Here is a 56,100-nt window from a genome sequence, read left to right as displayed (position 1 = left end):
ATAAAAATTTTAAATAATTAAAGTGCTTTTTAATTTTTTCAATATTTAAATGTATAACTTCTCATGATATTATCTTATGCTATTTTTTATTTTTCCTTAAAAATAATAATAAAAAAAAATTATTATTTAGTTACGTAATTTATAATTTAAAAGAGAAAATTCTAAAAAGAATGGTATGATTTAATTATTGGATGAAACAAGCACGTGGCACATGCATTGATTTCAAGGGGTACGGTTTAAGATTCCTTTACATCTAACCCTTTTACCCGCTGCTTGTCATTGTCCTGTTATTGGTCAAATATTAAAAAGAGAAAAGAAAAAGAATGATTGCATTTAATATAAATTTAATTTTATATAAAAATAAATTTAATAATTATTATATTAAATATTTATTAATTTAATAATTATTAAATTCATGCTTTTGAATATATTAGTTCCATTTGGATAAAAAAATAAAACATAAAAATATATTACTTCCGTGAAAACGACAAATCAAAGTCCAAATTGAGACCATTCAATGAATGTTTTATTTATTTATTTTTATTTCTCAAAACATTGCTTGAAAATAAGAGCGTATGGTTTTCGATTCTATTTAAAATTTATCTAAAAATTAAAATTAAATTTAATTTAATATAATTTTATTTTTATTTTTTATTATTTTAATTTTAATTTAATATGATTCACTATCTTTTGATTTTAATTCGATTTATATAATTTAAGTTTGATTTTTAATTTTTAAAATAATTTTATATAATTATTTTTCTTAACAAGTATTTAAATTAATATTTAAATTTTAAATTAAATTATTAATATATAATATATTGTATAATATATTTTTAAATTATATAATTTTTAATTATGAATTATATATATAATTTAAGATTAATTATATTATATAATATAATAATATAAATATATAATATATATTTTAATTTAATTATATAATATTTAATTATAAAATATTAATATAATTATAAATTAATATATATAAAATAATTAAAAATTATAAGATATTTAGTGTATTTATAATTAAAATTATAAAAAAATATAAAAAAATAAAATATAATATTAAGATGTATTTAATTTATAATTATATATAAATATATAATTATATTAAAAATATATAATACATATAAAAAATCATAAATATATATATATATATATATATATATATATATATATAATTTTGATCCTAATTCGATTCTATTTTTTTATTAGTATAATTTAATTTTAATTTGATATAATTTTAATTTAATTTAAATATAATTATAATTCAATTTTTAGTGAAATTAAGACTAAATCAAACTAAAATATTAAATAACTTCAATTCACTATAATTTCTCAATCCGGTACAATTGCTCGGTTCAATTCAGAACCAACAACCACTCACAGCCTACTTGGAACAGTGACCTTATACAGTTGGTTTTATTTAGTTACTATACAGATGCAGACAAGAGAAAATAATTTATGGCCATGACAGGAAGAAGAAAAAAAATTGCCCTTTTCCACTTCGTTTTGATTTCTCTAATCTCGACTGCTTGCGTAGTTGCATTGCTACCATTTTTACCGCATCCTCATTCATAACTTGTAAAATCTGCTTGAAAATTTGCATACTTACCTGCTCTTGCTCAATTTGATTGCTTTTTGAGCTGACTCTGGTATTTTAGTTCACTTCTCGAAGGCCATGCTTGTTAGGAAGCTCTTTGTTTTCTTTATTATTGCTCTCAGTTGCTTCAAGGTGCTGAGATTTGTAGGGGCAAAGCTGGTTCAAGAAGAAGGTAAGTGTCAATGTCTCTCTCCCTCTCTGTCTCTCTGTAGTGAGGTTAGCTGTTAGCTAAGAAACTGTAGAGAAATGGGAAGGACTTGGAATTTTGGGTCCTGGGTTTTGTGTTATTTGGGACTTTTAATGAAAGGGACAACTTGATTGGTGCTCAGAGAATGCAGGGAAAGCGAAGGACATTGAGATTTGAATCTTGGGTTTCGAGTTGCTTTTTAATGGTGCTTCTGCTTGGGTGCCGAGAAAATGAAAAAAATCAGAAATTTTGGTGCTTGTGTTTTGCTTTTTTTGGATTTTTATGTAGAAAAGCTGTTCTCTTTTGAACTGTCACTACATTCGGTTACTTGGGGTTGTTTGGGCTAAAGATTTGAGACCATCTTCTTGTCATTTGTTTTGTGAGTGAAATTCTGTTTCTTTTCTTGGCTTTTCCTAGGCAATGAAATGGGAACGAACTATGCCTTCCCTCTCTCCTCCACCCACAACCCCCCTCCACCCAGGGCGGTGTTATTGAATAATTTCAAATTGAACCATTTTCTGGTGTTCTGTAAATTGGTTAACCTCTTGTATGATGCTGTTTAGTTGATGCTCTGGAAGAAATTGCAAGGACAATGGGCTCAACATACTGGAAGTTTAATGCTGATTCTTGTGAAGGTGAAGTAATTGGAATAACACCAACGCCACCAAAGAATGCAGAACACAGCATAGATTGCAAATGCAATAATGAAAACAATACTGATTGTCACGTCGTAAGGATGTATAATTCCCTCATCTTTATTGATTTTATTTTGATTCCATGCTGATTATATGTGTTTCAATATATATTTGTTATAATTGTAATACCAATAATTCAACTTCCCATGTATTTTAGAGTTCTCAAGCGATATAATCTTCCTGGGGTTCTTCCTCCACAACTTGTTAAGCTTCCTTACCTAAAAGAAATGTAAGAGCCTATTGAAAATTTTCAATATTATCTTTGACATTACTAGTTCAACAAAATACTACTATTTTTGATGGGAGAAAAACTGTAATTGCATTTTAATTAAATTTTCTATTTTACTGTAGTGATTTTGCTTACAACTACCTCAATGGTTCTATGCCACGAGAATGGGCTTCATTGCAGTTGACCTCAATGTAAGCACTGACTAACCTATTCAATCAAGTATTGGCTCCTTCAATCATTCATTGACAAGTATTTTTCATGCAGCTCTGTTCTTGTAAATCGCTTGTCAGGAGAGATTCCAAAGGAATTGGGAAATATTTCCACTCTCAAATATCTGTAGGTTCCACACCTCAATTGATCTTACTAGTTCTTTTTGTTTTTTGGGCATTATTATGGTGACTAGAGTAGTAAAGTTAAATTGTTTTCAATTCCAAAAAAATATAAAAATATTATTGGATCTTTCTTAGTTCCTGTTCAATCCATGGGAAATTATTGAAGGGCATAATAACAAATTTGTTATGTTTTCTTGGTGATCTCGATAACTTCCCTTTTTTTTTCTTTTCCTTTTCTGGTCTTTCTTCAGGTGCCTTGAAGCAAACCAATTTTCTGGTGCCATACCTTCTGAACTTGGAAAACTAGTCAACTTGGAAACATTGTACGGGATCAATATTTTCCTTTTTTGTTTTATCTTTATTATGAGTGTTCTTTGACGTTGCAAAACTTTGTGTAAGGATGAAGGACTGTGCATTCTGATGGTCTCTTGGTGTAATCTTTTATTTTCAGGATGCTGTCTTCCAATCAGTTGACTGGAAATTTGCCAATGTCCTTTGCTGGGCTAATTAATCTAACAGATTTGTAGGCCCTCATAATATTCTTCTTTGGTATAAAACGTTTACATTATTGCTTATGTCAAATCAACAGATCTTCATTATACAATGCAGGAGGATAAATGATAACAATTTCAATGGAACCATTCCTAACTCCCTGCAGAACTGGAAAAGACTTGCCAGATTGTAAATCCCTACCTATTCTATGCTTCCAATTCTTTAGTTATATGTTCTCTTTTCATAATGGTTATTCTTATTTAAATTTGAATCATTGAAGAGAAATGCATGCCAGTGGACTGGATGGCCCCATTCCATCAAATATTTCCCTTTTGAATAACTTAGTTGAGTTGTAAGTATAAAACCAAGTCCTTTCAGCCTAGTAGCCTTATGCGATATAGTTATTTTATTTTTTTGCTTACCAATATCATTATCTTCTGCTCAAGGTGAGGTATTGTTAAATTGTGATACAGGAGAATTAGTGACATAAGAGGACCAAGCCAGGGTTTCCCTAACCTAAGCAACATGACAGGCATAATAAGATTGTGCGTTGAATTAATTATGTCACAAAAGTTTGCATTTATGAACTGTAGTTTTTTTAATTTGATGATGGTGACTTAATGTGAGTCGGTTATTTATTACTAGGGTTTTGAGGAACTGTAACATTTCTGGGGAGCTTCCTGTGTACATCTGGAGGATGAAGAGTTTGGAACTGTTGTAAGTACACCATGTAAAGCTTGGCAAATAAATTCCCAAACCAGTATTAAATTGAATATGCCCCTCTAAACTCTGATTGTTTGCTTCAGTGAAGCAAAACGACTGCAAGTGGAATCCCTTAATAACTTTGAGAAACATTGACAACTTGATCTGGAAGTTGATTATAAGTCTTATATGAATGTTGGTAAAAATGATTATGGTGATTTTCGTGCTGTTGCATTAGAGAGAAAAGGAAGAAAACCAATTTTGGCCTAGAAAAATAGCAATAGTCATCAATTAAATTAAACCAATGATAAGCTGCAGTGGCGTTCTACGAATAGACACCTGAATCTTGAATGCTGATGCTGATATTTATTGTCAGATTATAGATGCACTTTCTTAGTGAAACATTGACGTCAATGTTAAGCAGAAGTTTTTGAGCTGGGATTTCTCTAATGGACTTCTGGAAACATTGACAAAGAATATTATTAACTGAATAATATTTTTGATGGGATACTTGGACCTCAGAACCATCTTTTGGTCATCCATGGATTGGATTGTTTTTGACATCTGAATTGCATTTAGTGTGAGGTATGATATTAACCTTGCTTGTAAGGTCATTGCTTTTCCACTGTCTTACAGTTGCTGAATAATGGAAAGAACTTTGATGAATGCTTCAGGATAGATCCACATGTTGACCTACTTCTATTTGTACTATTCCCTTGTTATCACTTCATATTGTTTCCTGAAAATCTTAAAATCCAAATGTTTTTGAACTCTTATAAACCTCGTTGTAGCCATTCTACTAACACAAATGTTCCTTTTATTATTATTTAAATGGAACAAGGCATTTAATTGAAACAACACAGCTAATCCATGAATTAGCTTATTTAAACAGCATAAACAATACTTATGCCTAGTTTATGAACATGTATGTTTGGTCAAATTCAGTAAGCCGCCCTAGTTCTGTATTCTCTTTTCATCTTACTTTATTTTATCATCGTCTAGTTTGCTTCCATGTTATAAATGACAATGGTTTGCTTTAGTTATTTTGCACAAAATGCAAAAGCAATGTTTCCTTCTTTTTGTTTTTATTTCCTACTTTGCTTATCTCAAGCGTTAATGGTTGATTTTTGGGAGCAAGAATGCAAGAATGCAAGAAAACTACTTCTATTGACATTGTTCTGTTGTATTTCTTATAGGGATGTCAGCTTCAACAATTTGGTTGGGAGAATTCCAGATTCCATACCTGCACAGCATCTACGATTTGTGTAAGTATGCAGCTTAAATTTTTATGAATCTCACTGCAAAAAGTATAATAAATTTTATGAACAGAACAAACAATTTGAACCAAAAGTACCAAGCAGATGTATGCACAATAAACCTGATATACTTTTGAGCATTAAAAACAGACGTATTTATAATAGGACAATGTACCCTATATCTGTGAACTCAACATAAAATTTTCATATTGGACTTCTTATAATTGTTTCCATGACCTATCATTGATATAGCATGCTAATCAGTTGATTGCTTGATTAGCTACTTAACAGGCAACTTGCTAAGTGGAGATGTGCCAGATTCAATCTTGAAGCAAGGAAGTAATATGTATGTATCTGTCTGGGATGTTATTTTCTTGATTTGTCTTTGCAGATATCAGCAACTTGTATTTGATTCTATGTGCTCATTATTTGTTCTGCTTTCCCATCTCTTATATGCTCATCTCTTTGGTGTATTGCAATGCTGAGTTATTTAATGAGAATGGGAAACAGATTATCCTACTAATGCGTGTGTTTGAGCTCAAAAATTGTTTGACTTTTTTCTTTTCTTTTCTTTTCCTTTTTTTTTTTCAAATAGTTGAACAGCATAATAATCTGCTTACTTGAAATCAGAAGTGTACCACTCTGTTTTTGGGTCCCTCATATCTGTTCCTTAGCTTGCTAGCATTTGAGAGGCAAGTGACATGTGTGGATAGCTGCCAGTTATATTGAAGTCACAGCATTGTTACTGGAACAGTATGATGCTTCCAGTTTTTTCTCCAGCTTTCAGTTTCATCTCGTTCTTTTCTTAGATATCCCTGTTTTCATTTGTTTTCTTCTTCTCATTATTTTGAATACTGCAGGAAGGCTGAATTAGCAAGCAGATTAAGTTTTCATTTTAGATGTGATTTGTGAAGTTGCCTCAATATTGTTATGTTTTCTCAGCCAATACATGGCTTTGGTTTGAAAAAATTTTTAGGGTAAGCCACTAACTTTTTTCTCTAATTCTTGTACACAGTGACTTGTCGTACAATAACTTTACTTTACAAGGCCCTGAGCAACTTGCTTGTCGAGAGAACATGTGAGGATAATCTTCTAGTAATCATCCTTTATTCTTATGGCTTCATATACTTTTTGGATCTGAAGAATTTTTCATTTATTTTCTTTCTCTAGGAACCTAAACTTGAACTTATACCGAAGCTCAACAGCGGTGAATAGCTTGTAAGATGCTTTCTGCTTTATTTAGTTCTGTCCTTCGTTTGGGAACCAAATTAACAATGTGGAAGAAGTTATAATATAGATTTTGTTCAAATGCATTGTATCAATGTTGTGCTAAACTATACTATTTTTTACTTTGTGATAGACCACACCTTCCATGCATGAAGACTTTCAAATGTCCTCAGTGTGAGTAGGTGTTCTTTTGAAGTCTGATATTGATATTGACTGCTGTAAAATTCAATTAGAACTTTCACACCCTAATTTGTAATTTCTTCATAAACTAGTGAACTTACCTTCAGATGTTCTACTTTTTTTTGGTCTTCATTAACTTTTTTATTCTTTGATGGCAGATTCAAGTTGTTTACATATTAACAGTGGTGGAAAAGATACAATTGTCAAGGAAAACAAAACATCCATTTTATATGAAGGAGATGTAGCAGTTGAAGGTGGTGCAGCAAAATATTATATAAATGACCAAAGCTACTGGGGATTTAGTAGCACTGGTGACTTCATGGATGATAATGATTACCAAAATACTCGTTATACTGTGGCACTGCATTCGCCAAACATTTCTGAACTGTACTCAACAGCACGCAAATCACCAATTTCTCTTACGTATTTCCATTATTGTTTACAAAATGGGAAGTACATGGTAAAACTTCACTTTGAAGAGATACAGTTCACTAATGACAAAACATATAGCAGCCTGGGAAGGCGCATATTTGATATTTATGTTCTGGTGAGTTGTCACATTTATGGAACAGACATTTATGATGTTTGTAGCTTCTGACTAAATGGACTACATTATCACAGGAAAGGTTAGTAAGGAAGGATTTCAACATTGAAGATGAGATTGGTGGTGCCCACAAGCCTTTAGTAATACCTGTACCTGATGTCAATGTGACCAATAATATCTTGGAGATCCGATTTTATTTTGCTGGCAAAGGAACAACAAGAATTCCTGATAGAGGGGTTTATGGCGCCATAATATCAGCCATCTCTGTGGCTTCTGGTGAGTTTTATTTCCTCTCTTTTATACAAACTTTTAAGTATGCGTAATCCTGTAGCTTCTGGGAGGTACTATCAATTGGGGTCCGTTACTGTAAACCTACACTTGTGTATACTCTTCTCATCTCATTTTGCCTACCCCCTCCTCTTCTTTTACTCCAAACATTTAAAAAGGGCATAGAGTATGGTTTGATAATTGTGAATAAAATTTTTAAGATATACCTACTGAAAGACAGGGTGATAGTTCTAGTAGCCCAGTGGCTTAGCAATAGGTGTTCAGGGCTTTTATCTCCAATTCACCTTCTCTCTCTTTATCGCTGTTGTGTCATAATATAGTTAGTTGTTTGATTGGCAGATCTGAAACTTTGTTCGAGTGTTCAAAAGAAGGGAACTGTTCATATCGTTGTCGGAGTTGTTGGAGCATCATGCCTTATTTTCATTGTACTGGGAATTCTTTGGTGGAGAGGCTATTTACCAGGAAAATGGGGCAAACAAAAAGGTGAATGGTTTTTTTGCACGTAAACAGAAAACATAAGTTACCTAACTTCATGTCCCTGGTTTAATAGAATTGGAAAATTGGAGGAGTGTTCTTCTTTCAGATGCCAAAATAATAGCATGCATGTGTGATTTAAATGTAAGATCTAAATAAATCACAGGTTTGTATGATACTCTGACTGTTTAGTGACTACAACATTTCAGCTCAATAGTGATGATTATCTAGAGTTTTATAACTGTATTAATTAATTAATCTGGTTGTAGTGCAAAGTTAATCTAATCATTCAATGGGTTAGATGGTTCATAAATGCTGTGTTCTGGCTTTTTAAAAAGTGAAAGTAAATACCTATAATTGTTGGATGAAAGATACCCTTCCCAACAGGCTTGCAGCCTTACTTTCTGTTAGAGAAACGGGGAGAATCCTTCTTGATGAGTCTTGTGAAATAATACACTCTTAGGCTTGACACCACATGTAATCCAAAACCTTAAATTAATGGGTTTATAGGTCATTCTCACTTATATGTCCTTCACTCATCCTATTTCTTTCCGATGTGTGAGAATTCTAACACTTAAATATTCCAACACTTTACTAATAGAACATTTCTTGCTAGAACCTGTTAAAGGTGATTTGCTGACTTGTGCTGTCTTCTGTCTGTGGCCCTTCAGTATTATGTTAAAGAATTGACAATCCCTTGGCAGTTGGCACTCACCTTCTTTGCCTCCTCTTTGGACAGATAGTGAAGGACCTGATTTGCCAACAGGGACCTTTTCATTGAAACAAATCAGAGCTGCTACTAATGACTTTGATTCTTCTAACAAGATTGGAGAAGGTGGTTTTGGTCCTGTGTACAAGGTATTTTAGCCAACAATTTCTACCATCCTGTTTGGATTATTTAAATTATGTGAGATTCTAAATAAAGGTTAGGATGCAGGGTCTATTACCTGATGGTACTGTGATAGCAGTAAAACAACTCTCCTCTAAATCAAGGCAAGGAAATCGTGAATTCTTGAATGAGATTGGCATGATTTCTTGTTTGCAACACCCAAATCTTGTTAAGCTGCATGGATTTTCCGTTGAAGGGGACCAATTATTGCTGGTATATGAGTACATGGAAAATAATAGTCTTGCCCATGCTTTATCTGGTGAGTCTGCCTGCAGTCATAGGCTCTACTGAACAAATTTGTAAATATTAAAATATGAAGATACAATCTGATGTGTATGAGATTTTCTTGCGGGATGATTTGTAGATGAAAATAATCAGCTTAAACTGGATTGGCCTACAAGACTTAAGATCTGTATTGGGATAGCTAAGGGTCTAGCTTTTCTCCACGAAGAATCAAGACTTAAGATTGTTCACAGAGACATCAAAGCTACTAATGTGCTGCTAGATAAGGACTTGAACCCAAAAATTTCGGACTTTGGGTTGGCTAGACTTGATGAAGAGGAAAAGAGCCACATCAGCACCCGGATTGCTGGAACCATGTCAGTAATTGCATTCCTTAATGATTCTAAAAGCTTTCACATTTTATTATATAATTACTGTAGTTACATATAAGGCAAATTTTGTTAAAATTTGTTACTTTCCATTTTGATGTGCAGAGGGTATATGGCACCAGAATATGCGCTATGGGGTTACTTGACTGACAAAGCAGATGTTTACAGTTTTGGTGTTGTGGCCTTGGAAATTGTTAGTGGGAAGAGCAATAATAATTTTATGCCAAGCAACCATTGTGTTTGTCTCTTGGATCTGGTACTCCCTACTTTTTGGTTTTTAATTCATCGCTCAATTTTTGTTATTTTCACAACTTGCGCTATGTGCAATGATCAATAACAGAAGTCATAATAGTTTGAGCTAATTGCAGAAACTTTTCCTGAACTGAAAATTTCACGAGGAAGATAATTACATTGCAGGCATGCCATTTGCAACAGAGTGGAAATCTGATGCAGCTTGTTGATGAAACATTGAAGTCAGAGTTCAGCCAAGAAGAAGCAGAAACTATGGTTAAAGTAGCCCTTTTGTGCACAAACGCATCCCCTACAAATAGACCTACCATGTCCGAAGTTGTGAACATGCTTGAAGGTCGAATGGCTGTTCCTGACACAGTTCCGGAACCTAGTAGCTATACTGAAGATTTGAGGTTTAAAGCCATGAGAGACCTCCGTCAACACTCTCAAAGTCTGAGTGGGAGCCAAACCCTAAATTCGACAACAGCGCATACACATGTTTCTTCCTCTACATCTGACCAAGAATTCTATGAGATTAATCCAGGATCAAAACCATAAGATGTAAGTGGGTGTTAGTTGGGTGACTGAAGAGCTACCAGTTTTGTCCCAGATGCCATATTGAAGTTTTGCTGCTTACCTTCATTTAGCTCAGGGGGATCATTTAGCTTATGCAGTGGGAATACATTGATATGTAAATATTTTTGTTCAAGTTTTTGTTTTCTATCAACTTCTTTTTTGTATGAAATTGTAATTTTAATTTTTTCAAAATGAAGCGGATGAATCTGCATATGCATATACTTGGAAACTTGGATCAGGTGCACTGCCTGTTTTGTGATGGTCTTCCTGAAAGCAATCATTTTGCAGGGTTCATCGAACGAACTAATTTATAGAATGTTTAGTTAACTAGTAGATTTTCTCAAGATCCAATCAGATCCTGAAAAATAATTTCATTAATAACTAAATGGAACCGTGTAGGAAAAGTAGCTTACAATAATTTCCCCTGATCGCTGCCTGCTTTATGTTTGTAATTCCAGGGTTCAATATTTTCTTGCCTTGTAGTAGGCTGTAGGATTGGAACCCTTGCCGACAGGGGCGGAAGCTTTGGTCGACCATGGCCCCCCAAAATTTTCAAAAAGAAAATATTTAGTAACGTAATTAAAAATATTTTATTTTATGAATGAAATTAAAATTTTAAATTTATATATTAATAGCATATATCAAAAAGTAAGTTAATTTTTAACAATTTAAATTAATAAATTACAACTAATTTGTATAAATCTAATTTGGCCCTTCAAATTTTATGGGCAAGCTACACCATTGCGGATCAAATTAAACTTATTTTATTAATTTAATTTAATTTTAGTTTAGTTTTTCATAAAAAAAATACTTAAAAATAAATTTTATATATATATTTTTTATAGTTTTAAATATATTATATCGTTCTAATATATATATATATATAATCACATTTTTTAATCATACGGTATAATTAATTTTTAATTTTTAATTATATATATGTTTTTCAATTAAAATCTATATAATTAAAAAATAATTAAAAAATAATTTTTTTAACGAAATCAAACCAAAACTTCTATTCTGATCGTCATTTCGAAAAAGAAACGGAATTTGGTTTCCAATTGAGTCTGAATTGAATTGTTAATGATAACTGGAATCGAGACAAAAATTATTCAAGCATTTGATAATACGGAAATTGTAATATTGAGGTGCCTCTGTAGCCCAGTGGCAGGGCATTTGCCTTTTAAGCAAGCAGTCGTGAGTTCGAATCTCACCAGGGGCATGATTTTTCACTTAATTTCGGTTGCTCTTTCTTTTACTCTTCATATATTTTTTTTGGGTTTTTATATATTTCTTTAATTGTTTGCATATTAATTAAGGAAACTCAAGGAGTTATACATGTAATTTACTTCAAATTTATCAATGGAATTTGAAGTATGCTTTCATTGTTCAATATTTTATTAATTAAACTGCGCACAACCTTATGGTTTAGGACACTATATCTTAAGTTTTTTTTTTTTTGGAAAGTTTTTATATATATACTGTAACACCCTCACTGTAACAATTCAGTACATTTTACTGTTCCGATGATCAGTGTCTGTTCGGACAGCTATAACGTTTGAAAAAATATTTAGAACTAGAGTGAGGAGTCATAAATAATTCAAATAAGTGTAAGAAAAATTAAGGAAAAATTTTAGAAATGAAATACAACGAAATTAAATGAGCAGGTACCCCGGTAATTGGTAACTTAGTGGGAAGTTGCGGCCCTTGCAGTTAGAGAGAAAATTCATGAAATAATTTTTGAGATTCCAAAGAAGAGTCATTGAAGTTTCGATGGCATTAAAATGCCAAGAAAATGCTTCTGGAATTTTATCAATCGGTACAGACGATTTTGACTTAATAAATCAAACGAAGGGCATTGGGTCATTTCGTCTTCAGAGATGATTTTTGGCCAACTTGTCCAATTAAGTAAATAAATTATATGACATAAAATATGAATAAATATTGCTAAAAATTAAATTGAAAATCAGTAAAAAAGAAAAGAAAAATGAAGAAAATTGAAATTTTGACATCACATGATGTCATTTATAAAGGCTTCCACCAATCAAATTAAAACAAACCTTTAAAAACTAACTTAAAAAGAATTAATGGGCAGAAATTAAAAGAAAAATTCTGCCACTTCTTCTTCAACTAGCAGAAGTGCTTGAGAGAGAGAGAGAGAGAGAGAGAGAAAGAGAGAGAGAGAGAACCTCCATTGAAGCCAATCCCAAGCTTAATTTTCACCATTTTTCCACTATAAAACCCTAGACCTCCTTTATTAAAACTTGTCTAAACTACTTGAGAAGGTGTTTGACAGCCAAGAAAATTAAAGAAAGTGAAGGAAAATTGAAGATTGGGTGAGGAAAAATTCTGCTCATAAGGTTAGTGCATAAACTAGTTTCCTTCCTTCTTCTTTAGTTAAAATATAGTTAAACTATGATGAGCTTACATGAATATATATGGAATTGTGGTATGTATGAAGGCATGGAAAATTTGGTTAGCCTTGATGGTGTGGGATTTTCATGGTTTTGATGGTTAGGATGCAATTAAATTTGCATATTAAAGTCAATTGATGTGTAAATATATAAAGTAGAGTTGAAATTTGATGAGTTTATAGGAGATGGAAATTATGACCAATTAAGGTTTGTGACAAATTTGGGTTTTGCTCATGTGTTAGTGAATGAAAGTCCTAATGGTCAATTAGTGACCATTTGGCTGTGTTTGATGAGGAATTGAAATGAATTATGGCTTTGGATTTGAGGTTGGCTATGCTGCCTCATAGGACCTGCAGGGTTGGATGTGAGTCCAGCAAGTTTGGGTAGCTTTAACTTGAGTTGTATAGGTTCAATTAGTGTAAGGCCATTGCACCAATTAGACATGAAACTAGACACATAATAGCACAATTTTGATTAAGAAACCTTGCCCAGAAAATAAACTTAAGATAACCTAAAAATTGGCTAAATCCGGGTAACCAATTCTGGACCTGGTAAAGTGACAAAATGAATAGTGTTCATTTTGCCATAACTTAAAGTAGAAATATCCAATTGACCTGAATTTTATATCAATAGAAAGCTTAGACAATTTATAACAACTTTCATGAAGAATAGATCTCCAAATTTTGACCACAACTTAATGGAATTTGCTACCAAAGTCAAGACATCAAATCTGGCAAAACTAAATTTGCCTAGAAAATCTGGGTAATATCCAATCCGGCCAGTTATGGTAAATTGACCATAACTTGACCTACAAAACTTCAAATAGAGTGATTAAAAAAAGAAATTAAAGAAGACACATAAAGGAACAATTTTGACCAATTAAGGTTTGTGACAAATTTGGGTTTTGCTCATGTGTTAGTGAATGAAAGTTCTAATGGTCAATTAGTGACCATTTGGCTGTGTTTGATGAGGAATTGAAGTGAATTATGGCTTTGGATTTGAGGTTGGCTATGCTGCCTCATAGGACCTGCAGGGCTGGATGTGAGTCCAACAAGTTTGGGTAACTGTAACTTGAGTTGTATAGGTTCAATTAGTGCAAGGCCATTGCACCAATTAGACATGAAACTAGACACATAATGGCACAATTTTGATTAAGAAACCTTGCCCAGAAAATAAACTTAAGATAACCTAAAAATTGGCTAAATCCGGGTAACCAATTCTGGACCTGGTAAAGTGGCCAAATGAATAATTCATTTGGCCATAACTTGAAGTAGAAATATCCAATTGACCTGAATTTTATATCAATAGAAAACTTAGACAATTTATAACAACTTTCATGAAGAATAGATCTCCAAATTTTGACCACAACTTAATGGAATTTGCTACCAAAGTCAAGACATCAAATCTGGCAGAACTAAATTTGCCTAGAAAATATGGGTAATATCCAATCCGGCCAGTTATGATAAATTGACCATAACTTGAGCTACAAAACTTCAAATAGAGTGATTAAAAAAAGAAATTAAAGAAGACACATAAAAGAACAATTTTGATGAAGAAAAGTTTGCCAAATTCTGAATTTAGCTTAAACCAATGGAATAGTAAACATATGACACAAAAACTAAATTTTTGAAAATACTTCTAAAAGGCTTTGATTTGCAATTGGCAATCAATGCCAACAAAGTTAGAATCTAAAATGTAGTATAAATATGTATCAAATATTTGTGTATATATTATGAATTAAAAAGTCAACTTTTATGTAGAAATGGTCAAGTGAATAGTAACTACCAAAAAACTTAAGTTGCTAATGGAGTCAATGGTACCCACTTAAAGGATTTAATGTATACCTAAATTATGAGAATAAATAGATGAAAATTGTATTCTCATCACAAATAGAACTTAGATGACATTGTTAATATATTTTGAAATGTGATTTGGAAATTAATATAAATGAAAATGTTGCAAGTAGGAACATGTTAAATGATGTAATAAATTAAATAAAGAATTATAAAGGAAAAATAGATGATATAATTGATAAATTGTGAATTATATAAATGAAATTCATGAATATATATATTAGATGAAAATGAGTCTAGATATTGTATTTTCACTAGGAAATAAAATTTAGAATGTTACAACAAATATATATAATGAAATAATTGTTATAAATTGTGATAATATGAATGACATAATGAATAAATAAATGAATCATGTTAATGTATGAATGAGACATTAGTTCTTATTATTGTAGAAGGAAAAATACTTGAGTATAATGGTATAGAAAGATAATTGATGTGAATTGTGATTATATGAATGATCAAATGAATGTTATAAATTATAAATTATGGAATTTGTCATGAAATAATGAAGTCATAAAATACAATATATTAACATTTAATGATATTATGTGTCATTGCATTACCTAAACATGTGTGTCAGATTGGATAGATTGGCATGCCAATAAGATATTGTGTTAGCAGTATTGCGTAAGGCTTTATGCTCGTACTCATGGCTTTATGCCCGTACTCATATCTTTTATGCCCGCACTCATGGATTTTATGCTCGATTATATATTATCATGGCTTTTTAGCCATACTGACTGCATACGTGATTGACGTTCCGCGTTCTATGGTATGACGGCCTGAGGCACCGCGTTGTCCAGTGCCAATGACCCATTATCTAGTTTAGTCAGTCTGTCATAGGTTACCTGGGTAGTGTAAATTATTGAAATTATTTAAGAACATAGTAATTAAAAACATTAGAAAGTATTGAATGAAATGAAAAAAAAAAATTTATCAATGGAAACATAATTGAATTAAGTAGTACAAATGAAATTTTCAGAATTGTAGAAACCGAAAATACAATACTCCTAGAATTAAAATGTATATTGAATATTATTACTATAAGGCTATAAACTCAGTGCTTCCAAAGAGGAACGAATTAGCATATAAAATAGTTAATACTAGAAATATCATTTTAATGCAAATTGATACTTGAATATTTAGAATGCTTGATTCTTTTTTAATTTGTATATATTATTTTCTTATTATATTATTATACTACTAAGCAGAAATGTTTAGCACGATGGATTTGTTTCTTTCGCGCAGGTACTGAAGGCAAAATCCAGTGGATATTAGACTGGGATTTTGAAGTCCAAATCTGCAGAAGTATCAAAAGGGTTCAAGGTTATCACCTCCTCATTAATGCATATAGATAGGGCCCATATAAGTCATTTTATGTATTTTGTATATTATAAATATTTTGTATATTGTAATGTAAACTAAGAATTGTAAACTAAGAATTTGTAAGTAATATTTATGTGATGTAAATTAATAAATTGATTAATTCATAAGTAATTAATTTGTATATCATGTAAATTATAAATTTATTCAATTATTTTACAAATTATGAAAATTAATGGATATATAAGAATTTTGATATGTGAATGGAGTATGAAGGAAAGTGGATGGAAATAAATATGAGAATTGAAATATTTAGATGATATTGAAATATGAGATGATTATGAGATTTTATTTTGAAAATATTGTTGAATTTCAAACAGGTGAATAATGAATCACGTTAAACGATAATAAAATAGGAGAAACTCCGCTGGTTTCTCTTTAAAAAAATAATTGATATTAAAATATAATGAGAATAACTTTATTAAAGGAATAAAGTAAGATAAAAATAGGGTGCTCCGACACCGAATATAACATACCTTGCTCGACTACACTGTAGACGGGTGAGAGGTGTTATATATACTTTATACTTTGATTTTTTTTTAAAGAGAAAATTGAAACTAAATTGTAAATCAATTTTTTTTTTTAATTTTTAAATCAGACTTTTTTCTCATAGACAAATTAAACTAAACTCTAATTCCAATTAATCAAATTTGATTTAGTGATTTACATTGAATAGTGAACACCCCCACTTGTGAATTTAAACCCAAAATAAAGGATCATTAGCAGAATTTAACACTATAATTCAAGCAAAAGACAACACTAATTTTTTCATATATGATGCAGCATGTAAATTAAGAATTTTTATTTTTAATTGAATGTTTTATTTTCCTAAATAAAATTTATTCATATTCATTAATTTATTTAGGTTTTCAAACATCAATGCAAACCACAAATTCACCATCATCTATTCCTGTCAGAGTTGAGAAAAATACATACAGATTGTATGATTATTCTGTGAACAGTCAGTGATAAAGAATGAAGGCATTGAACAATTGGAAATATCTGGATCTAATTTATAATGAATTTAAGACGCCAAACGTGTAAAACTCATTTAATAAGTAAGTCATAATCTTAAATTCATAATAAATGTTTAAGGAAGAAAAAATTGTTAAATAATTATTTAATGGTCTCCATCCATTAAAAAATAATGATAATAATAATTTATTGCTCTCGCAGATAATGGAGGTCGTTGGCTGGGGTATCCATTCAATTAAATGGGGAACCATAGTATGGAAATTTCGAGGGAAGATCGTTTCCATTTTCTTCTTGTTGATATTCTTCCTCAACTCTTTTAATTTTCTTCATGCAACTCGTGTGGACCCTGGCTCTTGTTTTTTGCCATCCCCATTTCCCGTTTGAAAGGCTGAATCGAATCTGAAATCAAATCAGATTTAAGTCTAGTTAAAACTGAAATCTGAAACAATTAATGGTTCTACAAACTCCAACTGCCATCAGCTCCAAATTTACAAGGAGAATCGATTACGGTTTCTCTCTATTGTACTTAATTAGATCAAAATTGAAACAAAAACTGGCAATTAATTTAGAAAATAAAAAACCGTTTTTGCCCCTGAATTTTTGTTAATGTTTAATTTCAAGTTTTTGTTCAAATTTGTCCAAACCTCTCGATTTAAGCTTAAATTTGTTCCTTCTCATATGGAAGTGAGATTCATGCACTTTTTTTTTTTTTTTTTTAAATTTTAATATTAATTAATTAAAAAATAAACTAATTATTTTATTTTTTTTTGAAAATTTTAATTAATTACAAATAAACTCCTAATTAGAAATATTTTTTCTTTTTAAAAGATTAAAATGATAATTACTTTATGATCCTTAAAAATTTTACTTAATTATAAATAAGCTCCTAATTAAAAATATGATAAATTATAATTTAGTCTTTAAAGTTTGATAAAATTTACATATTAGTATCTGTATTTTTAAAATCTACTTATTTAGTCTTTGATATTTTAATAAATAATTAATTTTATAATTAATAGTTATTTTGTAAATTTAACTATATTAATTATGTTAAAAATTTTAATATGTAATTTATAAATTTTTTATTGTAAAATTATATACAATTAAAATTTTTAATTTTCCATCATCAGGGATTATTTGGTAGATTTTTTAAATATCAATGATTAAATAGGTGTTTAAAAATACAAGGATTAATATGTAAAATATACAAAATATCAGGGATCAAATTATAATTTGCTCATAAAAATTTCTTTCTTTATTAATAAAAATTAAAATGACATTTAATTAAATAAAATATTTAAATTATTTTAAATAAAATAAAAAAAATATTAAAATAATATTTTAATATTAAAAAAATAACTAAATATTTTTTATTTGGAACGCGTACAACTCGCCTAATTAGAGGGGAAGAGACGCAAATTGCTTATCAATTACCAGGAAATGGACGGATAGTCTGATGCAAACACATGCGACTCCTTTTTTTACTTTTATTTTCTGCTAGATTTATTATAATTGGCATGCATGATATTTTTAATTATGAGTGGCCCTGTACTGATGGAAGTTAATGTTTGTAGTTTATAATATGGGGATATTAAATTTTTAAATTAAATTGAGTTTAAATTAAAATTTATAAATTAATTTAAATAAAAAATTAAAAATAAAATAAATTAAAATTTTTAAATAAGTACAAGGTTATAATTAAATTTTAAGTCCAATTAATTTTGCTAAACAATTTAGTCCGAACCATATATTAAAAAAAAATAGCAAGAATTATAGCACCAAAGGATCAGAAGATGAAGCCGTGCCGACAACGGATAAGTCCCACTTGTCCCTGGCCGACCTTTCTCCAGAGGTTTAATTTCAGGGTCCCAAGCGAAGAAAAATAAAGCCCTTCTGTTGACTACTGTACCCATCTCTCTCTCTCTCTCTCTCTCTCTCTCTCTCTCTCTATATATATATATACACTTAAATTTATTCATTATAAATTTAAAATATAAAAAATATAGAGAAAAATCACCTATTAAAACCCTTATGACTAAAAACAGTACATAACTGAAGCTTCCGAGTGCCTAACTATAGATGAAGCAACATTGTCATATAAAAAAGTTCGTATCATTTGAGTTTTGTCAACTTCTTGCAATAAATTGACGTTCAAGAAACAGTGTTTCTTGCTATTCCAAGCTATGGTGGGTTGCTTTGGTTCATCGCCCTTTGATCCAGCTGAAGGTATATATCTGCTATGTGCTCTTAAGCACAGTTTCTTTGCTTAAATTCTCTTTGCTGCACCATGCTTGCCTTTATAATTCGCAGCACGTACATTTTCATTATGCGAAAATTATAATCAGCTTTACATAAAGAGCGCGCTTCCGCGCGCACAAACATATGTATTTATGCATGCTCATCATAACTTATACCACAACACAGTTTCACATGATCTTAGTCTAAAGGCCAAGAAAGCCTCGATCTTTCTATGGATTTTCCTGTTCTTCAACAGGCTTACGCAGTGGGAAGTGGATGGTGAAGAAGAAGAAGAAGAAGAAGGCTATTTCCGGTATTTTAAGACCTACCTTGCTTATGCTTATGTTGCAAATGTGCACGGTTGAAGCACAATCTGTGAATCTTCCTCCAGATGAAGGTAAAATAAATGATTCATTTCATTTCCTGTTGATGAACTCATGATAGGGTTTGCAAGTTGCTAAAGGAATTTCAGATCAAGGTGGGCCAATTGCCCCCGAAAAAATTATAAAAAGTTTTTTTTCTTTTTTAAGTCTAATCACACTACAAATACAAATCTTTTTTACTTTTACTATCTTAGGAGGGGTTTGGTTTACCTATTTAGTGCAGCTGATAGCTGATAGACACCTCAAAATATTAACTAGAGTGTTTGGTAAGTTTAAAAAAATAAAATTGGTAAATGATAAGTAGTTGATATGATACCCATCAGCTGCAGTTTGTATTAACTCTATTTTTAGAATTATTTCTCATCAGCTGATAATAGATGATTTGATTTTATTTTTTATTTTAACCATATTAACTTTTTTTATTTAACTTAAAAATTAATATTATTAATATTTTTTATTTTTAATTTATATTTTTAACATTTTAATTAAAGTATTTCAATTTTGTTAAAATATTTTTTATTAATAATATAAAATATAAAATATTTATTTATATATAAAAACTTAAAATTAATTCTAAGTTTTTTTTTTATTAACAATAATAATTACTTTATTATTTTATTTATATTTTTAAAATTATTTAATTATTTTTTAAAAAAATTTAATTATTTTCTTATTTTAATAATAAAATAAATGATATAATATAATAGAATAATAATTTTATATTTATTGTAATAATATAATAAATGATATAATATATTAATTTAATAATAAAATAAATAATATAATATAAATTTATAATTTTATATTTATTTCAATAATAAAATAAATTATATAATATATACCCTTATTAGTTATTTCACATATTAACAGCAACAGCTAAATATAGTTTTACCAAATACTTTACATAAATCAGCAATCATCAGTTATCAGCTATCAGCTAACAGTAATAGCTATTAGTGAATAGTTATTAGTTGTATTCAACAGTTAAACCAAACAACCCTTAATCTAATGATTTCAATTTTCACCCAATTAACCAAACCTAAGAAATTGTATCTAAATTTGAAATTGAATTTAGAGAAAAGTGTGAAACTTTCTATCTAAATTATATCTAAATTCAATTTTTTGTATTTTAATACAATAATTTTAATTTTGACTCAATTGACAAAATCTAAGAAATTGTATCTAAATTTGAAATTGAATTTGGGGAAAAATGTGATTCTACAAATGTGGTATGTCATGTGCTATTTTTTATTATTAAATGTAGAGGAACTCACATGCCATGTCACATAAAATTAAAAAGATCTCTCTCTGTATTGGAGTGTGACACCATAAACAAAGCAGAGAGAATTCATTGTAGCCAATACGATAGCCTCGCTACAACCTAATTTCTCACAAACTTTGTAAATTGCCAAGTGGGCTAATGTTGCAATGCCATACCCAAGAGCTCCGGCTGTTGCTTGCCTTGATCTCTCACAATTTATCCAGCACCATTTGGTTGGGCTGATTATGTGATAGATCTTAAAGCCAAGGAACAGGGGATGAAACTAATGAACCACAAAAATGCTGAAGTTACCAAAAATGCCGTGCTCTGCATTCGAAGGCTTTTCCTTGGTGCAACGTGATGCGTCCCAACCGCAAGTGCACGGGTCGTACAAGTAGTATAGAAAAATATCGATCCCACGAGGAGTTGTGTTAATGATTGAATTTTCGATATAAAAGTTGACTAAATTGAAGTATTTATGAGATTAAAATGATGAATTAATGGATAATGGAGTGTGAAATCTAAATGTGCAAAATTAATATCATATTCAACAATGTATTAATTAAACTAAAATTGCATCAAATTGAAATAAGCAAGTTCAAATATGGCAATATTTAAAATGGTAAATGATTAAATTCGATTAGAAATTAACAATGGTAAAAAGCTGATTCCGGAGTTCGGGATTTCATATTCGAGCTATTTTGGGATTTTAAATTGGTTGTCCAATCTTATGAAACTTATGAGTTTTAAGGAGATTAATTCTTAAATCCTTTGAATTCCCTTTCGAGTGAGACAAAGAGTGCCTTAATCAAACTAATCCTACTTTCATGGAGTTAGAATTAATTAAGACCCATTAAGTTCCTTAATTAATCTGTGAATCCTCTTAATCCTTAGCCTATTTCTAGGTCTAAGTTAATTAAGTCTAATTTCCTGATTATCTATCACAAGGCCTTCTCCTTTCGGTGCTTCAACCATGGATTAAGAACATTACTCAATGGGATCCTACATTAAGCATGTCATTAAGCATACAAGAAATGAATAAAACTCATTAAGACCACAAAATATAGATTACCCAATCAAAATCCACAAAATATCTCAAATATTACAACCCTTACTCCAGAATCAAAAGTAAACTACTCACTATCCATAATGCTTACAAGATATGATGAGTTTAAATGGAAATAAAGCTTTAATCTAAGCTAAGAAGTAAGGAATTAAACACTAGAAATGTAGAAAAGTGTAAAGAAAGAAAGAAATCTGCAAATCTTAGTTGAAAATGGTGTGGAAGGTGGAAATGACTCTTCAAATTCTGCTTAGCCTCCTTCTTTCTTTCTTTGCTCCTTGCCTCCCCTCTAAAATGAGAAAATGGGACTATATATAGCATTTTTCTGACATGGAGCCCTAAAATAGTATGTTCTAGGAGGAATACATTAAGGGAATCTTCTGCCAGCTCATTAATGAACTCTTTATGGGATCAGCATAAGTGGATGCATAAGTTATGCATCCCTTATGCGATTTCAATGGTTCGGGTCACTTATGCGAAGCTTCATGACTTGTTGAATAGGTTATGAACAATTTCGTGAATGTGCATAAGGGAGCCTAGAATGTGCATAAGCTATGCGCCTCCTTATGCACATTTCATTGGTTCGAACAGTTGTTCTTCCTCCTTATGCGTAATCGCATAGCTTATGCGGCAAGTTATGCACAGTTTGGTCTATGCATATTTTAGCTTGAAAACTTGCTTTTGGCATCTTTTTGCTGTAGAAGACACTCCTCAATGGCAAAATTCTCTTTAGTCCTTCAAAAACACCATTTTTCCTACAAAACAAAGTAAAAATTACAAATTAATCCAAAATCGACAATTATGAAAAACTAACTAATTAACTAATAAAATTAGCTAAAAATGACTAATAATCAAATAAAAATGGTTATGAAATTAAACCTAAATGATTATGCAAAATGTATGCATCAAATACCCCCAAACTCAAGCTTTTGCTTGTCCTCAAGCAAACTTTAAAATGTGGTGCAAAGTTTTTAAGGGTGCCTTATCCAAAGAGTTATGAAAATCACTCATTAAGGTAACTTAACACACCTTTAGCCATACCAACAATCCATATACCCATCCTTCAAAATGCAAAGAATTTAATGCTTATCCAAGCTTTCACCACTTAGCCATCAAGTCAATTATCATTCAAATCCCCAAACCAACTAATCAAAAGAGAGAGTCATGCTCAAAAGGAATTCTAGGACAATTGATAACCAAAGTATCTCAACATGGAATGATAGAATTGAATGAATAGATGAATAGTTTTCCAATCCCATAGGCAAATTCCCTACTCCTATCTCCACTAATGTAGCAAGTACTATCAAGAGATCAAAGGTCTTTTTAGGGATGTAATGAGGCCATGGGGTTTAAAATGAGGCTAAGAAGAAAGATGGGTAAAAAGGATTCAAAGCATGAGAATATTTTCAATTTTGAAACATAAGGTACACTTTATTATATATATATATATATATATATATATATATATATATATATATATATATATATATATATTTTTTTTTTATATATATGGGAGAGAAGAATACACAATGAGAATTGTCAAGTGCTAGCATAGTTTACAAAACACATAAAAATGGAGGGACATTTTGATACTTTAACTTGTATTTTGTATTTTTCTTTTGATGATTGTCCCTAAAATTGCCACCCCCAAACTCATTTCTTTTGATACTTTGGGTGGATTTCTTTCATTTTGAATGGCAATAGTGAAAAGCACATATACTAGCACTTTTACAAGGTGACAAGTATTTCTTCTCCCTTTTATTGTATATTTTTTTTATTTTTTTATTTATGTACCTAATATTATGAATAATTATTCCCATGAAAAGGGTTGGAGTGTTTGGTTCATTGGCTAGGTAGTAATAAGGGTTTCAAGAAAAATTAGGGACAAAAAGGCTCAAAGGGGTTTGCAAGGATAAATTTTAGTTGGGAAAAAGGGCCAAAGGTTTAAAATGAGAAGGTTTAAATCAAAGAATGCCTAATCATCTCTCTTTTCAAGTACAAGCTGGTATTTCGCCTTGAAAGGTTTAGAAAATTTGTTCTAGGATTGGTGAGACATCATTTGACTACCTTATATCCAATAATTCCCTCTAAACACTTCCATCTCCAAATGACTAGTTGGGTGGCTTTTTGGCTAAGAAGATATAGGCAAGGGATAGACACTTCAAAACCTTGCACCTTTTAGGAAACTTTCAATCCACAAACCCAACTAAAAGGTGAGTCAAATCACTCTCATAGGCACATTTTCAATACTCAAGGGATTTGGCAAAAGATTTTAATGCATGGTGTATGATTCCTAAAATGAGTAATGCATGAACTAAATGGAGGAAGCCTATTTGTATGTTTGTGTGCAATGTAATGTATAATGTGTGTGTAAATGTGTAATGTGTGTGTGTGTGTATGGATGTATATGTAAAATATTTACAATATATGTAAATGGAATGGAATGAGATGCTCCTATACTCAAAATGTGAAAAATAAAGCTAAAAATCAAAATGTGCACCCCCAAACTCAAAATTAGACATTGTCCTCAATGTCTCAAACAGTAGATATCCAAAACTCAAAGCAAATAATATTGACCAGGAATTGTAAAAATTAAGAACAAAAAGAAAGAGTTACCTGGTATGAGAATTCAAGTTAAAGGAATGCATAAGAGGCTGCACAGGTTATGCAGAGTTAAGTGCTGTCCAGAACATGTGCATAGGTAAGGTGCATAAGCCATGCGGTGCTGCATAAGAGGCAATAGATGTTGCATAGGCTATGCAGGACAGTTGCATAAGGGAAATACAACCTGTGCAGTTCTGCAGAAGTAGCAGAAAGGGTTGCACAGGCTAGGCAAAGGTTATGCATGAGGAAATTCATAGCTGTGCAGTGTATACAAAAACTGCTGCATGGGAATTGGCAAGGGGAAATGTACAACCAGCAGTAAAAGTATGGAAATATAGACAGGGTATGGGGAAATATGTACAAAAAGGCAATAAGTGCAATAAAAATCAAAGAAGACGAATGTAATAGCTATTCAATAAAACTTCAAAAGAAACAGAATTTAAAAGAAACTAATTCAGAACAAATCAACAAAATCCAAAACAAAGTATAAATGTTTGAACATATTTACAAAGAAAAGGTCCTACAAGATTGAACAAAAGTAAACTAAACACTAATCTATGTCTATTGTTTTTCCTTTGTCCAAGGATGTTGCTAAATAGTGGTCACATCATTGTCGAAATGATGGTGCAGGAGGAGGTGATGGAGGTGGGGGTGGCATGCCCAGAAACATCATGAGTTGCTTCACCATCTCCTTCAGTTCTTTCTGTTTGTCCCTGGTTTCCATGACAAGGTCAAATAGTTGATCATGACGATCCTTTAGTGTATCAAGACCACTGTCAAGCTTCCTATCCACAAAGTAGATATCATCACTAAGCCTGTCAAGGTAGGTGAATAAGGCTTTAGTGTTGAATGGAGGAGGTGCTGTGGATGAGGTAGGTTCAATTTGTAGGAGGAATGGGCCGAGCAGAGGTAGCTGGAGTGTCTGAGTAGGCCGAGGGGTGGGGTAGGTGTAGTAGGGTGCTGTGGGACTGGTGTGAAAGGTTAGGTTGCTGGTTGTGCAATAGGCTCAGTTTCTGCTGCAGGGTGGCCAGTATCAAAATATGATAAATGGAACCCTGTTTTGGTTAAGTGTGCAGCATCAAAATAGGAAGTGTCCTCAAGTCTTTGGGATTGAGTGCTTTAGGGGATTAAAGCCAAAATGCTTGGCTATGACAAGAATGAGCCCACCCAAAACAATGTCACCAATGGATTTGGTGGCAATATGCAAAGACATGTTCGCAAAAGAAGTAACACGAGACACCCTAACTTTGTGAAATGCACACCATAACATAAATAGTTCAGATTTGCCCACGCACGTAACTAGTCCCTCTCGCCCAATATGGTGCTAGCCATCAACCTATGAATAAACCTAAGTGCAGGTCAAGGATTTGGGATGTTTTGGACCTACCACAGAGAAGGTTTGGGGTTGGTTTGTTATGATTCTCCAAAATTGGGCAGATTCGGATGCCCTTATTGGCTACCTCTACTCCAAAGATGTGGCACTCTAAAGAACCCATCAATTGCAAAACCAAAAATGCTATGAAATTGATCCAATGATGACTCTATTTTGCCCCAAGCATCTAAATGTCATAATTGGCTTATGGTCTACATCATGCAAGTTGAGGGTAGCAGAGAATGAAGAAATAAACTCCAAAACTAGAATTGGATAAACTACCTCTTGCTTATGCACAAATTCTGTCCAACCCATACCGTCAAGAAATGCAACTACATTATCAAATAAACCCAGAGATTGTAGAGCATCAACAGATATATACCTAGTAGGTTGTACCCTTCTATCTTTGAGTCTTTTGAAAGCAGCTTTTTGAATTGTATCAGGGAGAGGCCAGGGTAGCTTTGATACAAATGGGGTTGCTGAAATTGTCTTTTTGCTGGAAGAAGGTGTAGAGGCTGGAGCTTTTGGCTTTTTAGGAGGTGGCTCCGAAAATGGGGTGGGTGGGTCTTTGCGTTTGGACAGAGGAGGAGCAGAGGACATGGGTCGCACGGATTTGGACCTAATTTTGCGTTTGTATGTGGTTGGTGGTGTCGTTTGTGGTGGAGGATTGGAAGGGGGGTGTATCGAAGATAATGGAGAGACTTCGAGAGGAGAGGCGGGGCGGGAGTGTGGAGGGGAATCCATGGCCGATTGGAGAAGAGATAGGGGAAATGAAAATGTAGGGGGATTTAGGGTTTCGTGATGAGAGCGCTGATGGAGAAGATGGGAGAGAGACGGCGAGAATGCCGGAAAGAATGAAGGTTGAAGGGCGGTCGTGGGGTTCAAGAGTCGGGAAGTGGAGGTGGTGGGAATGGTCTTTGCTGAAAATGAATTTGAATCGGGTTGTAGGAGACTGCATAAGGGGAAAATGATTTATGCATAACCTGTGCGTGTTTCAAAAGGATTTATATTTCAGAAAAGTGCTTATGCACAAGTGCATAGGTTATGCACTGTCCTTATGCATGTTTCGGTGACCCTGAAATGGTGAGGAGCGAAGTCATGCGGGAGTGCATAAGTTATGCACTCCCCTTATGCATCTCTCGGCAAGAATGGTTTTTCAGAAACTTGGGTCATGCAGATGTGCATAAGCTATGCACTCTGCTTATGCACTCTGCGGCAATTTTTTGAATTTTGGTTGGTGGTCATGCAGAAGTGCATAAGCTATGCACTCTGCTTATGCACTCTGCGGTAGGTTTTGAAATTCAGAATTTTGGTTATGCAGAAGTGCATAGGCTATGCACATTGCTTATGCAGGTCTCGGCAAGGTTGTATATTTGGAGTTCTTGGTTATGCGGAAGTGCATAACTTATGCACCTTCCTTATGCACCCCTCGGCGAGAATGATTTTTCTGGGTTTCTGGTCATGCAGAAGTGCATAGGTTATGCACTCTGCTTATGCAACCTTCGGCAGAATTGGAGCTTTGGATTTTTGGTTATGCAGAAGTGCATAACTTATGCACCTTCCTTATGCAAACTTCGGCAGAGAGAGAAAATGAAGGATTTGAAGTTATGCAAATGTGCATAAGTCATGCACTCACCTTATGCAAGTTTTGACAGATATGAAATTTGACAAAATGAGGTTATGCAGAGTTGCATAAGCTATGCACTCTCCTTATGCACTTGCAATAAAGGTGAAAAATGGCAAGAATTTTGGTTATGCAGGATTGCATAAGCTATGCAGTTGCTTATGCACAAATTCAACAAAATCAAGAATGCAATAGAACATGGATTGCAAGTGTGAAAGATACCCTGGAATGATGAAATATAATTCTATGAAGCACAAACCATGAGAAATTTTCATCAAAAACACATCAATATATTCAAAGTTCATAAAAAGTGCATCACACAAGCATATAAAAATGGATCCTACATAAAAGACCTTTGAGAACTATGCCATATTAAGTCGAATTCTGCAAATCAACATTTAGCACATAAAACTCCATAAAATTTGCATGAAGTTGCATCTAACCACAAATGAGAAATGAACTCTCCAAGATTCGCCAAGAAAATGCAGCATTTCTACCTTGTATCCTATAACCCAAAGAAGCTCAAAACTGCAAAAATAACCAACTTACCACCATAATATCATTATAAGCACAAATATTAGAAAATTACCCACCCAACCTCACCAAAAACACAAGTGATCTGTTGCAGATTCTATTTTTCTGCTCTGCAGAAGATACTTTTCATCTGCAATAACCAGATTGCAGCTTTCAGCAGTTCACCAACCTTCCTCCATTTAAATACATCCAACCTCATCAAAAACATGAGCCATTTGCTGCAGACTCCCCTTTTTTACTGCAGATTTTATTTTTCCTCTGCATGAACTAGATTGCAGCTCCTGCACAGATTATGCAGCAAAAGCTTATCAGTTCTTTTGAAGGATAAAATTTTCCAAGTTAAGAATTACTTCCCCAACAGTTCACCAGCCTTTCTTCATTGAATTACATCTACAAGGGACAAGATTTAACAATGTCAAAATTTTAATTTGGGGAGATTTAAGATAAAAACAAAATTAATGAAAATGAAAGTAAATCAACAAAAGCAAAATAAAAGGACTTGGGATGCCTCCCAAGAGGGCTAATTTATAGTCCTTAGCTGGACTTTTCATGAATTTCGCTGAAAAGAGGTGAGGGATTGGAGAGCTTGTAACAGCTTGCTCCTAGTATTGGGTCTCCAGTTATGTAATGCTTCAATCTATGCCCATTAACCTTAAAATTCCTGATTTTTCACTCCAAATTTCTATTGCTCCATAAGGGAAAACCTTAGAAACTCTATATGGACCATCCACCTTGACTTGAGTTTTCCAGGAACAATTTCAATCTTGAGTTGAACAACAAAACTGAATCACCTTCTTTGAATTCCTTTTTCCTCGATGCTTATCATGCCAAACTTTAATTCTTTCTTTGTAAATACGCACTTTCATAAGCATCCATCCTCAATTCCTCAAGCTCATTAAGTTGTAACAACCTTTTCTCACCAAATTTGCTTAAGATCAAAATTCAAGGTCCGAATGGCCCAATATGCTCTATGTTCTAGCTCCACAGCTAAATGACAAGACTTACCATACACCAACCTAAAGGGAGTAGTTCCTATAGGGGTTTTGTAGGCAGTCCTATATGCCCATAAAGCATCATCTAGTTTGATAGACCAATCTTTCCTAGAATTGTTCACTGTTTTCTCCAAAATATGCTTGAGCTCTCTGTTAGAAATTTCAACTTGTCCTGAAGTTTGAGGATGGTATGGGGTAGCTATCTTGTGCACTACACCATACTTCCTCATTAAGCTCTCAAATTGCTTATTACAAAAATGGGAACCCCCATCACTAATTATAGCCCTAGGAGCTCCAAATCTGCTCAAGACAAATTTTTTCAAAATTTTACTACCACTCTAGCATCATTAGTTGGAGTTGCAATAGCTTCCACCCACTTTGACACATAGTCAACCCCAACTAAGATGTATCTATTACCATATGAAGGAGGGAATGGCCCCATAAAATCTATTCCCCAAACATCAAATAATTCCACTTCAAGAATATTATTTAGGGGCATTTGATCTCTTTTTGACAAATTTTCACTCCTTTGACATTTATCACAATCCAACACAAATTTCCTCACATCCTTAAAAAGATTTGGCCAAAAGAAACCAGCTTGCAAAATTTTACTAGCTGTCTTAGAGATGCCAAAATGTCCTCCATAATCAGAAGCATGGCAATGATGCAAAATACTCTGGATTTCCTCTTCAGGAATACATCTTCTAATTAGACCATCACAACATCTCCTAAAGAGTAAAGGATCATCCCATCTATAAAACTTCACTTCATGCAGAAACTTTTTCTTTTGTTGCCATGTTATACCTAGAGGTAAAACTCCACAAGATAGATAATTCACAAAGTCTGCATACCAAGGTAGTTTAGCAACAAGAGAGAAAAGTTGTTCATCCAAGAAAAACTCATCAATAGGGATTTCATCCAATTCTTCACCATCCAATTTCAACCTACTAAGATTATCAGCAACTACATTTTCAGCTCCTTTCTTATCTCTAATCTCCAAATCAAATTCTTGTAGCATCAGAATCCACCTAATGAGCCTCGGTTTGGCCTCCTTTTACTGAGCAAATACACGATGGTCGCATGATCTGAAAATATAACCACCTTTGAGTCAATTATGTAAGGTCCGAACTTTTCCAATGCAAAGACAATTGCCAAAAATTCCTTTCGCTTGTTGCATAATTTGTTTGAGCCTCATCCAGTGTTCTACTAGCATAATAAATAGCATAAGCCTTTTTGTCCTTTCTTTGACCAAGAACAGCCCCAATTGCATAGTTGCTAGCATCACACATAATTTCAAAAGGTAGGCTCCAATCAGGTGGTTGCATGATTGGTGCAGTGATGAGAGCTTGCTTCAACCTGCAAAAGGCATCCAAACACTCTTGGTCAAATTCAAATGGTGTGTCATTACTTAACAAATTAGACAAAGGTTTAGCTATTTTAGAAAAATCCTTAATAAAGCGTCTCAGAGAACCCTGCGTGTCCTAGGAAACTTCAATTCCCTTGACATTGGTAGGAGGAGCCATCTTCTCTATCACTTCTACTTTGGCTTTATCAACCTCTATTCCTCTGTTAGACACCAAATGTCCAAGCAATATCACTTCCTGAACAATGAAATGACACTTTTCCCAGTTTAACACAATGTCAGTATCTGCACATCGTTGCTATATTTTAGAAAGGTTAGCCAAGCATATATCAAAAGAAGATCCATAAAGAAAAATCGTCCATAAAAACCTCCATTATGTCTTCAATGAAATGAGAAGATTGCCATCATGCACCTCTGAAAAGTGGTCGGTGCATTACACAACCCAAATGGCATCCTTCTATAAGCAAAGGTTCCATATGGACAAGTAAAAGTGGTTTTCTTGATCATTTGGATGGATAGGGATTTGAAAAAACACGAATATCCATCTAAATAGCAAAAGTAAGAATGCCTAGCTAGTCTTTCCAACATTTGATCAATGAAGGGAAGTGGAAAATGATCTTTTTAGTGGCAACATTTAATTTTCGTAATCTATGCACATTCGCCAACTAGTCACCGTTCTAGTGGGAATTAATTCATTATTTTCATTTTTGACCACCGTCATTCCACCCTTTTTGGGACAACATGTACTGGGCTCACCCAAGCATCTCTCGAGATGGGATATATGATCCTGCATCAAGCAACTTCAAAATTTCCTTTTAACAACTTCTTTCATACTTGGGTTCAACCTCTTTTGATGTTCAATAGATGGTTTACAATTTTCTTCCAAACTGATTCTATGCATGCAAAAGTGTGGGCTTATTCCCTTAATGTCATCTATGGTGTATCCCAAAACTTTTCTAAATTGTCTCAATACTCTTAACAACTTATCAGCCTCTAAAGTACTCAAGTTTGAATTTACAATTCTGGATAAGTGTTATTAGTGCCAAGAAATTCATACTGAAATGAGAAGGAAGTTGCTTAAGTTCTACCTTAGGTGCATCTTCTTCCTTGAATGATGATTGCTTAAATTCGCTTTTTCCTTTTGTGTGAGTTGAAAACTGGAGCGTAAATGAATGGTGGACTTCCTCTAAGTGTTGAGTATATGCAGCTACATGAGGGTTGTCATAGTCTATGCCTCCTCTATGAACCAAGCAATTTTCAAGTGGATCTTCTGGATATTTCTTTCTGAAGTGTTCTTCAACCAGCTCATTAATAATATCAACTCTCAAGCAAGTATCAGCTTCAGAATGATGCTTCTTCATAGAGTTATTAATATTGAAAATTAATTGCTCTTCACCAACTCTAAGAGTAAGCTTTTCTCCTTTCACATCAATCAATGCTCTTCTTTGTAGCTAGAAAGGGTCTCCCAATATAATTGGAATATTAGAATCTTCCTCCATGTCCAAGATGACAAAGTCAACAGTATATAGAACTTTCCAACCTTCAGGGCACATTCTCCAAAATCCCTTCAGATACTTGATTGTTCTCACACTAATCAAGAGAAATATGGGTTGGCTTTAGATCTCCCATGTTGAGCTTCTCATAGATAGAAAGGGGCATAAGGCTAACACTGCCCCTAAATCACATAGAGCTTTTGTAGAACAAGACTCTCCAATGTGGCATGGAATTGAAAAACTCCTGGATCCTTAAGCTTTGGAGGAAGTTTCCTTTGGAGGATAGCACTACATTCTTACACAAAGCTACAGCTTTCATCATCTTCAAGTTTTCTCTTTGAGAGAATTTCTTTCAAGAATTTTGCATAAGAGGGCATTTGTGAAAGAGCATCAACAAAAGGCACATTTATGTAAAGTTTCTTCAAAACCTCTAAGAACTTTCCAAATTGCCTATCAAGCTTGGCTTTGTGAAATCTTTGTGGGAAGGGAAGTTGTGGCTTATAGGGCCTGTGGAGGTATATACTTCTCTTCTTTTCTTCAAATTTCTCCTTACATTTTTCTGCACTCTTTTGTTTTTCACTCTCATGGTTCCTTTTTCATTTTCTCTCTTCTCACTGCTTTCACTCTTCTCATCATTTATAACTTTACCACTTCTTAAAGTAATAGCTTGACAATGCTCTCTTGGATTTTCTGGTTGACTTGGAAGCTTTCCAAAAGATTTGGCACTTGAGGAAGATGCTTGTTGTGCAACTGGTTTTCCAAAGATTCTTTGTGTGTTTGCATTTGTTCCAGCCTTGCTTTCACCTCTCTCATCTCCTCATCATGCTTATTTTGGTTGGCAAGAATCTGTTGCAATAAAGCTTGGTGGTGGAATTTCGTTCTTGCCGCTTTTGGTGGAGGGTTCATATTTTTCACTGAAAATTGGGCAATGGTTGCCTATTTTGCTGATATGGAACTTGACTCATTGTTGTGGTTGAAAATTCGATTTTGAACTTGACCTTGCTGATTGCCCCATGAAAAGTTGGGATGATTCCTCCAATTTGGATTGTAAGTTTGAGAATAAGGATTCCCCATTTGCTTGTTTCCATAATTACCAACATATGCCGCTTGTTCTCCATAATCTACTCCACACCGGTAGTTTCCTCTGCATAAGCCACTTGTTGTGAACTTCCGGTGATGATGTTGAACTAACCAACATACTCAAATCTTCCATCTTCTTAGCGAGGACATTTGTAAGTGCATCAAACTTTGCATTAATCATGTTGAATGGATCAAGATCATACATTCCAGCAGCTTGCCTTTTCTGAGTTGGAGCTGGTCCTCTTGGACTACTCCAAAGATGAGTATTCTTTGCAATTTTCTCTAATAACTCATAAGCTTCATCTTCATGCTTTATAATAAATTCTCCTCCTGTTTGAGCATCAATAATTCCTCTGATTGCAGGAGTGACATTTGTGTAGAAATTCTGATTTATCATCCATTTTGGAATGGCATGATGTGGGCATAATCTCTCTAATTCCTTCCATCTCATCCATGATTCATAGAGAGTTTCATCTTCTCTTGGTCCAAAGTCGTCATTTGATTCCTCAGCTCTTGAGTTTTTCCAGGTGGAAAATATTGGGCAAGAAATGCATCAGTTAGTTGCTCCCAATTTGTAATGGAGTTGTGAGGTAAAGAATCAAGCCAATCCAATGCTCTATCTTTCAAAGAAAATGGGAATAGCTTCAATCTTGCTGCATCATCAGATACTCCAGGTTGTTTTTGCATGTCGCAAATCATAGCAAACTTCTTCAGGTGTGTGTGTGGATTTTCAGAAGGATGTCCTCCAAATTGAGAGTTTTGGATCATTTGAAGAACTCCAAAATCCATCTTGTAACTATTTGCATCAATTCTTGGTCTTGCTATGCTCTCTCTCAAGTCATCAAAACGAGGAAAAGCATGATCCATCATACTTCCCCTAGGCACATTTGCATTAACAACTTCTTCCCCTTGGGCTTCATTTTCATTGTTTTGACCATTTCCAGCATTACCAACACCAATTCTAATTCTTTCATCAGCCATATCTGCTTCTATTTCAATCTCTCTCACAGCTTCCTTCCTTCTTCTGGTTTCTTTCTTGTTGGCCTTACAAAATTTCTCAATTTCAGGATTAAACAGTAAGGTTGTGTCACTTGAGCTTCTAGCTCTTCTCATAAAAGATTAAAAGTACCTGAAAAAGAACAAACAAACACAAAATGAAAAGATAACAAAGATAAAACTAAAAACAACTAAAATAATCAAGAATTCAATCTTAAACAAACAACTCCCCGGCAACGGCGCCAAAAACTTGATGCGTCCCAACCGCAAGTGCACGGGTCGTACAAGTAGTATAGAAAAATATCGATCCCACGAGGAGTTGTGTTAATGATTGAATTTTCGATATAAAAGTTGACTAAATTGAAGTATTTATGAGATTAAAATGATGAATTAATGGATAATGGAGTGTGAAATCTAAATGTGCAAAATTAATATCCTATTCAACAATGTATTAATTAAACTAAAATTGCATCAAATTGAAATAAGCAAGTTCAAATATGGCAATATTTAAAATGGTAAATGATTAAATTCGATTAGAAATTAACAATGGTAAAAAGCTGATTCCGGAGTTCGGGATTTCATATTCGAGCTATTTTGGGATTTTAAATTGGTTGTCCAATCTTATGAAACTTATGAGTTTTAAGGAGATTAATTCTTAAATCCTTTGAATTCCCTTTCGAGTGAGACAAAGAGTGCCTTAATCAAACTAATCCTACTTTCGTGGAGTTAGAATTAATTAAGACCCATTAAGTTCCTTAATTAATCTGTGAATCCTCTTAATCCTTAGCCTATTTCTAGGTCTAAGTTAATTAAGTCCAATTTCCTGATTATCTATCACAAGGCCTTCTCCTTTCGGTGCTTCAACCATGGATTAAGAACATTACTCAATGGGATCCTACGTTAAGCATGTCATTAAGCATACAAGAAATGAATAAAACTCATTAAGACCACAAAATATGGATTACCCAATCAAAATCCACAAAATATCTCAAATATTACAACCCTTACTCCAGAATCAAAAGTAAACTACTCACTATCCATAATGCTTACAAGATATGATGAGTTTAAATGGAAATAAAGCTTTAATCTAAGCTAAGAAGTAAGGAATTAAACACTAGAAATGTAGAAAAGTGTAAAGAAAGAAAGAAATCTGCAAATCTTAGTTGAAAATGGTGTGGAAGGTGGAAATGACTCTTCAAATTCTGCTTAGCCTCCTCCTTTCTTTCTTTGCTCCTTGCCTCCCCTCTAAAATGAGAAAATGGGACTATATATAGCATTTTTCTGACATGGAGCCCTAAAATAGTATGTTCTAGGAGTAATACATTAAGGGAATCTTACTTGACTCATTAATGAACTCTTTATGGATTGCATAAGTGGATCGCATAAGTTATGCGATCCCTTATGCGCTGATTCTGGGTCACTTATGCGGTCGCATGACTTGTTGCATAGGTTATGCACAAATTCGTGAATCTGCATAAGGGAGGTGAGAATGTGAATAAGTTATTCAGTCTCCTAATGCACATTTCGGTTCTCGGGAACAGTTGTTCTTCCTCCTTATGCAGAACTGCATAGCTTATGCGGCAAGTTATGCACAGTTTGGTCTATGCATATTTTAGCTTGAAAACTTGCTTTTGGCATCTTTTTTGCTGTAGAAGACACTCCTCAATGGCAAAATTCTCTTTAGTCCTTCAAAAACACCATTTTTCCTACAAAACAAAGTAAAAATTACAAATTAATCCAAAATCGACAATTATGAAAAACTAACTAATTAACTAATAAAATTAGCTAAAAATGACTAATAATCAAATAAAAATGGTTATGAAATTAAACCTAAATGATTATGCAAAATGTATGCATCACAACGTATGTGCGCTTTTTGCAGGCATGGTTTTATGTGCAAAGTGTGTAATAATAGTGCAATGGTTTTATGCCATCTATTGTGGGACTGCTTAAAAAGAAGGGACCCTGAAGTCAGCTTCTTGCTTATTTGTTATAGTAATTAATATTGATACGAATTCTTTACTAGACCTTCAATTACTTACAAACAGTTGCCGTATCCAGAAGTCCTATAATCACTCCTTTCCCATAATTGGAATGGTTCCAAAATCCTTCATTGATCAGTTGCAGACCCGAGAACGTGGGAGTATGAGTTGTGAGAGGATGCAACATCTTCTCTGGATGGACCGAAACAAATCCTTCGTTTCTTTCCATGGATTTTGCTTCTTGTAATGTTATTTTTGCAAAGAACCTAATAACTATATTGCTGTAGGTGTTAAAAAAATATAAATTAAATCGTTATAGATTACATGATTAGAAAATGTGTATATGAAAATATGCTTGTATTCATGATTTTCTATGAACAACCAAGAAAGGAAGTGAAAAAATAAGTTCACAACTCTCAATATCCATAACATTCAAATTCTATCTGATATTAAATGGGGTTATCAGAATATATATATATATATATATATAACTGAGAGTTGAGCCTCCTCCGATGCTCTGTTTGGGTGGGGGTGAGGAAAGGGTAAATAAGGGTAAAGAGGGGTAAGTAACTATTATATCCCTGTTTGGAAAGAGATGAGTTAGTAAAGGATAAGGGTAAGTAACGGTAAGGCTTACCGTCCCTTATCCCTCAAATCTCAATTTTTCTTACACCCTAAATTGGGGTGTAAGCAGGGGAGGTGAGAGCTGAAAATTACTTTATTTTTTATTTTTCCTATTATATCCTTAATTTTTTTATTAAAAATCTAATTATACCCATTAAAAATAAACCTAGCGTACCACTACAAATAAATGTTTTCTCTCTCAAGTGGCCATACATAGTTTCTCTGCTTTCAATCATTTGTTTTTAAATAGTTTACTGCAATTATTATACTTCAATTATTTTTTTTTATTTGTTCTTTCAATAGTTTGCTTCAATTATTATGCTTCAATTATCATTTTTTTTTTTCTAAATAATCTATTTTTTATTCAATCTTTGTTAGATTTGCGCATTATTATTTTGATCTATTAATTTTATGATTTATTTATAGTGGACCATTATTATTTGCAAATTTAATATTTATCATAATGAGTTTACCATTTAATAAATAATCTAATAAAAAATGGTATTTTTATACTTCTAATAATTATTTATCCTTCTTTCACCTCTTTCCAAACATGAAGAATATATATTACATTTCATTACCTTTCCATTAATTCACCTCTTTCCAAACATGATATTTTTTTATTTGTAACCCTATTCACCCTTCCCCTTCCTTACCCTCCCTTATCCTTCCATTAATTATCCTTCCCTCACCCCATTCAAACAGAGCCTTAGTGGGCTTATGGACAGCCTCACCCATTACAAGCTTGCCCAATCATATGACCAAATCCATTTAGATTTTGCCAATTACTAAACTTATTATTCGATATCATTATTTAATCTGTCAATGAGCCTAACAATTGATTAATACTAATCCACATCCAAATACAAATAAATAATCCAACAATCTCCCACTTGGATAGCAGTAATTAATTTATTAAACTAAAAGAACATATTAATAAAATACAAAACAATATTCAATAACAAGTAAGCAATTTAACCTATAAAATCCAGTTAATGAAATAGCAAACAAAATAATATTGAATTCGATAGGGAAAACAATATTATATATATGTGCCAACAAAATCTAGAAAAACAAAAACTGAATTTAAATGGAATATGTGACAAGATATGTCCAAAAACAATGGTCTAAGCATTCCTTACAAATGCTAACCCAAATGTAACATAAAACAGACTCCCATTGAACCAAAGCATTATCAAAAGTTTTCACTACACCTATATGCGCAACATGCTTATGAAAAACACTAATGGGCAAAGTTTTGGTTAACGGATCTGCAATCATTCGGTCCGTAGTAATATGTTCAATCTGAGTCTATGATTCAAGAATCTTCTCTCAAACAAACAGGAATTTAACATCAAAATGTTTAGTTCAATTAGAATTCTTGTGATTTTGAGAGAAGCAAACAGGAGGAGCATTGTCACAATAAATGGTTAAGGTCCTTGAGATGCTCTCAACAATAAGCATACCAGAAATCAATTTCTTTAACCAAATAGCTTGACAAGTGGCCTCATAACAAGCAACATACTCTGCTTCCATAGTGGAGGTAGCGGTAAGTGTCTGTTTGACACTCTTCCAAGAAATAGCTCCTCTAGACATCATGAAGATGTAACCAGAAGTAGATTTTCTATCATCTACAAAGCCTGCAAAGTTAGAATCATAATACCCAATGACTTCCAGATTGCCAGATCTTTTGTAAGTCAATATATAATTCTTAGTACCCTGCAAATATCTCATAACTTTCTTTGCAGCTTTTCAGTGACTCCATCCAGGATTACTCAAGTATCTACCAAGGACACTAATAGCAAATGCTATATCAGGACGAGTGCATACTTGAGCATACATCAAGCTCCCAACTGCAGACTATATGGAATCTTTTCCATTTCAGTCTTTTTTTTATCATCCTGAGGACACTGAGCTTTAGAGAGTTTCTCACCTGAAAGAACAAGTGCAATAAAAGATGAGCAAGTGTGCATATTAAATCTCTTAAGAACTCGATCAATATAAGTTCCTTGAGACAAACCCAATATGCCTTGAGACCTGTCACGGTGAATCTGAATACCCAGAACATATGTGGCCTCACCAAGATCTTTCTTATCAAAGTGACTAGAAAGCATGCATTTTGTCTCGTTCAAGAGATTGATGCTATTACTAGCAAGAAGAATGTCATTAACATACAACACTAGAATAATGAAATGGCTCCCACTCACCTTCTGAAAGATGCATTGATCTTAAGCATTCTCCTTAAAACCAAGAGAAGTCAAAACTTGATCAAACTTCAGATACCATTGTCTAGAAGCCTGTTTCAACCCGTAAATGAATCTTTTCAACTTGCACACTAAGTGTTCTTTACCAGCTTCTATGAATATATACACATCTTCATACAAGTCTCCATTTAAGAAAGTTGTTTTAACATCCATCTGGTGGAGTTCTAAGTCATAATGAGCAACTAAAGCCATAACCACATGAAAGGCGTCTTTAGTGGACACTGGGAAAAAAGTTTCTGTATAATCTATACCTTCCCTCTGATTACAATCTTTTGCTACTAGTCTGGCCATATACCTTTCTATTTCACCTTTGACTCCACGTTTGGTGTTAAAGACCCATTTACAACCCACAACTTTACAACCATCTGGTAATTCAACAAGATCCCAGACTTGATTATGATACATAGAAGATAGTCCATTCTAAAGAATTAAGACCACATATAGCCTCATGATAAGAAATAAGATCAGAAATATCAGTACCATCAAACTCGTGTTCCTGTAAATAGACCATATAATCATTTGATATTACAAGTTTACGAATCCTTTGAGATCTCCTCAAAGGTACAACTTCATCAACTGTATCAGGCCCCTTAGCATCTACAACCGGTGGTTCTAAATTGACATTAACAGGATTTTGAACCTCATCACTGCCCTCAAGAGGATTAAAATCTATTGAGGAAGGCAGCAAAGGCACATGAAAGACAATAGTCTCATCTCTAAGATTGACAACACAAGATATTTGACTCCCACTATCCATCTCATCCTCAAAATAAACAGCACGATCTGATTTAATCACTCTAGTAGAATGAGTTGTACAGTAAAATCTACTACCTCTAGAACTTGTACAATAGCCAATAAAGAAACCACTAACATATTTAGCATCTAGCTTTCTGATCTGAGGGTTATATGGCCTCACTTCTGCCTTACAACCTTATACATGAAAATATTTCAAATTGGGCCGCTTACCAAACATTAACTCATAGGGAGTCTTAGGCACTGATTTACTAGGAACTTGATTGAGAATGTACACAGCAGTTTTTAGAGCATCACCTCATAAAAATTCTGGTAAAGAAGAATGACTAAGCATACATCTCACTATGTCCATCAAAGTATGATTTCGCCTCTCTGCAGCTTCATTTTGTTGTGGAGTCCCAGGCATGGTGTACTGTGCCTCAATCTCACATTCTTGTAAATACAAAGTAAAAGGACCAGGATTTCTATCAGTCTCAGTATACCTGCCATAATATTCACCACCCCTATTTGACCTTATACATTTAATCTTCTTCCCAATTTTCAGTTCAACTGCAGCCTTAAATGCTTTGAAGGCATCCAAGGAATTAGACTTCTCATAAAGAAGATCAATCCAACTATATCTAGAATAGTCATCAATAAAAGTGATGTAGTATTTAAAACCTCCCATAGCAACAGGAGAAATGGGTCTACAGATATCTGTATGAATCAAATTCAATACACCTTCACTCCTAATTGCCCCTCTGTTTCTAGCTCTAGCGGGAAATTTTCCCTTAATACAATTAACACATGTATTAAAGTCATAGAAATCCAGACTATGCAAGACACTATGTTTAACCATCATTTCTAATCTTTCCCTAGAAATATGACCCAAACGTCTATGCCATAACATTGAAGAGTTCTCCTTAACTCTTTGACATTTGTGCCTAACAACAACATTGATAGGAACATCAACAGATTGAAAAGGAACTGAATTTAAATCCAACATGTATAAACCATTGCATAAAACAGCGGAACCAACAATACCAAATTTAAAATAAATAATAATTTTTTCATTACCCTGAAGAAACACATAACCACACTTATCTAAAATAGAACTGGAAATTAAATTTTTCCTTGAAAAAGGAACATAAATAGTATTGTTTAATTCCAACACATTTCCAAAAGATAAATTCAAAGAAACAGTCCCTATGAGTTATACTACTGCAACACCATTCACTCCTAAAACAGTATTCTCTTTTTCACTTGGCTTCCTCACATTTTTAAACCCCTGTAAGGAATTTGAAATATGAATGGTAGCACCAGAATCCAACCACCAAGAATTTGAAGGAACATCAATAACATTTGATTTAAAACATACTAGAGCTAGAGGGGCAAGTTCAAGACTATTACCTTCCTTCTCATGCTTCTTAAGTTTAAAACAGTCCTCTAACTTATGGCCAAGCTTCTTGCAATAGTTGCACTTGCCTTTGAAGGGCTTCTTCTTAACTGTTAAATTATGATCTCAAATTTAGCTTTAGGCTCCTTGTCCTTCTGAAATTTCTCATTAGTCTTGCTACTAGACCCTTTACAAACATAATTAAAAGAAGAAGCATTCTCTTTCCTCATAGATTCTTCTTCTTAGCACACAATGGCTGTCAACTAATCAACTGTCCACTCCCCTTGTTGGGAGTTGTAAGAAGTCTTGAGAATTTTGAATTGAGGTGGAAGAGATTCAAGAATGCGCTAGTCCAGAAAACTTTCTCCCAAATTAAGATCAAAAGACTTGAGCTTGTTGAAATAACTTATAAGTGCTATGATGTGTTCTCGTACACCACTGACACTATCATATTGGGTGTGCTTCAGTAAAGAAAGATAATGACTCTTTTGAGCCTTGTTAAACTTTTTAAACTTTTCAATAATAGCCTGCAGAAATTCCTTAGCAGTCTCCTTATAAGGAATACGTTGTCTTATGGACTTATCTATAGTATACTTCATCACCATTAAGCAAACCCTATTAGAATTTTGCCACTTCTCATGATAAGTCTTTTCAGTAATAGTGGATTCATTAGTAAGTTTAGCAGGTGTATCAACCCTTAAGGCTAAATCCAGTTGGGCTATTGCTAGGTACATACTCAGAGACTCTTTCTAATCATCAAAATTAGAGCTATTCAGAGTTTTCACAGTAAATAATTGTATAGAAACAACAGCTGTAATAAAACAACAGAGGAAATATGAATTATGTATATAACATAATCACAAAATTAAAGTTTCCTTTCAGATCCAGCTAAGAAAGCAATTATGTACAAAACTGTTATTTATTATAATCCCGCCTAAGGGTCTCAGATTACAATAAAATCAAGAAAACTCATTGAACTCATCAATATATATATATATATATATAAACCGAAATCGATAAGGTATTAAAAAATATTAAAGACAATTAACAAATAGCATTACAACCAACAACAACATATTATATTAATAGTATTATACCGATGGACATATCCACTATTAATATAATCCAAATAACTCCTAAAATCCATGGAATAATTTTTAACCAAATTAATAGAACAATTTTATGACTAATCCGACGATAGGTGAGCACATAATTACAAAAGTATTTACCATAATAAGAATTTACATGGACACCATATTATGAACATAGTAATAATGTTACTACTCATGAATATGTTCTTAATATGCATGAACATAATTAGTCCAACAAAACCAACAACTATTAATAAATACATAATATTAACATAATTAATAAACACATACCTAATCAGAATTGTAAATATCTTATGCTCTTAGCTCTTATTAAAATAATCACATGTGACAGAAATTCAATCACATTTAATCATAATCATTATATGAATGTGTTATGTACTATTTTGAATATCAACATACCGCCATATAGATTTTGAAATTCGATCATGAGAGAAATATATATATATATATATATATATATATATATATATATATATATATATATATATATATATATATATATATATATATATATAAACTTGTGAAATTGATCAGCTCATGAAAAAAAAAAATATATGGCCGACAAATGTGTATAACCCATAGCTGACAAACGTGTATACATATACCCATGGCCGACAAACGTGTGTGTGTGTATATATATATATAAAACTGTTAATCAAACCATGAAATCAATTTTAATATCTGTTTATTAAGACTAATATTCAAATATACAATAACAAAATTAACAAAAAAAATGTAATCTCTAACCAGGCTTTGATACCAATTGTTAAAAAAAATATAAATTAAATCGTTATAGATTACATGATTGGAAAATATGTGTACCTAGAAATACGTTTATATCCATGATTTTCTATGAATAATCAAGAACGGAAGCGAAATGGTAAGTTTACAACTCCCGATATCCACAACATTCAAATTCTATATGATATTAAATGGGGTTATCAGAATATATATATATATATATATAGGACTGAGAGTTGGGGCCTCTTCCTTAGTAAGTTTATGGACAACCTGGCCCATTACTAGTTTGCCCAATCACAAGACCCAATCCATTTAGATATTGCCAATTACTAAACTTATTATTTGATATCATTATTTAATCTATCAATGAGCCTAACAATTAATTAATGCTAATTCACATCCAGATACAAATAAATAGTCCAACAGTAAAAATATAGAATACGGGTTTGGTTTAAGCATGTGGTGGAAGATGGCCAAAATGACTGACATCTTCGGTCTAAATCTTTTGGATCCATGGATTCTGCGCCTGCTGGTTTCTCTACAAACACTACGTAAGCTTCTAAGTTTCTCTCCCCAGTGGTTGCCGAGCAGGAACTAATTCTGAAAGCGAAGCTAAGTACAAACAGAAGCACCATCTATGGAAACAACTTGCACCTCTTGTTCTCCATTTTAGCATAGAGAGCTAGAAGAGAAACATATTGGATTGCTAACCTGAACTAGAAAGACAACATGCAGTAGCTATTTTTGTTGTTTTATTCATCATATGTATGTGCTCTGTATTGTTTATAGAGAGCGGAATTTTTAATTTTAAGTGATGTGGTACGTGGACTTCACATTTAATAACAAAAAAATGTCATATGGCATATTACGTTAGTAGGACTGCACTTTCCCCAAATTCCAGTTTAAATTTGGATATAATTTTTTCAATTTTTAAAGGTTTTGTCACTTAGGTCTAAATTAAAATCATTGAATTAAAGCACAAATACAAAAGCTCAAAAAGTTTGGATTTTTAATATAATTTAGCTAAAAAACTTCTATATGTGATGCAATAATAAGTTACGTACTTAAAATAATTTATAATAGCTGTATATTAATGGACAATAATTTTACATATTTATGCATACATAATTTAACTTTTGTGTTGGAAGTGTGACACTGTGGTTTTATTGTAAATAGAACTAAATATATATTTCTCAATGTATGTCATCAAATAATTATCAATTTAATTTAAATTTGAATAAAAAAATAAAATAAAAGAATCACTATATCATAATTTTTAATAATATTACATGTACTATATGGTAAATTTAAGAATCAAAACAACAACGATAATTTTGTCAATTATAAGAATTTTAAAATCTTAAAATTCAATCTTCCTTTTTGTTAGTTTAGTTTATAGTAAAATATTTAAATTTAAAGACTGTAAAACTGAACGTAGTACTCACAAAAAATAGAAAAAAATAAATCACTCATTTTATTTTTTAAAGTGTTAGTAGTTTATGAAAATTTCTTATGGTGTAGAATTATAAAATAAAAAATAAATAAATAAGTCAAAGGTTTACTGGTATATTTTCAGATATTTTCACACTCAAATAAGAGTTTGTATAAAAAAAAATATAGTTTACAAGATTAATTAGTAAAAATAATATATCTAATTATTTAAATTTAATCTCTTTATATTGATATTGAATATAGTTTTCTTGAGACTCAATCGAGAGAAATTCACTTAAAATGATGTTCAGAATTTTGAGTAAGATAATAAAAATTATTAAACGTTATCCATATAATTAAAAAAATTATTTTTCTTTAAAATATAAAAATAGTCATTAGGCATTATATATATATATATATATATATATATATATATATAAAACCAAGAGTACTAAATAAATTTTCAAATCAAAGTGATAATTCCGTTACAACTAAATCTTTATCACTGTTATCAGAGTCAAACCCGTTCAGTGGGTTCACCTGATGAACTGGTGACCAGTACTTCTTCAAAAATAAAATTTAAAGTTGATATGGGTTTGATGTTTGTGCAGATAAAGCTCTACGTGAAATTACAACACAACTGGGAAAATTTCACAGTAGAACGTTTCAGCATTAACAATACAATCTGGAAGCAACCAAGCTTCGCTCAAAATTACGAGTACAACAATAGTGTCCTCTGCGATTACACAGGCCTGGATGAATTTTGCCATGTTTTTCACATGTACACTTTCCAAGCTTGCTTCTGTTTGGTGAAATTACTTTTTAATACGGTGTATTTTGGTAATGATTGGTAGTAGCTGTCATGGATTTTTTCCCACCGTACTTTGCCTAATCGGAAGCTATTGTTAGATATCTTTTCCTAATCACTTGCAACAACTGATTTAGAACTTTAAAATTTTGGAATTTTACCTATCATATTTTGATTTGATGTTTTCTTGAAATACAGTCTTCTCAGAGAGCAAGATTTTGATGGTGTGCTTCCAACATCAATTACGAAGCTGCCTTTCCTTAAGGGACTGTAAGAAATACTTCCTATTTATTATTATTATTATTATTATTATCTTTCGACACTTGAAATGGAACTATAACCTCTAATTCAAGTAAAAATCTTTTTTCTGACTTTCAGTGATCTGACTCGTAACTACCTTAGTGGCAATATACCGCCTGAATGGGTTTCCACAAAATTGGAAATTCTGTAAGAAACTTCTGCACTTCCAATTTCCAAATGGGGATAACCAAATAGATGCTCACTGCTACTGAATATATAAATGCACATACTGCAGGACCATTTCAGTGAACCGATTAACAGCTCAGATTCCAAGTTACTTGGGAGAGATCACCTCGCTCAAATACTTGTATGCTTACTCTCTCTGTCTCTGTCTCTGTCTCTTTCTTCTCAACTTTTTATTTTAATCTACAATCATTTCAACTTTCTTAATTTGGGTTTGTGGTAATCTTGAGGGAGAATATTTGTTCAGGAACTTAGAGAACAATCTGTTTTATGGAAGTGTTCCTGTTGAGCTTGGAAAGTTGGTTGATTTGCATACTCTGTAAGTCCCTCAAACCCTCTCTTATAAAATTTGTATTTAATTATAAAAACAAAATGACATTAACTTGTTATTTGCTTCTCTTTGTTAAAATCAGAATTCTTAATGCCAACAATCTCTCCGGATCGTTACCTCAGGAACTCACTAAGATCACCAAATTAACAGATTTGTAAGTCCTTTACACATTTTATATTATATTTATTTTCTTTAGAAGGGCAATATCTTCAGGCTTTATTTATTTTAATCTCGTTTTTGCTTTGGGTCATATATACGCAGTAGGATTAGCGGTAACAATTTCAGTGGAAAAATACCCAGTTTTATTCAGAGTTGGAAACAACTTGAGAGGATGTAGGTGCCTTTCCCTTGTCATAAATTTTAAATATAACTAGTTTTCTGGAGGAATCTAAAACAGTTGCAAATGGCGTTGTTAACAGAGAGATTCAAGCTAGTGGTCTTGAAGGGCCTATTCCCTCTAGCATTTCTGTCTTGACTTATTTAACTGATCTGTGAGTTGTGCCTTCTGAGCTTGTACTCTTTTCTTGCCTATGGTACTTATGTTTCTGTTAGTCTTTGATTGCACATCTTAGATATTTTTGTGCATGTTCTATACCATGTAGAAGGATCAGTGACTTACTTGGGGAAGGTTCTGAGTTTCCGAATTTACAAAACATGACAAAAATGAAATATTTGTGAGCCATTCTTACTTTGATGCTTTAAATCAGAATAGTTTGCACTGCAGCATTTGAGATGACATGAAGATAATTTACATTTCAGGACTTTGAGGAACTGCAATATATCTGGACCTTTCCCTGACTACATAATGAATATTGGAAGTCTGAACCTTATGTAATTTTACTGTTCCCTGATCACTCAATTCTTGAATTCCTCTATTCTACTTTGATATTGAATCCATTTCTGAGACATGTTATCAACCACTTTATATTTTGATTAACTATTTTATGTTCCTTATAGACTATTTTATCAGTGATGATATCTGCACTCTCTTTTTTTATTTTTTGTTTAATGAAAATTGTTGTCTTGCAGAGATCTCAGTTTCAATAGATTGACTGGAAATCCTCCAGAACCAAAAAATAAAGAACTGGCAATGTAAGCATTCTAAATTCATGAAGTGGCTAGCTAAATATCTGTAAAGAAGGCCTTTTAATTTTCATGTATATTGGTTCTGTATATAATGCTCAATAATCAAAACTTCAAATTTCCTTCATTCTTATATATATCATTTTTCCAACTCTCTGGATGCGTTCAAAAAATTAACATTATAATTGTATAGCTGTATGGCGAACAACTTGCTAAATGGATCCATCCCAGAATGGATCATCAAAAGACCTATAAAAAGGTATGTTTGTTATGGATTATTGCAAGAAATTCTGTTGGCCTTTCTTTTAATTTCCTACAGCAACTTTCCGCCAACTTTGCTTTCTCTAATGTATTCACATTTTAACCAAAATATTCGAAAACATACTTTTTCTCCAAGCCATAAAATGAGTTAATATTTGTATGCAGTGCAATCGATATTTCTTACAATAATTTTTCTGGAACTCCTGACCCAAGTTATTGTCAACAAAATCTGTAAGAACATCTCCTTATTTTTTGTACATTTATTTTCTGTGATTGAAGAATGTATGTTCCGTTTAAGAATTTTGGAAATTAACTTCTTGGTTGGTTCATTAGGAATTTGTTCAAAAGCACATCCGGAGGGAACAATTCGTGAGCATCTACCTTATTAAATTACTAGGAACTCGTTTCCTCCATTTCTTCTACATTCCTTTCTTTTTGTAAAACGTACTTGTTATTTTTCTTCCCTTTTGTTCAATATAATTTGATGCTTCTTTCATGCATTACCTTTCCAGAAAGGCTGTGGAGTGCTTCGGCGACCTTCCTTGTTTAAAAGGTTGACATACATTTGCATCTAAGTGGGTGATATTTACTCTTATTTGACCGGGAAAAATTGAAACCCAAAACCCCATTGGTTCTGCTAAAGATAAACAATACAAAACCGCATATGAGGCAACAAAATTTTGTTCATGTCTATTCTGTTATGATTGGTCTTATCAAATTATATTTTTTAACATGGTTAATATTTCTAGTTTTCTATTAGATTATTATTCGTTGCATATAAACTGCGGTGGAGGACCAATCGCCATTGGGAAGTTCCGCCATGAAGCAGATGAAGGGTATGGAGGTGAAGCACAATATGTTCCCTCGAAAGACAACTGGGCATTTAGTACCAGTGGACATTTTCGGGATAAAAATAACACAGCAGACATGTACATAGCAAAAAATGTGTCCATACTACGAATGAGCAGCTCTGAGTTGTACACACGTGCACATCTATCTCCCCTCTCTCTCACATACTATGCACGTTGTTTAGCGAATGGGAATTACACTGTGAAGCTTCACTTTGCAGAGATAGTAATCAGGGACAATAGATCCTTCCAAAGTCTGGGAAGACGTATATTTGATGTTTATATCCAGGTAGTCAGGTTCATATTACATGCTGTTTACTTGTAACATAAAGAAGGTTTTTATTTAATCTGCATATTTTAGGATGAACGCGTGTTGAAGGATTTTGAAATCAAGAAGGAAGCACAAGGGGTAGATAAAGAACTAATTAAACAATTTAAAGCTGTTGTTAAGGATGGAACTTTAGAGATCCGCTTTCGATGGGTTGGGAAAGGAACAACAACTGCCCCCCTTAAAGGAATATATGGTCCTCTCATATCTGCCATTGATGTGCAAGCTGGTAAGTTGTACCTATCCTATTAGAAATTTTTTGCATTTATATGGATTAATTTATATATGCAGACCATAAATTGCAATGTGAAAATCACTGCTGTTCATTTCTCCAATTTTCCACAGATTTCAAGCCTCCTATAAACCGGAAGAAATTCATTGTGGCTGGAGCTATTGTTTTGCCATTGTTCCTCATTTTCATTATCATGGGCACTCTTTGGTGGAAAGGTTGTCTAGGAGGCAGGGTATTAAGGGAAAGAGGTATGAAAAAGAAACTGCATCATTCACTTTTTGGAATTTTTCATTTTTGATTTCATTACTATTGCCAGAATATATCCGGAGACAGACTATTTTGCTGCTGTCATACAAGTCGTTTCTTTCTATTTTAATGTCTAGAAACGGATTCCTGAATTCCTTTCCCCAATGAAAGATGGGCAACCTGAAAATACAACCATGCAAGCAATTGTAGAACTACATAGAATGGGAAAATGTGTTTATGATACATTATTATCTCATTTCTGTATTACTGGTAATCATGCAAGTTGAGATCATTGTCGGTATCATAAGGGTGACAACTAGATCTGCTGCAATACTACAAATATAATTTTGGAACTTCAAAAAGAAATATGACTAGATGGCTGAAATGATAAGGGATTAGCTCTGTAGTAAGATAGTATGCCTTGCTTTCTTGGGTACAGATTTTATTTGTTTGAAATTCTGTTTTAAGGATAAACACTTAAGAGAACAAGGTATGGTACCATGATGAATCAAGCATTCCTGAAGTCAGTTGTCTTAATAATAATATGCACTCAAGTCAAGAAGTCACATACACATAATAAGGAACATACAAATTAAGCATAGCGAATGCATCCAATGCTCTGTTACTTCAGCCAAGTAATTTCTATACATCCTCTGAAGGGAATCCTTCCAAACTGACTGTTATTGAGCAGATCTTAAAGGTCTGGATCTGCAAACTGGTTCCTTCACTTTGAGACAACTAAGAGCCGCCACTAACAATTTTGATTCCGCAAACAAGATTGGAGAAGGTGGTTTTGGGTCTGTATACAAGGTAACACAGCCAATACTTTCATAAGTAACTCCAAAATTCTCCTATCCAAGCATGCAGGATTGTGACAAATTTCCCGAAATGTTAGCATTTGAATGCATGATTTCCTAATAATTTAATGCATAGAATAATTCCAATGCAGGGTGAATTATTAGATGGTACCATTATTGCTGTGAAGCAACTATCTTCCAAATCCAAGCAAGGAAACCGTGAATTTGTGAATGAAATAGGAATGATATCTGGTTTACAGCACAAAAATCTCGTAAAACTTTATGGATGTTGTATTGAAGGAAATCAGTTACTGTTGGTATATGAGTACATGGAAAACAATAGCCTTGCATATGCACTCTTTGGTAAGCATAATGGCATTGATAAGTTTGCTAGAAACTAGCATAGCCATATAACATGAAATGATTTTGGTTAAGAAACCTCTTTTATGGATTAACTACAGGTTCAGAAACAAGTTCTCTGATGTTGGACTGGGCAACAAGACAGAAGATTTGTGTAGGAATAGCTAGAGGTCTAGTATTTCTCCATGAAGAATCAGCACTTAGGATCGTCCATAGAGACATCAAAGCAACCAATGTCCTGCTTGATAAGGACCTGAATGCCAAGATATCAGATTTTGGACTAGCAAAGCTCTGTGAGGAGGAGAATACTCATATTAGCACCAGAATTGCAGGAACCATGTCAGTTTCATGGGCATAATTTCTTTCACGTCATTTTCTTTTTTTGGGATATATATTCCTGATCGTTAAAAAAATCATGTATTATGAAGCATTAATCTGTCATGTACTTTAATTGCAGAGGATATATGGCTCCAGAATATGCACTCTGGGGTTATCTAACAGAAAAGGCAGATGTTTACAGCTTTGGGGTTGTTGCTCTGGAAATTGTCAGTGGAAGGAGCAATGCCAGTTACAGGCCGAAAAATGAGGCTGTTTGTCTTCTTGACTGGGTAAACTTTAACAATACTGTATCTTGCTATCATAGATTTCAATTGCATTTCAGTTCTGTATGCTTTAACTTGGAATGTTTGGTTTGGTTAGATATTTTAAGGTTAATCACCTTTTTTTGGGGCTTGTCTGTTTCAAGCTTTTATTTTACAACAAAAAGGAAATTTAATGGAGATAGTGGACCCAAGGTTGGAATCTGAATTCAACGTGGAAGAGGCTGAAAGGATGCTTAATGTGGCTCTTTTGTGCACGAATGCATCACCAATGATAAGGCCTACAATGTCAGCTGCTCTGAGTATGCTTGAAGGACAAACGAGCATTAAGGAAGTGGTATCTGATCCTAACATTTACGCTGATGGCCTGCGATTTCCCATCAAGGATCATTACCAGCAAACGTCACACGATGGTTCCAGCACAAGCCATGCACCTATTTTTATGTCTGATAGTACAGGGATTGGATCTTCCACTACATCTGCTCATGATCTCTACCCAGTTAATCGTGAGTCCATAAGTTTTGACGTCAGTGAAACTTCGCCACTTTCATACTAGTGTTATGTTCAATAAGCAAGAGAGTTTCGAAATTTCATATGGTTCAGGTGCTTGTTTAATTTATGTTGTTGTAACATAATTCTCTTCATGTGAAATAATCTAGGAAACAGAAATTTTGATGTGTGATTAACTTATTAAATATGTTTGTTTGAAGTTTGGTTGCCAGGAAAATGAAATGTCTATTTTCAGCATCCTAAATTACTATCTATCGATCAATTGTTTCTAAGATCCGAAATAGGATAACTTGTTTCGGTCTTCAATCAAATTGAAGCTCAAATGAAGCCTTATTAGAGCTTTGAGCTGCATATGTGATTGATTCGGATTTAACTTTTCTGACATATTTGGCTCACTTAGAAATTCCATTTCCTTGTTTTTCTAAACTCAAATCTAATTACCAATGAGTTTTAGTTTAGTAGAACTAAAGTCGTCTTCAGAAGGTCTTGAGTTTGGATTCCTGTTGGAACCAATTATGTAAAAAAAAAAAAAAAATTTCTAATTTAATGCTTTGCAACTTTGTTCAGGTGTTCAAAAGAAGTTAACTGTCCGTACTGTTGCCATAGTTGTTGGGGGAGCATCAGGCCTTATTTTTATTGTACTGAGATTTCTTTGGTGAGAGGCTATTTACCAGGAAAACGGGGCAAAAAAAGGGTGAATGCTTTTTTGCATTAAACAGAAAACATAAGTTAGACATGTCCCTGGTTTAATAGAATTCCGAAACTAGAATATCTCTTCTTTCAGATGTCAAAATAATATGTGTGATTTAAATGAAAGATCATAGATTTATATGATTCTCTGACCGTTTAGTGACTACAACATTTCAGCTCAATGGTGATGATATCTGCAATTATTATAACTGTATTAACTAATTAATTATCTGGCTGTAGTGCAAAGTTAATAATCTAATCATTTGATGTAGCTTGTTGATGAGACATTGAAGTCAGAGGTCAGCCAAAAACAAGCGGTAACTATGGTTAAAGCAGTCCTTTTGGACACAAATGCATCGCCTACAATTAGACCTACCATGTCCGAAGTTGTGAACATGCTTGAAGGTCGAATGGCTATTCCTGACACAATTCTGGAACCCAGTAGCTATGCTGAAGATTTGAGATTTAAGGCCACGAGAGACCTCCGTCAACACTCTCAACGTCTGCATGGGAGCCAAACCCTAAATTTAACAGCAGTGCATACATATGGCTCTTCCTCTACATCTGACCAAGAATTCTATGAGATTAATCCAGGATCAAAACCGTAAGATGTACGTGGGTGTTAGTTGGGTGACTGAAGAGCCACCAGTTTTGTCCCAGATGCCATATTGAAGTTTTGCTGCTTGCCTTCTTTTAGCTCAGGGGGATCATTAAGCTTTGCAGTGGGAATACATTGATATGCAAATATTTTTGTGCAAGTTTTTGTTTTCTATCAACTTTTTTTTTTTGTATGAAATTGTAAATTTAATTTATTCGAAATGAAGTGGATGAATCTTCATATGCATATACTTGGAAACTTGGATCTGGTGCACTACCTGTTTTGTGATGGTCTTCCTAAAGCAATCATTTTGCAGGGTTCATCGAACGAACTAATTTATAGAATCTTCAGTTAACTAGTAGATTTTCTGAAGATCCAATCAGATCCTGGAAAATAATTTCATTAATAACTAAATAGAACCTTGCAGGAAAAGTAGCTTACAATAATTTCCCCTGATCGCTGCCTACTTTATGTTTGTAATTCCATGGTTCAATATTTTCTTACCTTGTAGGCTGTAGGATCTTACCAACAGGGCCGGAAGCTTTGGTCGACCATGGCCCCCCAAAATTTTCAAAAAAGAAAATATTTAGTAATGTAATTAAAAATATTTTATTTTATAAATTTTATATTTTTTATGATTTTTAAATATATTATATCGTTTTAATAAAATTATATATATATATTTATACGCGAATAAAATTGTAATATATATATATATAATCACACTTTTAATCATATGATATAATTTTTAATTTTTAATTATATCTGTATATTTTAATTAAAGACTCATACAATTAAGAAATGAATAAAAAATAATATAATATATTTATTAAAGACTATATATAAAATATATTTTTATGTTATTATTGCTATTTGGAATTAATATAATTATTTTCTTTAATGTTTTGATGTTAGAATTTTAAAATGGATTTTACTCTTTTAAAGGGAACACAAGAACACCAAAAATTTTGGTTGGAATCAAATCAAAAGATTCTAATTTGGAAAAAAGAAATGAAATTTGGTTTCTAATTCAGACTTAAATCATTTAACTATTGTATAATACGGAAAATAATCTAATTGAGATGCTTCTGTAGCTCAGGGCATTTGCCTTCTAAGTAATACCAAATTGTAACAGCCCAATCCATTTCCAGTTAGTATTGTTCGCTTTGGCCCAATCTATACTAGGCCTCACGGATTTGTCCCTTGGGTTTTTACACTCAAAAGCGCGCTAACCAGTGTTTCAAGACCACCCAATTTAAGTCCAGGATCTCTCCCGTGCTTTGTCGATGTGGGATTTGCCTAAGGGACATTTTTCTCCCCCTTTTGGGACTCAGCGTACTCGCTGAGATTTGCCCCACCATCACTCAAGAGGCCATGCGGAGTACTCTGATACCAATTGTAACGGCCCAGCCCACTATTCAAGGACCTTTTCCCTTATAGAGGATTTCCAATATTCGTATCGAGAGTCTCCCACGTATCTAGCCTAGTAATTGAGCATTGATATTCCTTGTAGCACGATGTTGCCCTTCATCGTGTATATCCACACGCATCGTCCGAAAACAAGGCAACAAGCATCATCCTACTGTATTGTAACATTCCTAATTTTCAAATAATATATATATATATATATATTATTCTAACCCTGGAATTGTGGACTTTGCGTATATACTTTTATTTCGTGAAAATTCTATCGTCGCCCGGATCTGCAATTTCGGGCCGAACAGATAAGCTGCTGGAACCATTTCAGAACCGGGTCAAGATTATAGGCCACCTCACCTTTTTTAGACGTTCTGGACGCGTTCCAGTTGTCAGATTTGGTATAGGTAAACTCGAACTCTACATTACTTAATTTTTGCCTTGTACTAGGTTAGAATAAAATTTATAAAATATTCGTGGATGATAAGAAAATTACTATTCCTATAGCAATAGCCTTATAATATTGTTAAGGACCGTAGGGCAGGTTTATAGAATTTTTAAAGTTAGTTTGGATAGTTTTTGAAAAATCTTAGTTTTAAAGTCTTATAATTAAGTTGTCTGATGTTGTGATTATTGCTTGGTTTGGAGGGCCCAGGAGGGGCCATATAATGATGATGAGATATGGGTTGAGTTTAGAAGTGTTATTTGAACCATTTTGCAGGTTGGGTAGGTCATAGGTATAGGGAAGACTCTACCGGATTTTCAACCCAACTTAGGGTGTCTTTGGTCTTTTCTAAACTTGTATTGAGTTAAATATATTAAATAATTGCAATGAAATTGTCAGGTGAGCCGAGACAGCCTTCCTCCTCCGCCCAGCAGTCACAGTGACTGCGGTTAAGTCTTTGAGTAAAATATTAATTTTAATTATAATTTCAATATTATTATATGTTCAAGCATGCTCATGCATCACTTATATGTATATATCTATGTAGTTAAACATTAGGCACGTTTTATATTGCATTCTTAATTGATGAATTGCCATGGGTGTTGTTTGTGGTAATTTGGAGCAGTGTGCGTGCGTTAGCGTGCGTGTGATATGGTACTGGATATGTATAGGACGGGTAGACACGGCTTGAGGGATACTCGCTGGGACCCGGTCCTTCGGGATAGACACGGCTTGAGATATTCGCCGGGACCCCGTATTTGGTTTATTAAGCGAAAGTCCGGCTTGATATCTTCGCTGGCAGAGGTTGGATTAAGAAGGCTGTATAGGGAATCAGCTCCCGTATATGTATTGTTTGACATTATCGAGTGTGTGAGTGCTCCAAATTGCCTTTCTGCTGTTATGATGTGAAAATATTAACGATGTTGCATTTCACTCCATAGGGTGTATTAGCTTTAGATAGCTATAGAGATTATGGTTAAAATTGATGTTTTACTCTCTGAGTTGAACGCTCACTCCTGTTCATCTATTTTTCCAGGCTACAGGAGGATTATTTGTTGTGGCTAACTTGCTCTTCTTATTCACAGGTCCATTAATAGTATTTAATGTATTTTGTACAATTGAGTTAAATTTTAGACTTTGCATGTGTTAAGAAACACTTATTTTTATTTTGGGTCTGTATTATAAAAGTTATGTTGGACATGTAAAATTATTAACTGTATGCATGATAGGATTGGATGAGGGAGCTGAGCTCCTATTTGAGTCATGACATTTTGATTATGTAGAGGGTGAGATGAGCTCCACAATTTATTATATATTATGTTTACAGGTCGGACGAGTCAAAAACTCCCCGTTGAATGGTCTATTTTATGGTCGGACTCTGTCCGTTTGAATTCTTGAAATTAGGCCCAAATGGGCCTTAGAGTTGGGTTGAGAAATAGTTAAGCTTACTACGAGCCTCGGGGGTTTTAAGCTGGCCCAGGTCCTAGTGCTGGTCCAGCCCATAGGTTGGGTAGTGACATGTATGACTGAACTCAAAGCCAATGTATAATATTTGTTCCCCTATACTGAGTAGCATCATTGGCCCTTATCATTTCCCTTTTTTTTTTTTTTCTAATTAGACTAAACTCTAATT

The 56,100-nt window shown here is 33.1% G+C and overlaps 2 protein-coding genes and 3 non-coding genes across 10 annotated transcripts; all 5 read left to right on the top strand.

Moving 5' to 3' along the window:
- The first annotated feature begins 1,455 nt into the window (after nt 1–1,455).
- LOC110649302 (probable LRR receptor-like serine/threonine-protein kinase RFK1) lies at nt 1,456–10,748 on the top strand. 6 transcript variants are annotated; one of them, XM_058140798.1, is made up of 24 exons: nt 1,456–1,778; nt 2,357–2,531; nt 2,646–2,717; nt 2,840–2,908; nt 2,982–3,053; nt 3,301–3,372; nt 3,501–3,572; nt 3,659–3,730; nt 3,822–3,893; nt 4,015–4,086; nt 4,187–4,258; nt 5,440–5,508; nt 5,780–5,845; nt 6,515–6,577; nt 6,670–6,717; nt 6,860–6,900; nt 7,065–7,453; nt 7,528–7,726; nt 8,078–8,221; nt 8,952–9,070; nt 9,150–9,360; nt 9,466–9,700; nt 9,818–9,968; nt 10,081–10,212. In XM_058140798.1, the coding sequence occupies exons 1-24, from the start codon at nt 1,685–1,687 to the stop codon at nt 10,096–10,098; spliced, it is 2,667 nt and encodes an 888-aa protein (XP_057996781.1). In that variant the 5' UTR covers nt 1,456–1,684; the 3' UTR covers nt 10,099–10,212. The 6 variants fall into 6 exon arrangements, with proteins under 6 accessions (XP_057996781.1, XP_057996776.1, XP_057996777.1 ...); XM_058140793.1 differs by having other exon boundaries at nt 1,457–1,778; nt 10,130–10,748; XM_058140794.1 differs by lacking the exon at nt 3,822–3,893 and having other exon boundaries at nt 1,457–1,778; nt 10,130–10,748.
- A 921-nt stretch (nt 10,749–11,669) lies between these two features.
- On the top strand, nt 11,670–11,741 carry TRNAK-UUU (transfer RNA lysine (anticodon UUU)). Its single transcript has one exon. It is a non-coding gene; the product is annotated as a tRNA-Lys (tRNA).
- Nucleotides 11,742–19,195: 7,454 nt separating this feature from the next.
- LOC110648886 (probable leucine-rich repeat receptor-like serine/threonine-protein kinase At3g14840) lies at nt 19,196–51,562 on the top strand. Its single transcript, XR_009146046.1, has 25 exons — nt 19,196–19,373; nt 19,642–19,782; nt 45,044–45,213; nt 45,439–45,510; nt 45,619–45,687; nt 45,776–45,847; nt 45,971–46,042; nt 46,137–46,208; nt 46,316–46,387; nt 46,474–46,545; nt 46,657–46,728; nt 46,814–46,885; nt 47,084–47,146; nt 47,331–47,396; nt 47,564–47,629; nt 47,732–47,767; nt 47,911–47,951; nt 48,159–48,535; nt 48,608–48,803; nt 48,920–49,054; nt 49,744–49,862; nt 50,002–50,212; nt 50,311–50,548; nt 50,667–50,817; nt 50,954–51,562. It is a non-coding gene; the product is annotated as a probable leucine-rich repeat receptor-like serine/threonine-protein kinase At3g14840 (transcript).
- On the top strand, nt 33,562–33,667 carry LOC131176141 (small nucleolar RNA R71). Its single transcript, XR_009146267.1, has one exon. It is a non-coding gene; the product is annotated as a small nucleolar RNA R71 (small nucleolar RNA).
- On the top strand, nt 51,272–52,826 carry LOC131175947 (probable LRR receptor-like serine/threonine-protein kinase RFK1). Its single transcript, XM_058140807.1, has 2 exons — nt 51,272–51,411; nt 52,281–52,826. Exons 1-2 carry the CDS (start codon nt 51,403–51,405, stop codon nt 52,614–52,616), a joined length of 345 nt encoding a protein of 114 aa, XP_057996790.1. The 5' UTR covers nt 51,272–51,402; the 3' UTR covers nt 52,617–52,826.
- The last annotated feature ends 3,274 nt before the right edge of the window (nt 52,827–56,100 follow it).

This window comes from Hevea brasiliensis, chromosome 18 (assembly GCF_030052815.1).
Source record: "Hevea brasiliensis isolate MT/VB/25A 57/8 chromosome 18, ASM3005281v1, whole genome shotgun sequence".
Taxonomy (NCBI): domain Eukaryota; kingdom Viridiplantae; phylum Streptophyta; class Magnoliopsida; order Malpighiales; family Euphorbiaceae; genus Hevea; species Hevea brasiliensis.
Note: the sequence above shows the minus strand (reverse complement) of the source record. Positions and strands in the feature narration are given on the sequence as shown.

Bases quoted from the DNA above. Each gene is read 5' to 3' on its own strand.
- LOC110649302 (XM_058140793.1), top strand. From the start codon at position 1,685: ATGCTTGTTAGGAAGCTCTTTGTTTTCTTTATTATTGCTCTCAGTTGC. The intron at 3,731-3,821 runs GTAAATCCCTAC...GAATCATTGAAG, and splicing joins TGGAAAAGACTTGCCAGATT to AGAAATGCATGCCAGTGGAC. The intron at 6,718-6,859 runs GTAAGATGCTTT...ACTTTGTGATAG, and splicing joins TCAACAGCGGTGAATAGCTT to ACCACACCTTCCATGCATGA.